Source organism: Nicotiana tabacum, chromosome 16 (genome assembly GCF_000715075.1).
Source record: "Nicotiana tabacum cultivar K326 chromosome 16, ASM71507v2, whole genome shotgun sequence".
Taxonomy (NCBI): domain Eukaryota; kingdom Viridiplantae; phylum Streptophyta; class Magnoliopsida; order Solanales; family Solanaceae; genus Nicotiana; species Nicotiana tabacum.
The window spans coordinates 102415571-102487659 of NC_134095.1; the positions used below are offsets into that span (position 1 = coordinate 102415571).

The window sequence follows — 72089 nt, forward strand, 5'->3', positions numbered from 1 at the left end:
CAAATTTTCGAAAATTTCCAAAATGCATCTTCAAGTGAAAATTGGAAAGTTTATGAACAAACACTAATTTCCGAAAAAAGTAAACAAAAAATTGAAAAAAAGTTAAAAATTTCTTATATCCAAACGGGCTCAGTTCCTGAATCATTAGTTAATAATTTAACTTAAAATTTATTCCAAATTTATAGTATCATAACTTCAATTTAGTAAGTTATCATACTTCTTTTTCAGTTTCAGCAAAAATACATAATCTTTAAAAATTTATATAGTGCTGGAGGAAAGAACTTAAAACATAACAACATGCGATTAATAATTCATGAATTTCAAATGAACACAAAACCAAAGTGTTACATTTCGCATTTTCGTATGTTAAAGTTTCGTCGTAAGTTAATCTGTGTAGGCTCGAGAATGAGATTATTTTTGAGGTTATAAGCATTTATGCTATTTATAGTTGGTGGTAAGTAAGTACCGTGAAGGTTAGAGGGTAAATAAATCAAAGAATATGAGTTTCGCTGAAGGTTGTCAATTTGGGATAAAATACGGTCCAAGCTATAATACCACATATTTATGGACTAGTATCATACAAGGTATCACATGACCATGATAGTAAGGTATATAAAGTGTATTAAAAGTGATTAGTGTTTTAAGTAATTTAAGATAATTATTAATTATGTGGATAATTGATTTTTAATGGGAGATTAATAATGTAATTAGAATTTGTGGATAAAGCTTAATGGACCTCCCAACATGCCAGCAAATAGGGTTCTTAATCAAGCCAAACGGTGACTCTTAGTTTATGTAACTAGGTGGCATATTTAGGAAATTTGTTGGCTAGGTCACTACATAAAGTGGGGCTCATGCCTATAATAAGAAACCTCCCAAATTCATTAAGGGGGATGGATGAAAGCTTCAACAAAGTAAATGATGAGATCTTCAAAAAAGTAAAAGATGAGATCTTCAACAAAGTAACGGATGTAACTTCAAAAATTCATATGAACCCCTACAATGTAATGGCAATGTGATTTACATTTCTAATGGATCCCAGTATAACATTTCTCAAGAATATCATACGAATTTTTCCCACTTCGATCTCGTTGTTACGTGTAATTTTGCAATTGTCGTGTGTTAAAGGGATTGTCAAGAGAATCGGCTAGGGTATGTTAAGGTTATCCCTTCTTTACTTTTGGCATGATCCATATGATTCAAACGAAACGAGCAAACGCACAGCTTTCATAAATATCTCTATTCATAGAAGCACTAGGGGTGCCTATGTTCTTGAATTCCCATGTGTCTTATTATTATATCTTCTGTTTATAGGCCTCATAAAAATACGTAATTGATAAAGTTTACCAAAGGCATATTGATCGTATGACATTCTGAGAAATCTTATTAACTTACTCCTCATGCATTTCATTCATTTATACATGTACATTGACCCATGACCAGATGTCGTTATATACGCGTATATTATATGTATATGGGATATGGAAAAAGGTTACGGCGTTATATACATATATAGGATATGGAAAAATGTTATGTCGTTATATACTCACCACCACCTGATCAGTTGGTATACGTTGATGATTTCATCCACAGAGGCCGAGATGATATGATGGAATGCCCTCAGAGGCTTGATGAGGTTGTATATATACACACATATACCTATACATGATATGACATTTATGTGCATATGGAAGATGATAGGTTACAAGTACCTTGGGCATAAATACTTTACTTTGTGTTTTGATGATCTAACAAACTTACCATCCAGAACCAGATAAGGAACCTGTTACACATTTACAAGACCTTGAGATCACAAAATTCTAGGTTGGGATCCAACCCTTAGGAGAGCAAGGTGACTACTATTTACTGAATCACACGACTTGCAGGAGTTGACCATAGAAGAGCTGGTTGGAAATCTGAAGACCTACGAGATAAAGAGGAAAATAGATAGTGAAAGAAGAGAACCAAAGAAAGAAAAGAATCTGGTACTCAAAGCTGATAGCAATGACTCAAGTGAGGAAGAGTGGAAGGAACAGCTGAGGAAATAGGACCCTACCAGTTCCCGAGGAGACTGTATGAAATCAACTCTCCAGCAGGAAAGTTGCTGCCTGCACATGCTATTGTACAGGAACAGTGCAACAGTCAATTTTCTGTGGAAGACCTTTTACCTACCTTGCTTACATCATTGTAAATGATGTCACACAAGTATAAATACAATCAAGGAAGGTAAAATAACTTACTTCATGAGAGAACCAGATAAAGGACCTGAAATATGCCTGGTACAATCATTTAAGTTAATTGACTCAAGATAATCTGGGCAGTGTGACTTGGGACTCACAAGAACTAGATTAGGAACTTGATCCCTTGGTGTTCCCCTGACAGAAGTGTAAGTCAACTATACAGCTGGAAAGCAACTGCAGAAAGTGATTGCCTGCAACTGTACACGCAACAGTTCAGTAGACAGTGCAACAGTCACTTCCCATTGAGAAGAGGCATGTACTAACCAAGATTTGACATCACTAAGGTGATGTCTTTTGTTGTATAAACCTGGTGCAAGGCACAAGACTTCCTCCAACACTTGCAAAATCAGAAAAGGAAATATTCTCTCAAGTGCTAGCAACAACCTCTCTCAAGAACAAAGTTGTTGCAACCTCAAGGACCGAATCCAAAATTGAAGATATCTTTAATCCTTAGGTTTGTTGAGTCTTTGTTAATTGTTCTTCATTGTAACTCCTATCTTGCTTTCTTAGAAGTTGTTTTTAGGAAACCCAAAATCCGTAAACTCTCCAGTTTATGTTGTGACTAGGTGTAGTCATAAGTTAAAGTCTTTGTAACTAGAGAGTTACAAAGTGGCTTGTAATAGTGTTATTACAAGTTAGAGTGATTAAAGTCTTTGTCACTAGAGAGTTACAAAGTGGCTTGTGGTAAGAGTATCACAAGTTAGTCAAAGTCTTTGTAACTAGAGAGTCACAAAGTGGCTTGTGGTGAGAGTACCACAAGTTAGTTGAGTTGAATCCTTTGTAATAGAGTTATTACAAAGTGGCTTGTAATAGGGGTTTACAAGTTAGTGAAGTTGAAAGCCTACTAGTGTAGGTCGTGGTTTTTGTCTCCTCGAGCTGGGATTTTTCCACGTAAAAATCCTTTGTGTTCTTTATTTACTACCGAGCTATTGTGGGAACAAATAGAGAACCTGATTCCCTATATTGGCTGGTTTTACAGTCTATTGCTTATAGTGGGAACTTATAGAGAATCTGGCTCTCTGTACAGTGGGAACTTATCCTGTGTATCATTTACATACTTTTTCAGTAGTTAGCATTGCACAAAACTGATATAAGACCAGATCGCTACTAGTGTAGGTCGTGGTTTTTGTCTCCACGACCTACTAGTGTAGGTCGTGGTTTTTGTCTCCTCGAGCTGGGATTTTTCCACGTAAAAATCCTTTGTGTTCTTTATTTACTACCGAGCTATTGTGGGAACAAATAGAGAACCTGATTCCCTATATTGGCTGGTTTTACAGTCTATTGCTTATAGTGGGAACTTATAGAGAATCTGGCTCTCTGTACAGTGGGAACTTATCCTGTGTATCATTTACATACTTTTTCAGTAGTTAGCATTGCACAAAACTGATATAAGACCAGATCGCTACTAGTGTAGGTCGTGGTTTTTGTCTCCACGACCTACTAGTGTAGGTCGTGGTTTTTGTCTCCTCGAGCTGGGATTTTTCCACGTAAAAATCCTTTGTGTTCTTTATTTACTACCGAGCTATTGTGGGAACAAATAGAGAACCTGATTCCCTATATTGGCTGGTTTTACAGTCTATTGCTTATAGTGGGAACTTATAGAGAATCTGGCTCTCTGTACAGTGGGAACTTATCCTGTGTATCATTTACATACTTTTTCAGTAGTTAGCATTGCACAAAACTGATATAAGACCAGATCGCTACTAGTGTAGGTCGTGGTTTTTGTCTCCACGACCTACTAGTGTAGGTCGTGGTTTTTGTCTCCTCGAGCTGGGATTTTTCCACGTAAAAATCCTTTGTGTTCTTTATTTACTACCGAGCTATTGTGGGAACAAATAGAGAACCTGATTCCCTATATTGGCTGGTTTTACAGTCTATTGCTTATAGTGGGAACTTATAGAGAATCTGGCTCTCTGTACAGTGGGAACTTATCCTGTGTATCATTTACATACTTTTTCAGTAGTTAGCATTGCACAAAACTGATATAAGACCAGATCGCTATACATTTTGGTTAATTAGTATTTTCAGTAGAAACTCACAGAGAACCCGATTCTCTATACAGTTTTGTGGATGCTTAGTTTCTAACAATTGGTATCAGAGCGGGTTCTTTCTAAAAGGTTAACACCTAGAAAGGATCTACATGGTTGCTCCACCAAACTTCGAGGAAAGTCAATCAACCAATAGACCACAAAGATTTTAGAAGATGGTTCATAAAATGGTGGGACCCCAAAGAAAGGAAGTTCCAACAGGAATTTCAAAGGAAATGATTAATGTCATAAGTGTGGAAAGCCGGACACTTCATCTAAGACTGTCCATTTCTGAAGCAAGAGCATTACAAACACAACTCTGACAAAGTAGCAAAAAGGAACCCAGTTCCTGACAAACAATTCAGCCAAAAAAATGCAGCTACAATGTTGTGAAGCAAGCTCTTGCTGCATGGGGAGACTCCTCCAGTGAATCAGAAGAGGAACCAGATGCAGGAAGCAGCTCCATGATGGTAGTGCAAAATGAAGCAAAGGAATTTGATTCATTGTTTGCATTGATGGCTCAGTCCGATGAGGATGAAGAAGATGACAATGATGAGGTAAATTTCAGGGATGTTCAGAGAAATTTGAAGTCCTACTCTTCGAAGAAATTGATGTCATTAGCAAATGTTCTAATTGATACATATTATAGTTTTGTTAATGATAATGATGCCCTAATAATAGAGCTAGGAGATGCTAAACAATCTAGAGATGATTTGATGGTAGTGGTTGTTGACTTCAAGGATACCATAGAGAACCTTAGCAAAGAAAAGAATACTTTAGTAGAGAAAATTGCAGCTACTGAGCAAGAAAGAGATGATATGGTAGTTTCTATTAAGTGGAAGAAGTAACTAGAGAACATAACTTGTTGAAAAAGCAAACAAAAAAATGGATGGAAAGTACTGAGAGAGAGGAAGTGGCTAGAGAGGCTCAACTTGAGCTTGAGAGTGAGTTTAAGAAAGTTAAAACAAGTCTTGTTGTTGAGCTTGAAAAGAATAGACAACTTCATGAGGATTTAAAAAAGGTTAAAAATGATCTTGATAAGTCTCTTAAATGGACCCGGTTCTCTGATGTAATAACGTCTATGTACAGGAGTAATGGTGGAAACAGGCAAGGCATCGGGTTCTAAAAGGGTAAAACCTCATATAATCCCCATAGGAAGTATGTAATTGTGGCTGATAATAGGTTGTGCACTCACTGTGGTCAAACTAGTTATTACAAGGACTCTTGTAAAGCTAAAATTTAGTCTTTACAGAAAAATAGAGTTTTTGTTGAAAAAAGGCATACTAATGAGGAACTTGGTTCCCTGAAAAGAAAATATGTTTTGCCTGCATGGGCAACAAGAAGTTTGATCCGCCCGTTCTATCATTATAAGGAACCCAAGCTGGCTTAGGTTCCTAAGTCTAATCATTGATTTAGTGTGCAGGGAACAGTGAAAGAGAGAAATCAACAGTGGCACATGGATAGCGACTGCTCGAAGCTCATAACTGGAAGAACAAATGATTTCCTTTCACTGAAAGCCCTGCAATGAGGGAGTGTATCCTTTGAAATGGCAAGACGGAATACATTTTGGGAGTTGGAAGGATCGGGAAGTCTCTTTCCCAGTTTATTGAACATGCGTACTTCGTGAAGGGGTTGAAGTATAGCTTGCTAAAAAATTCCCAAATTTGTGACAAGGGGATCTTAGCTGTCTGAGTGTTGTTAATGATAATGCTGAGCTATGGTGCAGAAGGCTGGGTCATGTAAGTTTCACACTGCTGAACAAATTAGTTAAGAAGGACCTGGTTCGTGATCTGCTCAAGTCAAATTTCAATGAGCACAGAGTGTGTGATGCATATACTAAGGCAAATATCTGATGTTTCAAATGGCAAGATTGATATGATAAGCCAAATGAAAGAGGCAAGTGAAGACAATGTCACATCCTCTTCCACTTCTCAATAGGAACCTGGCACCCCAATTACTACCACTGAAGCTGAAGAAAGAGTTGGAGATACAGTGCAAGGCAAACCATAAGTAATAGATCAAGGAGTGCAGGGAAATCCATTGCAATGCAAGAGGAACTACATCAACTTGAAAGAAACAAGGTATGGCACCTGGTACCTAGACCCTCAGATAGAACCATCATAGGGACCAGGTGGGTATTCAGGAATAAGCTGGATGAACATGGAAATACGACAAGGAACAAAGCAAGGCTTGCTGTCCAAGTATACAATTAGGAGGAAGGGATCGATTATGATGAGACTTTTGCCCCAGTAGCTCGCATGGAAGCTACTAGGATCCTCATTGCCTTTGCTTAACATATGGAATTCTCCCTATTCCAAATGGATGTGAAGAGTGTCTTCCTTAATGGTTTTCTTAAGGAAGAAGTCTATATCAAGCTGTCTCTAGGTTTTGAACGTCATGTACATCCTGAACATGTATTCAAATTAGATAAGGCACTGTATGGATTGAAGCGGGTCCCTAGAGCCGGTCCGAGAGACTATCCAAGTTTCTCTTAGAAAATGGCTTCACAAGAGGAAAGATTGACAATACATTGTCTTTGAAGAAACGGGGAAGGAACCTGCTCATTGTTCATATTTATGTGGATGACATCATATTTGGAGTTACAACTGACTCATTATGTAAAGAATTTGCTAAACTCATGGGAAATGAGTTTGAAATGAGTATGATGGGGGAACTGAATGTCTTCCAGGGTCTTCAAGTGAAGCAGTCCATAAAAGGAACGTGTATCAATCAGCAGAAATGCATCAAAAACTCTTGAAAAGGTTTAATATGGAAGCATCAAAGGAAAATCATTGGATCTCTACTCTACCTTGCTACCAGCAGGCCAAACATTGTATATAATGTGGGATTATGTGCAAGGTTCCAATCAAATTCTAAGGAATCTCATCTGATGGCTGCTTAGAGAATTCTGAGATATTTTAAGGGGACACAGAACTTGGTTCTATACTATCCTTAAAGTGACAATTTCAACCTTATTGGTTATGCTGACACTGATTATGCAGGCTATCTGGTGGACAGGAAAAGCACATCTTGAATGGCTCATTTCCTTGGATCATGTTTTATCTCATGGGGTACAAGGAAACAAAACTCGGTAGCTCCCTCAACAGTTGAAGCAGAATATGTTGCAGCTGCTTCATGCTCATTCACTGTTCAAACAACAATTGGAAGATTTTGGTGTATACATTGATTGTCCGCCTCTATGTAACAACACCAGTGCTTTCAACATGGCAAAGAACCCGGTTCAACATAAGAGAACCAAGCACATTGATGTCAGACACCATTTTCTCAGGGACAATGTTGAAAAGGTTCTAATTTGTATGAAGTTCTGGAAGATGAAGGATCAGGTAGCAGACATCTTCACCAAGGCATTGAGCAGGGAACATTTTGAAAGGAATCGTTTGGAGTTGGGGTTGATCAAGCTCAATTAAGGACTTGGTCCCTCGATAATTGGCTATGTTAAGAAGGAAAGGTACAATGCTAAAAAGTATTTTTCGGCGACATCTAACTCAAATCTATACTGTTACAGGTATACGCATATGGCAGTTTTAGGACAAAAACAAGTAAGAGTGACATTGCACTTCTAGGAGTCTTTGCTCAAAATTTTCAAAACCTATCAAGGAACCTGGTTCCTGTGACTCAGGTTAGTAGTCTCTCCAATACTTATATGCCTTTTTAAGCTGATGAAGTGTCATGTCATAAATTTATTTCTGCCTTTCTCCTGCCTCTCCTCCTAACTTTTGAAGTCCAAAATGTTAAACTTTTTCTGAACTGACTCGTTGCCCCAAAAAGCCACTTCTCTATCTTACACCCAAATAAAACCGATTCTTTTCTTCAAAACCAAAATCAACCTTGTCTCAAAATAATCCTTCTTTCCAAATATGCCAAAAGTGAACCCAACTCTCTCACTTTCCAAAAACTCAACTCCATCAGAATCAAAATCCCAAGAATTCTTTGGTAGATTTTGATGGAAGTTTAACTGAAAGGGAACAAGGTGGATCTAATATTCTAGAGTGTGAGACTGAGATTGTTGTTGGGTTTGTAGAAGCCTTGAAGGATGAAGGAATTGGTGAATGTGCTGAAAAAGAGGGGGGCTGAATGAGGGACAACCCGGTCCCTAAAATCCTTCTTAGGATGATAATTCTAATGATAATCTTTCTCTCTTGAGCTCTGTGTATAAATGAACTTCCGATCCAGTAAAAAGGTTTGAGAAAAGCAGGTTGATTGATGATGAAGTGGTGTAACCTGCTGATGTGGTGATTGTGGAAGAGAGGATGAAGTGGAAGAATCTCCATTTGTGAAAAAAATAATAATAAAAAATTAAAAATAGAGAAACGAAGGTTGGCTGAGAAAGATGCAGCAGATGATAAGGGAAAATAGATTGAGAAGAAGAAGAGGGAGACATGGCTGCTCAGAGGAAGAAGAGGGAGACACGGCTACTCAGGGATAGAAAGGGTAATGTAAGTGAGGAACCTGGTTCCTTACAGAAGCAAAAGGTTGAGCCATTAGGTTTGGAGGGAGTAGACTTTGAAGTCTCAAAAAGTGTTGTAAGGCAGAGTATAGACTCTGATATTGCTGAAAAATGGAGGAATTTCTTGACATTATTGAGCTCCAAAAATAGAATCACCTCTTTGTTTCTCCAAGTCCCAATGTTTCTGAAGAAGAAGTAAAAACTTCTATCTTTTACGTGATACTATGATGCTATATGTGCATGGGATTGAGTCTGTTCTTGATGAGACGAATTATTGGGGAGCTTCTTGGTGATATGATTGATGGTTCAACCTACTCAGACAGGTTGAGCACCAGGTCCTCGTAGACCCTCGGCAGAATAGAATGCTAAGTTGAAGGGTGAGAATGAAAAATTGAGGAAACGGGTGGAGGAACTGAGAGAGTAGATGATCATTGATCAAAGGAGAATAAATGAACGAATGGACAATCTCATCAAAGCCTTAGCCCCTTACTTTTCTTCCTGCCCAGTGATCCATGTCCTTCATTCCTTCCAAATTTCCTTGAATTCTTACCTTCTTTTGATCCCTATATTTGATGACATTGGTACTTTAGTTGTTCAAATTGTCATATTGTGTATTGTTGAAACTACTGTGCTTTTGTTATAATTACTCCAATATAGGAAATCACTCTATTTTGTGCCATGACATTCACTTGTTGTTCTTGTTACTGTTTATGTTGTGTTGCCCAAGTGACCTGAGTTAATGTTGCTGAACTTCTTTTTGGTTGTGCTTCTTCTATTATTCTTTTCGATGATGCCAAAAGAGGGAAGTTATATAGGTGTCAACATGGGGGAGGAATAGAATCGAATTGATATGTTGTGTTGTGCATGGAAGATAGTTGTGCTTCGTAGGGGGAACGTTGTTGATAATGCAGGGAAACATGTGAGAAATCTGGTTCTCAAGAGATGGCTCACGGTGCTAATAATATGTTGATTATGGTTCTGATCTGCAGGAAACATGTGAGGAATCTGGTTCTCAAGAGGAATATCTATTTTGGGTTTGTCATCATCAAAAAGGGGGAAATTGATAAGTTATGGTTCTTTGAGTTTTAATGATTTGCCAAACAGTCTTGAGGAGCCAGTTGTGATCAGCTCCTTAGGTTTGGTTCTCATGGGGAATATGACTGATTCATAGGGGGAACAATGTGGAGATCTGGTTCTCGGGAGGAATATCAATTCTAAGTTTGTCATCAACAAAAAGGGGGAAATTGATAGGTTACAAGTACCTTGGGCATAAGTACTTTACTTTGTGTTTTGATGATCTAACAAACTTACCATCCAGAACCAGATAAGGAACATGTTACACATTTACAAGACCTTGAAATCACAAAGTTCCAGGTTGGGATCCAGCCCTTGGGAGAGCAAGGTGACTGCTATTTACTGAATCACAGGACTTGCAGGAGCTGACCATAGAAGAGCTGGTTGGAAATCTGAAGACCTACGAGATGAAGAGGAAAATAGACAGTGAAAGAAGAGAACCAAAGAAAGAAAAGAACCTGGTACTCAAAGTTGATAACAATGACTCAAGTGAGGAAGAGTGGAAGGAAGAGTTGAGGAAACAGGTCCCTACCAGTTCCCGAGGAGACTGTATGAAGTCAACTCTCTAGCAGGAAAGTTGCTGCCTGCACAGCCATCTGCACAGGAACAATGTAGCAATCAACTTTCTATGGAAGGCTTTTTACCTGCCTTGCTTACATCATTGTAAGTGATTTCACACAAGTATAAATACAGTCAAGGAAGGTAAAATAACTTACTTCATGACAGAACCAGATAAATGACCTGAAGTATGCCTGGTACAATCATTTAAGTTAATCGACTCAAGATAATCTGGGCAGTGTGCCTTGAGACTCACAAGAACTAGATTAGGGACCTGATCCCTTGGTGTTCCCCTAGCAGAAGTGTAAGTCAACTATACAGCTGGAAAACAACTGCAGAAAGTGACTGCATGCAACTGTACACGCAACAGTTCAGTAGACAGTGCAATAGTCACTTCCCATTGAGAAGAGGTATGTACTAACCAAGATTTGACATCACTAAGGTGATGTCTTTTGTTGTATAAACCTGGTGCAAGGCACAAGACTTCCTCCAACACTTGCAAAATCAGAAAAGGAAATATTCTCTCAAGTGCTAGCAACAACCTCTCTCAAGAACAAAGTTGATGCAACCTCAAGGACCGGATCCAAGATTGAAGATATCTTTAGTCCTTAGGTTTGTTGAGTCTTTGTTAATTGTTCTTCATTGTAACTCCTATCTTGCTTTCTTAGAAGCTGTTTTTAGAAAACCCAAAATCCGTAAACTCTCCAGTTTATGTTGTGACTAGGTGTAGTCATAAGTTAAAGTCTTTATAACTAGAGAGTTACAAAGTGGCTTGTAATAGTGTTATTACAAGTTAGAGTGATTAAAGTCTTTGTCACTAGAGAGTGACAAAGTGGCTTGTGGTGAGAGTATCACAAGTTAGTCAAAGTCTTTGTAACTAGAGAGTCACAAAGTGGCTTATGGTAAGAGTACCACAAGTTAGTTGAGTTGAATTTTTTGTAATAGAGTTATTACAAAGTGGCTTGTAATAGGGGTTTACAAGTTAGTGAAGTTGAAAGCCTACAAGTGTAGGTCGTGGTTTTTGTCCCCTTGAGCTGGGATTTTTCCACATAGAAATCCTCTGTGTTCTTTATTTACCGTCGAGCTATTGTAGTAACAAATATAGAACCCGATTCTCTATACTGGCTGGTTTTATAGTCTATTGCTTACAGTGGGAACTTATAGAGAATCTGGCTCTCTGTACATTGGGAACTTATCATGTGTCTTATTTACATACTTGTTTAGTAGTTAGCACTGTACCAAACTGATATAGGACCAGATCGCTATACAATTTGGTTCATTATTATTTTTAGTGAAAACTCACAGAGAACCTGGTTCTATATACAATCTGGTGGACGCTTAGTTTCTAACAGAAGACATTATAAATGTTTCATGACTCACAAAGATATTCAGATTCACAGGTTGAGTCATTTACTTCATGCTTCTTTTATTTCTTTTACATACTACTTCCCATGCCTTACATACTCGATACATTATTCGTACTGATGCCCCTATTGCTTGGGGCCTGCGTTTCATGCCCGCAGGTGCAGGTAGATAGGCTGACGGTCCCCCTTATTAGGATCCTTGCTCAGCAAGACTTGGTGTGCTCCACTTGATTCAGAGCTATTATTAATTTTGGTATGTTATTTTTGTATGTAGATATGGGTACGACAGGGCCCAGTCCCGTCCTTTATACAATTGTACACTCTATTAGAGGTCTGTAGACAGTCATGTATAGTTGGACAATATGTGGCCTTGTCAGCTTTTAATTTTGAATGTATAGTTGCCTATAGTAGCCTTGTTGGCTCACCTTACCGTATTCCGCATGTATATGTAAATATGTCTTTTGGACATGTTTTCCTCACGTATGTTATTCACGTGATTCAGCAGTTTATTGATAAATGTTATTCATGACCTACCCTTAATTCTTGTTTATATCTTAGACGCATGCTTAGGGATGTTCGACGGGTAGGACTCGGGCACTCGTCATGGCCCATCGGTTTGGGTCGCGACAAAAGTGGTATCAAAGCAGTTCTGTCCTAGGGTTATCTACAAACCGTGTCTAGTAGAGTCTTGTTTATGAGTGTGTTATACACCACATTTATAAATAGGAGGCTACGGGTCATATAAGATGTTATCTTCCCTTCTTATCTTAGATCGTGCGATATAAGAATTCATTTTCCTAACGATGTGTTATATTTTCAGTGATGCCTAAGAAGGCTACAGCTGCCTAGAAGGGCAAGTCCATGGCTGATGAGACTACTAGTTGAGCGCCACGAGTTACCAAGGCTCGGGGAAAGTCTCATAGTGAGGTTCCATCTTAGACTTCACATACCCCCGCTCTCTCCGGACAAGGGGCACCAGCTCCAGTGCCTGCCCCTGTACATCCAGCTAAGGTTGGCATGTGGGTTGGTTAGGTCCGGGACCGACCCAGGCCCCCGAGCCCATATGGGTAGTGGGCCTAAACGGGCCTAACCATTTAAGCCCGAGACCAAGGGTGGGCCTGCTAAGTTGGCTGGTTCCTTGAAGAAGCCCGTGAGAACCGAACCGTTTGGGCTCGGGATCGGTTATTAAGTGGGCATGTTCAACCGGTCCTAAACGGGCTCAAACGGGCCCAACAACTATTTTTTTTATAAAAAATCCAATTTTTTTTAGCCGTTGCGACATTTAAAAAATGGTCGTTGGCCTACAAAAATAGTCGTTTGGGCTTTCTAAAATAGCCATTTAAAGCCCCTCCCCCCAACTTTGTTTTAACCCCAAACTTTTTATAATTACACTTTTTTCTATTTTCAACAATAAATACCCCCTCATTCTTTCATTTTTCTCACAAAATCATCATTCTCTTTCTAATTTTCTTCTATAATTGGTTACTTTATTATTGCAATTTGTGTGAAAAATTATGAAGTTGGTGAATTGAAGTATTCAAGTCTTCAACGATAATTAATTTTCAACAAGTTGTTCGTCAATTCGGTAAACTCATTTCAACTCTTAAGTTTTAATATTATAGTTTTGTTTTGTTTTATTTACTTTTGTATTGTTGGATTAATTAAGATGGATTTTTCGTTAAAAAAATGTTTAGTAAAAATAAGGAAAAATCCAAGAGTGGTGAATCTAGTGGCCAATCTATTCCTCCTCCAATTCCCCGGGATCTCCTACCCAAACCACATACCCGTCCTCCACCTGCTCCTATTCTTGATAGTGATAATACTTTATTACAATTTATTGAGATTCAATATGTGCATAATGTTGGAGGTGGTGAACACTTAGATCATGAATATATGAATGCTCTTTATGGTAATCCAACTATTGATGAATATAATGAGCAGGAAATAGATTTGGATGAAACGCAACCGGATGACGATATACCCACTAGTCTTATTGTCCCAACTAATCCAAATGATGCCCCGTCTGACCCCCTGTTACTATTCCTACTTTTTCTAGACAACCTTCTAAACGGGCCGAAACATCTCTTGTTTGCCCATTTCTTATTCAAATAAGATAAAAAAAAATAAAGCTAAGTGTAAAACTTGTGGCAAAGAGTTAGCTTTTAACTATGTTACTCGGGGGGGGGGGGGGGGGAGGAGGGACGAGAAGTTTGAGGAGACACATATTGCTACACCCTCAAGATAAAGTTAAATATCTTCATATGAAAGCTTCGGCCGAGGGGACAAGTGTACCTCGTCAGCCTGACCCTAGTACCGGGTCAAATCAATTTTAATCAAAAATTAATACTGTTACCGGTGGTATTTTATATTATGATCCAAGAAAAGATAGGGAAGAATTGGCAAAAATGGTTACTGTTATGTGCTTACCCTACAGTTTTCCTTCTAACCCTCACTTTGTACATTATATTAGAAGAGTTTTTAATCCTACTTATAAAGAATGGCCTCGCATAACCGTAAAGAGCAATATTTATAAATATAAACTTGAACACTACAAGAAATTATCCTTATTGCGGCGACCAAAGTCGCTACAAAATCCATGAAAGTCGCTGCTACATGTTATCAGTGGCGACATTTGTGTTGCTACAAGGAAAACTTTAACTGAAAGGTATTTGTGGCGACTTCAAAAAGTCACCGCTAAAAGCTCATATTTTGCGGCGACACAGTTGCCACAAAAGGTCACAAAACCCGCTACAAAAATGGTTCCACAAGAATAAAATTTTAGCTGGGTCGCCACTGCTATTCCCTTTTAGCAGCAACTGTTATCGCTGCCAAAACATATTTTCAGTGGCAAGTTCATATCGCTACTATAAATGACTTTTAGTAGCGACTCATGTCGCTACAAATAATAAACCAAGAAAGGTGCAAAACTTTCTGTTGCGACTAAAGTTGCTGCAAAAGAAATAAACTAATAGTGGCAATTTTAACATCGCAACAATTACTAATATTTTGTGACAAAATAATGTCGCCACTAAAACCTATCTTCTCAAAAGCGATAGTGACCAAAATTATATATATTTCCGGTGGGAACCTAATTCTCTAAATTTAATGACGGGATATTCACATCTATTGACTATCAATATTAAAAGAAACCAATAATATTTAAAAACCACCAAAAGAAATTCTCAAACTAAATATTATAAATATTTTCATCACTAAAAAGTCAATTACATAATACTACACGACACTTTATTGTACATTGTAATTGTACGCATATACATATCCCAAAAAGACAAAATATTAAGTGCCTTGTAATTGCTCCTTGGTCGACACCATCCTTGAACGATACCATTGTTTATGTGCCTTGTCCCTGCTAAGAAATGTAGCAGTCGATCATCCTCTAAAAAAAATGTATGTCACGTAAATGACACTCACTCCCGTCCATTTTAAGGTTTTAACACAACTTTTAGAAAATCAGTTAATAACATTAATTATAAGGGAGTATTTGACTAAATTACTCTTTATTTATCTGCAAACATGAGAAACCTTTTTAGAAAGTTGTACAGATCATTTTCCCTTAGCTTTACTTCTTTCAAAGAACCACAGTTCTATTAAAGACTCACTTTAATGCATATGTTACCCCTACAGATGATATGCTGAATCTTTCCAGGGAAGAGCAGCAGCAACGCCTAAAAGTAATGTGCATAAATTTTAAAAGAAACAACAGCAGCAGCAGCCCCCCTCAGGCCTTTTTTTTAAACACTACATATGCCATTGAAAAATCCAGATTTCACATAAACAAAAAGCAACCCAATAGTCTATTATCAAGAGGATGAAATTTAAAGAAGGAGAAGTTGAAAAGAAGATAGGGAGCAAGTGACAGAAGAATTATCCAGAATTAATGAAGAAGAAATGCCGAGAAGGAAGAAGAATTGTTAAGAAGCGGCGAAGCAAGTACCTGTTGTTGCATTCTGATCATGAAACTAGCAAATTGTTCATGCATCCTCTTGTCCACTTCTAGATGGATCCTCTTTCCTACTTCTACATTTGCATGTTCACGCTCCTCTGCCAACTTCCTTTGCACTTCTGCATTTGCGTGTTCACGCTTCTCTGCCAACTTCCTTTGCAACTCAAGCTCCATATTTCTTTTCAACTCAGTGGCCATTTGTTCACGTTCTTCTTGCAACTTCCTATCCATCTCGGCTTGCATCTCTTGACGCACAATTTTCATAGCTAAAGACACGCTAGACTCTATGTTTGCATGCTGCGTGTTACTCTTTTTAGGAGGCTTCTTTCCGTATCCTTTTCCGCGAACATAACCTGTTCTCTCACCAAAAATGGTGGATAAAATCTCATCTCTAGTCATGGGATGCTCGATCTCTTCAGATTGTTTCTGAGCGACAACTTCCTAAAGTTGACCCTGCATTTATGCATAATCATTTACATCAAAACATAATAAAACACACTCAATGTAACTTATAGAAACAGAAAGATAACAAGTCTATGATATTAGATAATTATATGAATTTGTTGGGATTGTGAATCCACCCACATCAGTTCTCCTTTATCATCCTTGCGTGTATGTTGGATCTCCCAAACTTTATCTGGTGTGTCTATTTCTTCGGTAATAGGATTTCTCTGCAATATAATTTCAGAGAAAAAATGGCTAAACAAATATATAAATATGTAAATAACAAAGAAGCATATGTGATATTAGGGGACTAAATATATTTTTACCGTAGATTCCTCTACTTCTGCAAAAGACCTTGTACCACAAGTATGCTTAGTTATTTGATTTTCTCTATTTCTTTTGTTCCTCTTACTTACAACCTATAAGTCAACAGATTAATAAATCACCTTTCAAAGATGTGAATGGTGCCCTTTGGTTAACAGAATCTTCATGTATTAAGTTAGTACCTTAAAATCCTGACTTTCAAAATATTGTATTAGGTATTTCCAGTCCTCAAGCTCAACATCTTCAAGTCGATGAGACAATATTTCTTCATTAGTATTGTACTTAGAGTACATCCTACCTAGTCGAGCTTTCCATGCTCTAAAAAGCCTTTGCATAGTGCTAATTACAAAGGCTTGAAACCTATGCTCTTACAGCCCGCTGCAAACTTCAAATTTATCCTGCCAATAAATATAATATTATATTCAATATCCTAACCACATAAATGTAATATTAATATACCAATGAAGGGTTCCTATTAGAGTATAACCAGTCAAGTGACAACACAGAATAAGATAATCTTTGTGCTTCTATAATAAGAAAACTTGATGTATACCAACGATTGTATAGTTTAAACTTGATGTATACCAACGATTGTATAGTTTAAACTTGATGTATACCAACGATTGTATAATAAGAAAACTTGAAGTTTAAAATGTAAGATTGCAAATTTACTATTGAACCATCATTCAATTGGTATACAAATATTGGTTACAGAAGACTCTATAAGAACTGAGGACCAAGGTTATAGCTTAAAAAATGCAAGATATGTCTTTCTTATTCTAAAAACATCCTTAGCCACTGATGGAAAACGAAGATTCAAATGACAATAGATAATAAGAAATACTTGATGTAGCACCATGCTCGTATAATCTGAAGGCAAGTATAAATCGACACTCTGTATTTTAGTGCTCAAAAACCTTTACATCAGTCAAGTCAACTAACCAATCTTCATAGAATTAGATAATATAGCAAAAGCAAACAACAATCATCTGGATTGATAAGCAATCCACTTTATCCGTCATTGAACTAGGTAAATTGGATGAATCTAAATATTACTGGTTGCTTTTAATATGATAAAACCAGGTACTCACTAAATAAAACCAGTAAGTTGTTTGGAGCGATCTGATACATATAGGTACTCATGTCTTTCAAAGGCGCATCTTAACTAATTTCCTAATACATGTATTAGAGCAATCTGATACATACCAATAAGTTGTTTAGAGCAATATTGAAAGTAATTTATTACCTTGACCTTTAACCACATTGCTTCTCCGTGTTTCAAAACTATTTTTTGCCAATTTCCATCTTGGAACGAGATAGTGCTTTTCATGATCAAACCACAGTACTTAACAATATCTCTAGCCCCAGAACCTACTGCTCTATCAATGTCATCTGAAATCATAATTTTGATTTTGCCACCATACTTAGTTTTTATATCTAAACTTTTAGATTTGTACTTTCCTCTTCCTCTTTTTTATTGCTGAAAGAAACTGCAAAGTAATTGGATACTGTTGTTAATTAGTAGTTCCGCACAATTAGTAAAAATAATTTCACAAAACACCAAAAAATAAAAAAACTAACTTGCACAATTGTCAGCCTCTGGAGAGCGATGCACAGTTTCTGGTTCATTTCGTGATGATTGTGTTTCTAAAGAAGATTTTGGGAGAGAGTTACTAGATACTCGTCCGGTTTGTAAAGGTCCTTGACTCGGGTTACATGGTTGTCCTATCTCTACAGATGCACCAGATACTCGTCCAGTCTGAATGCATGGCTGAGACGTCGCTCCAAAATTGCCACGTCCTTGAAAACTTCCACGACCACAGCTCGTCCCACCTCTCCCACTTTTTCCTCGTCTAGTTCCTTTCATTTCCTGCAACATCATATAAAAAGAAAATGATTTATTAGACTAGAGAAAATATTAATTCAAATAACAGAGAATTAAAATCAATTAATTGATGAAATATTTGAGTAAACCACTAATTTTACTTCACCACTGATTCTGTTATAAAATTAAAGCTTCAATCATTTCGAATTAATTTCATTCAATCTAATTAGGACAAAATTTCAGAGACCTTTTTAAAATAAGATGTAGACATAAAGCTACAAGCATCATGAACTAAGTTCATCGTAAGTCTAATAAGGACAAACATACAGAGAACTTCCAAAAATAAGATATCAACACAAAGCTTCAAGCACCAAGAACTAATTTCATTGTTAGTCTAATACGGACAATAATATGGACAAAAATACAGAGAATTTTCAAAACACGATGTAACATCTATATAATTAGTCTTTTGCTTCTTAGTCTTCAAAAGGATGTATCGGTGTCCTCCCCATCATCATCATCAAATAACTCTTCTTTGCTATCTTCACTCTCTGATATTTCTATATGATTGTCATTAATGAAATCATCTTCCTCATTATGCACATTGTTTTGAGCTTGCGTACTTGCATGATCATAGTTAATACTTTGTGGTTCAACATTATCCCTATGTAGAGACACCTCAACAATATTTTCTTGGTCATCGGTGCACGAAGTATTAAATTCAGCTTCCTCTTGTTGATAGACTTCTTCATTCAATAATTCTTCATGTTCACTTTATACACAATTATCATCATTATCAGGCACTTTAAAAAGGTCACGAGGATTTGTCTTCACAACAATAAGCCAATCCTTATCGACCATGTCGTCCAAGTAAAAGACTTGCTCCGACTGAGATGCCAACACAAATGGCTCATTTGTATTCAAGGCACATCGAGTATTCACACTTATGAAACCGTATTTGTCTATCTTATATCCTCTTCCTAAGCGAGCTACATCCCACCAATGACACTTGAATAAGTAAACTTTTCTATTTTCCACATAAGATAACTCATAAATGTCCTCTAATACACCATAATACTCCTCGTTAGAGTCTGAATCATCTTCTCTCACAAGAACACCACTATTCTGCATTTTTCTTCTCAATGCAAGCTCTTTTGTATGAAATCTAAATCCATTCACCATAAATATTGAATATCGATGTACTAATGGTGCAGGACCGACGGCTAAGCTTATGAGCTCATCATTTGCGCGTCCTTGTGAAGATAGTACAAATATCTACAAAAATGAACAACACTGTTATGACCAATAACATGATGGGATGATTAAACAAATATCAATATTATTAATTAAGTGGACACCTACACGTGCGCGAAACCAATCAAGAAACTCATTTTTATGAGCTCCCATTGAACTTTGGCTTTCAATCTCTCTTGTATATTCCCTACATTTCAAGTTAGTTAAGATTAATCTGGTTCAGATTATATCAGTGTGAAACTATCTTGGAGTTAATAAGAGACTTACTCCATGAAATGCGAAACCTCTTCACAATTTTGAAGCACATACATACATGCTTATTTAAACTCATCATGAGATAGCTTGATGCCTTCTAAAACACCTTTTGTTTGACCACTTTTTTTAAAGATAGACATCTCATCATTTGACACAGATCCATCATCATTCCTAGTTGGTTTATTAAACTTGGTTGAGATATTCTTCAAGTATCGTGAGCAAAATGTGAGGCTTTCCTCTGCCAAATAACCTTCTGCAATTGAACCTTCTGGACGATTTTTATTGCGAACGTATGACTTAAGTGTTCGCAAATACCTATATAAAATAACTCATTAATATAATATATGTTATTCTAAAACTATAGCATCGAAATTATTAAATAATAAATTACCTCTCTATAGGATACATATTCCGATATTGAGCTTGTCCACCAAGCTTTGCCTCACTTGACAAGTGAATTGGCAAATGAACCATGACATCAAAGAATGCCGGAGGGAAAACAAGTTGAAGTTTGCACAAAATAATAGGAATTTCTGCCTCTAGGATATCAAGATCTTCAATCGTCAAGCACTTAGAGTATATATTCTTGAAAAATTTTCCTAAAGCTATAATTGGATCACACACTTCCTTGGGTAGCAAACCACGTATAGCTACTGGAAAAATGTCTTGCAACAATACATGATGATCATGACATTTTAATCCATGTATCTTTTTTTCCTGTACATTGACACACCTTGAAATATTTGAGGAAAAGGCATCAGGAACCTTCAGATCAACCAAGAAACTACATACCTTCAGCTTCTCTTCCGGCGACAATGCATAGCATGCTGCAGGTAACAAAATATTGTTCCCATCCTCAATTGGATGCAACCTTTGTCTGATTCCAAGGTCCATCAAGTCATATCTACTTTTCAATGTGTCTTTTGTCTTTCCAACCATATTCATGACAGTTGATATAATATTGTCGGACACATTTCTTTCGATGTGCATCACATCAAGGTTATGTCGTAACATAAGACTCTTCCAATAAGGCAATTGGAAAAATATACTTTTCTTCTTCCAATTGTATGCATTGTTATGAACATCATGCTTTCTCTTTTGTCCTTTACCAAAAGTCACATTACCTAAAGCTTGTAATTGCATAAGTGCTTCATCACCTGTTAAAGGGTTAGGCGTAACTCTCATTTCAACTTTCCCATCAAATAACGTCCTACTTCTACGCCATAGATGGTCCATGGTAAGAAAGGGACGATGACCCATATAACACAACTTACTATGTAAGGAAGTCGATTGTGTATCTTTATGGCAATAAGGGCATGCAAGCTTGCCTTTGGTTGACCATCCTGAAAGATTCCCATATGCAGGAAAGTTATTGATTGTCCACATTATAGCCACATGCATCAAAAAATTAGATTTTGAGTGTGCATCATAAGTCTCCACCCTGACCCATAATTCTTTCAACTCTTCAATCATTGATTGTAAATATACATCGATATCATTGCCTGGACACTTGAGGCCTGGAATAAGAAGTGTCATCATGAAATATGGATTTTTCATGCAATCCCATGGTGGCAAATTTTATGTAGCTAGTACAACTGGCCAAATACTATGATTAGAACTCATGTTCCCATAAGGTTGGAACCCATCACTCGCCAAGCCTAGGCGAACATTTCTTAACTCAGCTGAAAATGTGGGATGTTGTGCATCAAAGGATTTCCATGCAATTAAGTCAGACGGATGTCGCAAGACACCATCATCAATATTTTCCTCCTTGTGCGACCTCATCTTTTTAGCTGTCTCTCTTTCCATGTACAATCTTTGAAGCCTTGGTTTGATTGGAAAATGCCGCAAGATTTTATGAGCTACTTTCTTGCCTCCGTGTTCTTCGGACTTCCATCTAGACTTACCGAACTTAGGACATGCTTGAATATCGGCATAATCACGCCAATATAAAATACAATCATTCCGACATGCATCTATTTTGGTGTACCCCAAGCCGAGGTCACAAAGAACTTTCTTTGCTTCATAGAAAGAATTTGGCACAAATGACCCCTCGGGAAGAACTTCTTTAAAGAAGCTCAATAGTGCATCCATAGATTTGTTGCTCCAATGGTTAAGACACTTCAAGTGAAGTAGTTTAACAACAAAAGACAACTTCGAGACTTTTTTACAACCACTATAAAGTTCTGTCTCAGCATCTTCTGACAATTTGTAGAACTTTGTTGCATGTATATTTGGCTCTTCGTTGTCCTCTAAATTATTATTATTATTATTATTATTGTTATTATCCTCTACATTCGTATATCCACAAGCATCATGAATCATTTCACTAATATTGTCGTCTTCAATGCTATCATCTTCTACTTCATCATCACTAACTACAACACTAGAAGTTTCAACTCTAACTGACACTTCTCCATGCAAGTCCCACACTTTATAAGAATCCCAAAATCCCTTCCTCAATAAATCTCCTCTTACACCAACATGTAGCTTGAACTCGGTATTCATACACCTTTTACAAGGACACCGAATCATAGTGCTCACTGTTAGTTGACTGAATGCCCAATTAAGAAAGTTGTCTACTCCATCTCTGTACCTTTGGTCGACTCTATTCCTAATATTCAACCAACTTTTATCCATCCTTTCTATAAAAAAAAGAAAGTTAATTAAATAAAAGTGCAGCATTGATAATAATCAAAATATATATAATAACTAACATACAAGAGAAACGAACAAATCAAATCACCTCTAAATAAAATGAGAAATATTACAGCAAGTTTCTACTCTTACACACCTTTTGGTTACAAGGAAATTAACTAGCTTCATAAAAAAAAATATACACTGCCACATCTACGAACACCTTATTGATAAACAAATTTAACATCTCTTACCCAACTAGACTCAAAAAGTATTAAATTGATAGGCTCTAAACTCCATTTTTAGATGATCAAGAAACAATTTTACATTCAAGTTATTGTTTAAGTGGCCAAATACATGCATTTAATTCTATTGTAAAAAATGTGTACAATGTTTCAAAAGAACATCAGTCCGAAAGAAGTATTATATATTCTTGCAGCCTTACAGTAACATATATACGCCTTATAAAAAATGTGTAATCATGATTAAATGTTTATCATAAAAAACTAGAATCGTCGCGAACTCCTTGTTCTAGTACCCCTAATGAGACTGTTACAATGACATGATCAACATACATTACTGATCCATCACTACAATGTAACTTCACTGGTTTAATACCATCACCATTTTCAAATTTTAAGTCACAGTCATCGTTTCGCCATTCAATTTTTGTGACTTTTCGGTCTAATTGAATCAAACCAGGTGGTAAAACAGATGTCAAAGATTCAATCACAGTTGAGTACCCTTTAGCTATAGTTAGTTCATCTCCATGAAAATTATAATACTGACTTTCTCCATTAAAATCTAAAGTACCCAAATCACCAGCTGATGAATAATGCCTATGTATATTCTCAAACATAGCAAATATTCCTTCTTCAAGTGATTTTCTACATTCTACTCCATTTATCAAACACTTCAACATTTTTTTGATCTTTCTTTAAATTCCAATAAAATTTAAGACCATTCATAAGAAAAGAACCAATACTTAGATTTTTATTTACTGCCATTTTCAAGATTTAAACTTTCAGTAATTTCTTTACATACCTCATCTTGAAAATTTCCTTCACCTGAAGAAAAAGCTAACATTTTGCTGAAAAAATTTGATATGGATTTAACAAGGGAAGAATTTACCTCATAGCCATTTTCTGTTAGTCACTTTTTTGTCCATTAATTTACCTTCTTCATATAATTAGGTTAAGTTGACTTGTGATAATATGTAACTTTACACACAAAGCTTGATGTTAACACCCATAAAAATATAAAATTAATTAAAAGAAACATACTTGTTCGGGCAAAACTAGACCAAAAGGTCATGCTAGAGCCTCAACAAAACTTATTATATTGTTACACGCACAAACACACAACAAAATCATACCAACTATTTTTTTATGCAGTATTTAGTACTCTGCATTCATAAAAAGTCAGTTTTCTTATTTATAATATACTTAGCAGTCCAAGTCAATCGTTGAAACTAGGATTAATTAATGGTAGTGAGAGTAGCAGCATCAAGCATAATTTGCCCAAACTAAGAATGGAATACCAACATGCAATAGGTCTCTCAACAAGAAGATTTTAACTTACCCAAACAAAGATTTCTGTCAAGACTGAAAATCAACAACACCAACACTAAATACGCCTCAAATGAGTCTTTTTGTGCTGACTTTTTTTTTGTATTCCTGTAGATTATCAAATGGTTCAGAGAAATTCGAGATGAAATTTAAGAATACAAATGTAAAATTACTGAAATAACAATAATCCCTAACTGCATGTTGAAAATTTTGCCTTAAAGAATCCTTACAAAAAAATCCAAACATAAATTTATATATAAACTAGTATGGGTATAAACAAAAAAGAAAGGATTAGTGTCACTAGCAGCTATATGAAAGAAATCAATTGTGCAATTCTTCCACCACAAAATCGATATGGATTTGAATAGCAGCTATGAGATTTTCCTTCCTAAAAGAAAAAGGAAAAGATTAGGGATTTGAACACATACCTGATAAATGAGATTCACATTTTTATTAGAGAAATTTAGAGCTGGGTCATGAAATTTTTGTAGAGAAGTGATTTTAGAGAGGGGGGAGAGATTTCTAGAGAGAGGAGAGTTTGAGTGTCTGTGTCTCTGTGAAGGGGGGTTCATCCAAATTAATTAGAAAGAATCAGCTTTTTAAATTTTATTTTATTATTTTAAATTAAAATTTCTAGGGTATAGTAGCGACCCCGTCGCTACAAAACGTCTTTAGCCGCGATATATTAAAAGTCGCCGTAAATAATTTGGAGCCAAAATTTTATTGTGAGCGGGACCAAAAATTTCAGCCACATCAGAGGCGACCTCAGAAAAGTCGCTGCTAAATATTCACCTTCTGTAGCGACCTTTTAATATCGCTGCTAATTCTGTAAATGTTGTAGCAACCTTTAGGGTCGCCACTATATGTTGCTATTACTACTGATATTGGTAGAAGTGGTAATGACTGTGATTATCTTACTGTTACCAGTCATTAGATTGATGAGGATTGGATAATGCAAACACACATTATAGCTTATAGAATAATTAATTCACATCACACATGGCGACTTATTTCTAGCACGGTTATAGATATACACCCACTAGTCCTGTTCCGATTCTTTCAAGGATGGCGCCAGATATTTTAACCATTCATGCTTCAACAGTGGCATCGGAGAATGCTTTTAGTCAAGCAAGACTTCAACTCGTTGATTATAGAGCGTCTATGAGGGAGAGCTTGGAAAAATCAATACTTTCAGAGATTGGATCCGTTCGAAACGAAGAAATTTCGTACTTGCTGAATCACAACCAGAGGTAGACGAAGCTTACGAAGAAATGTTAGTTGAACTTGCGGAGGATGCAGCTTCGCCTGGAAGCGGTGATGAACAAGCCTCTTTTTCGCCATCACCAACGGAAGTTCCTCCGAACCTTGAAGGATTTATGAAATTTGTAAGAGATACCATGTAAAATTAATATGTAACTTGTATTTTGGCACATCTTGATTAGTTTCTTTTTCTTCTCAATGGTGGTATTAGCACCTTGTTGTGCTCATTCCATTGGGGGAGGAAGACTAAGAAAGATATTGTCATGTTTTATTAATGTCATAATAATAAAAAATTATAATGCATTCCTTTGAATATCTCTTTACAATATTTTGTGTTTTAAATTTGAATTAAAACCTTTAAGTCGCAATTATAAAATATAATTTATAAGAAATTGTCTTAGATAAAAAATTTAAAAAATAGGTCATGCCCACTTAGGCCCATTTAGGCCCCCCCACACACACACACACACACACACATATATATATATATATATATAAGCTATATAATTTACAAGAAATTGCCTTAGATAAAAAAAAATAAAAAAATAGGCCAGGCCCACTTAGGTCCACATAGGCCCGGGACCGGCCCACTTAGCCCAGGACCATTTGTTAGTGGTCCCGGTCCCGGGCCGGTTACTACCAAAAACCCGTGAAGCCCGGGCCCATTTAGGACTGGCCCATGAGGCCCGTTTAGGCCCGGGCCTGGCCCACATTACACACTTACATCCAGCTCCTTAGCCAGATGCACTAGGCCAGGAGATGAGAGATGTTATTTAGCTATTAACTCGATTAGTAGCTGCACATGCTCGGCGTCAATATGTAGGTATTGGTCATGCAAATAGGTCCATCAATGCAAGGGTTCATGATTTCATTAATTTGGACCCTCTGGTATTCACTGGAGCAGATCCAAACGAAGACCCTCAAGTATTTATCGATAGGATGCAGAGGACTTTGAGGGTAATGAAGGCCACTGCTACTGAGTTAGTTGAGCTAGTCCTATAGACTTCAAGATGTTGCAGTTGGTACGAGTCTTGGGTGTTGTCCAAAGGTGAGGATGCCCCTCCAGCAGTATGACAGGAGTTTACAGAGGCTTTTCTTTGTCATTACCAGAGCTTAAACGGGCCAGAGTTGATAGGTTCTTGACCCTTCGGTAAGGTAACATGAGTGTTCGGGAGTATAGTCTTCAGTTTGATTCGTTGGCTAGGTATGCTCCCACTATTGTATCTAATATGGAGGATCGGGTTCACCGGTTCATGATGGGATTGGAGTCTCACCTGCTTAACAATTGTATGTCGGTCTCACTTCAACCAGGCATAGATATTTCTCGTATTCAGGCATACGCTCAGGGTGTAGAAGAGCGTAAGCAGAAGCAGAGGGCCGATCGTGGGCATGATAGGGGACAAAGTAAGAGAGCAAGAACTTCGGGTCCTTCTGGTGAGTTTCGAGGTGGTCAAAGACAATAATACCCGAGGAATCCAGCCCATCCATCGGCTAGCACACACCTCTCCTAGTTTGCTGGTAGGAGATTTGATCGTTCCACATATTCAGGGCCTAGTCAGAATTTCAGGGCCTCAAGTTCTCAGTATAGGGGTGAGTCAAGTCAGATAAGGCCACTATTGCCATGATATGCTCAGTGTGGTAAGCAACGTGCCGGGCAATGCCTTATGGGGTTGGGTGTTTGTTATACTTGTGGTTATCCAGGCCACATTATGAGAGATTGTCCAAGGAAAGGTGGTGCAAGTATAGTTTAGCCAGTGGGATTTGTAGCTAGTTCGTCATTATCAGTACGCCCCCCTAGGCCAGGTTTACAAGAACCAATCGGTCGTGGTAGAGGTAGAGGTGGAGCATCTAGCTCGAGCGGACCTTAGAACCGCATTTATGCATTAGCAGGTTGACAAGATTAAGAGTCGTCACCTGATGTTGTTACGGGTATATTATCAGTCTCCTCATATGATGTGTATGCATTGATTGACCTAGGTTTCACCTTATCATATGTTACTCTATTGGTTGCTAGTAAGTTTGGAATAGAACTTGAGTTATGACGTGTATATAAAGTGTAACGACCCGATCGGTCATTTTGAGCTCTGGCGCGTCATTCAGCAGTTTGAGGCCATGAGCAGCTTCATCTCAGGTATATTGACTTGTGTGTATGGTCAGAATTAAAATTTAGGAAGTTTGGAGTCAAATCTAAATGGAAATTCTCATTTTGAAAGCTTAAAATTGAAGAAATGAACTAGGATTAGAATTTTGAGTAAACGACCTCGGAATTGGGATCCGAAGGTTCCAGCAGGTTCGTATGATGATTTCAGACTTGGGCGTATGCCCGGATCGGGTTTTGGATAACCCGGGAGCGTTTTGGCACCTATTGTGGAAGATAGCATTTTAGAAGAAATTGCATCAGTTTGGCTTAAAATGCATTTCAGTGTTATTGATATCTGTTTGGAATTCCGAGACTGGGAGTAGCTCCGTATGGTGATTCTGGATTTGGGAGCGCGATCGGAAGTGAATTCGGAGGTCTGTAGGTCATTTTGGAGTCGTTTGGCTAAATATAGAAATTTGAAGTTTTTTGAGAAAATTCGACCGGAAGTGGAAATTTTGAAATCGGGGTCGGAATGCGATTCCGAAAGTTGGGGCAAGTCCGTAATGTCGAATGTGACTTGTGTGCAAAATTTGAAGTCATTCCTGAATGATTTTGGTAAGGTTTGAGACACTTAGTCTCTTTTAAGGAAGCTTAAGTTGGAAAAGTCAACCGGATATTGACTTATGTGTTAGAGCGCTCGAAATGCAAATTTTATGGTTCGGATAGCTTTGTTAGGTGATTTGGGACTTAGGAGTGTGTCCGGAATATTTTTGTGATGACCGGTGTAGAATTAAGCTTGAATCGGCAAAGTTAGTATTTTGGCGAATTCCGGTTGATAGGTAAGATTTTGATCCGAGAGTTGTTGTAGCTTGGTTATGTCATTTTGGACTTGTATGCAAAATTTGAGATCATTCGGACTAGTTTTGATGTGTTTCGACATAGGATGTGAAAATTAGAAGTTTCAAAGTTTATAGGCTTGAATCCGAGGTGAATTTAGTATTTTTGCGTTGTTTTTGGTGATTCGAAGAAACAACTAAGTTTGTGTCATATTATGGGACTTGTTAGTATACTTTGTTGGGATCCCATGAGGCTCGGACAAATTTTGGAAGAGTTTTTGGAAGATTTTTGCCGTTTTGAGCATAAATGTAATGATCTAAAGGTTCATTTTTAGTTCTAGAGATCCAAATTTGATTCCGAGACTTCCAGAATTTTGATAATGAATTATAGGACTGATCTGGAAATTTTGGTCTAATTTCATCAAGTCGCGATTGAGTTTTTGATGCAAAACATGAGTAATTGTTTAACAAGCGAAATGGATATCGCACTGGGAAAATGAGCTCTGAATTGAGTTTCGATTAAAGGGTTGTGTTCGTATTATTATTTGTGACTCATAGGAACAAGAATCGTCTAATTCCGAGTTCGTATGAAGGAGTTAGAGCCTTTTTAGTGAAATTAAAGAGTGCTGGTGCATCAGGTCTGGTGTGGCACTTTTAGCGACCAGATTAGCACCTTTAGTGACCAGATTTATGTCTTTAGCGACCAGATTTGCTTATTAAAAGCTTCTGCATTTCTGCTCATTTTTTTTACCTGTTTTCTTGCGAAATAACACGGTTTGGGGCGATTTTTGAGCAAGAAATCATGAGAAATCTTGAGGTAAGTCACTTGTGATTATTTCTACTCCATAATATTGAATTATCATCGAATAATCCAACTAGATTACATGTTTTTGAGGTGTAAATTGGAGATTTTGGACCTAGAAATTTGAAAATAAGATTTGAAGATTTGAGGGGTCATTTGAACTCCGATTTTGGTAAATTTTATATGTACGGACTCGTGGCGAGACGACGAATCCGGTGATGTGGCTTTCGTAATTTTTCGAAAAGTGAGTCTGGGGCTCAGGTTTTGCCAACTTCGTGATTTTTAGCGTTTTTCGAGTATTTTCGATTTGGTATTGTTCCCTTAGTATATTGTGATTTATTCGCTCTGATTTTGGTTAGATTCGACGCGCGTGGAGGCCGATTTGAGGGGCAAAGGCATCACAAGCTATAGATTTCACCGGTTCGAGGTGAGTAATGATTTTAAATGATGCACTGAGGGTTTGAAACCCCGGATTGCACAACATACTGCTATGTTGAGATGAGACACGCGTTGTATGATGAGCGCGAGGTCATTTACTATTGGGGATTGTGACTTGGTCCATCCTAGTTGATATTTTTACCGCGTAATTGATAAAAATTTATTGTTTTTCACTATGATTGGGTTTATTGCTATATTTGGGTTTCGTGCCAATTATCTGAAATCTTTTGTGAATTTACATCACTATTTTCCTCACGAATTGAAATATTATTTGAACTCAGTCCAATTGAATTATATTATTTTGTGAACTCGGCTACATTTATACTCAACTCGAGATTTAATGATATTTATAATATTGTTGAGCTGAGCACTATTGTTTTACTGATGCCCAAGAGGCTTATGATTATTTTCTGGACTGATTGAGGCCGAGGGCCATACATGAGGATATGTTGAGTGATGTGAGGAGGCTTTCAGGCCTCGAGTGTTATATGAGGAAGCTTTCAGGCCTCGTGTGTGATGTGTGAAGGCTTTCAGGTTTATTGATATTGCGCTTGGGCTGTAGGAGCCCCTCCAGAGTCTGTACACACCCCCAGTGAGCGCAGGGTACCCAGGTGAGTTGGGAGTGGGCCCGAGAGGCCATTGCTTGTGTGTGGTGAATTGGGAGTGTGCCCGAGGGGCTGATGTTGTGTGCTGGTGAGTTGGGAGAGTGAGTTGGGAGTGAGCCCGAGGGGCTGATGTTGTGTGCTGGTGAGTTGGGAGTGAGCCCGAGGGGCTGATACTATACTGAGATTTACATATTGAGCCCGAGGGGCAAGCTTTTGATTTATCCTTACTGTGAAAATTATTTGTCTTTACTGTTTTAAAAGAAGAATTATCTGATACTCACTGTTCTACTGTATAACTGATTTTACTGCTTGGGATAGCGCTATATTGTGCCGTTATGAGATTTCATGTTTTCAGTCGTTATTTATTTTTATTACTCACTGGGTTGGAGTACTCACATTACTCCCTGCACCATGTGTGCAGATACAGGCAGAGCTGAGTTCGCTCCTGAGCGCTGATTCTTTCCAGGCCAGGCGGTGACTAGGAGTAACGAGGTAGCTGTTGACGTCCGCTGCCCCGTTTTCTCCCTTATCTTTGTTATTTATGATAATTCCAGACTTTGTAAAATATTAGTAAACTCTGTAGTAGCTCATGACTTGTGACACCCCGATTTCGGGCTGAGTTGGGATGGTTTTCCTTGTTCTATCATATTTATTTCGCATATTGCCCATGATTTAGACTTATTCCTGCTAAGTAATTATAAAGAGATGTACTGTTTTGTTGATTGGCTGGCCTTGTCCTCACGAGAGGCACCATCACGACCGGGTTGGGATTTTGGGTCGTGACAAGTTGGTATCAGAGCCTAGGTTATTAGGTCTCGCGAGTCATGAGCTGGTTTAGTAGAGTCTCGCGGATCGGTACGGAGACGTCTGTACTTATCCTCGGGAGGCTGTAGAACCTTTAGGAAAAACTTCATATTCTTGAATTCTTAATCGTGCCTCCTTGATTCAGCTTGAAAAAGTAACTTTTACAGTTCCTTCCACATATTTGTATGCGCGAACGAATGCTCAGTATTAGATGTGCCTTGATGGCTTGTAATTCCCCGATCGGTGGGCGAGGTGTAATCTCTGTGAGTTTGATGTCAGGCCAGTCGGGAGGACTTGAGGCCGGATCATTGCCTATGGCTTGAGCACCGGGGTGCTGATTATGTGAGCAAGTGTTTTGAACTTATATGTTCGGTATTGTCCCTATTAGTGGGAAATGATGGATGGATAGCTACGTGATGAGTATGTTACAACTGCGAGATGTATCTATATGACTTGGAAGTGACGATGGAGACCTGTTGGATGATAGGTGGACTATTAAGTGTTTGATTTTTCATTGTAATGCTTTGTCAAGTCGTGGATGTGTTGTTAGGATGGTTTTGGTGATTCTCTGGCAGGTGGATAGGCTCAATTACTAAGGAAACTCTGCCGAAATTTTTGAAAAATTTGGGACTTAGTAAAAAAAAATTGTCACCTAATAGTGGGCTTAAATGTTGTGTGAGTGCATAAAGGAGTGAGTTTAATCTAACCATGGTATTACGGCAGCAATAGTGTATATGTGTTGTGATCTATGGCTTCGAGCCAAGTTGGGGAGTTTGCTATTGATTAGATAATTGTGCGGTCATGTGCTATGTTGGTTTCGATTCGAGGCATGCTGGCAAATCAGCTCTGGTTACGGAAATTGGTCCGAAGATGGCACGAGTGAGGGAAAACTTGGACAAAGGCTACATGGTGCTTTATAGATGTGTGAGAATCACAGTATGTCTTAAGCTGTCGTTGGTAAAGAATGCTCGGTGCATGGAGCAGGAAGATGTTTGGTTGTACTGGAATGAGGTCATACCCTGCGGTGTCAGAGTGCTAATGAGGCATGTGTGGTTATGTTCCTTGGATCAGGTGAATTGCATTTTGAATAAGAGTAGATGACTTGAGAGAATGGTTCTAATGTGTTCGAAAGTCGTGTAATAGTGGCTTTGAGCTAAGTGGGAGAGTCCCACCGCTTACGATTGGGTTGCATGGTTAATTACCTGCGTGAATTCTGGTTATTAGCGTATTGATGGGTTATTGCGGCTACGGAAAAGGACCATGAGTGGTAATTTGAGTAAATGAATTGTTGAATGCATGTTATGGTTAGCCTTATTGGCTCATGTTCAGACTTGAGGGAAGATTCATGATTTATGCCTCGTATAGGTGCAGGCTTCGAGGGAAGTGATCCCGCTGGGTGCTTCATAGAGAGGGTATTCATATGTTATAAAATTCAGTGGAGTGGTTGCATTCGGGGCCAAGTCGGAGCGGGTGGCTCTCAGTAACGGTCCTCATGAATTCAAAGGGCAAAGTGTGGTGCCTAATGATGTCGACATTATAGATACAGATAAGAATCAAGCTTTGTAGCAGCTTATGAGAAGGTGCCCAAAATGTTCTATAATATTTTGACTTGCGGTGTAGCATTTGGGAGATATGAAATGGTTCGTGGGATTTGAGACAGCATGGTCTCGTGATTCAAGGTCACTCCGGAGGAGTGCAGATGGAGTATGTTATGTGTTGAATGGAGAAGTATTATTTCCAAGGCAATTAAGGGTAAATTGGAAGGAGGTAGGTTGATTAGCCATAGTTGAATTGGCATATTGGTGTCAGTGATCAGTTCCTTCAGCGTGAGCAAGTTATGCAAGTGATTTGTGGCGGTACGTGTGAGGCTTGTCGGCCACCGTAATTGATTTTGTTCAGAAGCATTCTTCTGTTATGGCTTGTTATGTGGAGGCAAATCCCGGAAGGGTTATGGTGGCTTGGACCACTACTTAGATATTGGCATATTCGACGGTTATGAGAATTCACCTGTATGTTGCTATAGTTCTCCCGAAGTAAGTTAAATGGAAAGCCTTATGTGATGAAATATTAGCCTATCGGCGGTTCCAGAGTTGTGATGGAAATCATGTCTATCGTATATCGGCACGTGAGCTGCAGTGAGTGGTATGGAATTTGAAGTAAGGACCAAGGTCGCAATTTGGTCAATGACTGTGATGTTACAAGCTCGGATGAGCAGGAAAGGAGTTCCAGTGTTTTGAGTAAGATGGGTATTGATGTCAGTATCACCTGAGACCGGTGTTCTGTGAGAAAGGCTTTGCATCCTGGTTAGGGATTCTTGATCACTTTTCAGCGTTAGTTCAGCCGATGGTTTGAATGTGCGAACCCGTTAATTATTTCGGAAGATGGTGGGAGCTTGTCCCACAGGAAGATTGTATAAGTGTGACATGTAGTCACTTGATTAATTAGAATTTTAAACCAAGTATGAGGATTTTGGTAATATCATCCATTTGAGAATTTATGCCTGGAGGGCACTCTGCTTATTGGGTTATAGACCTGTGAAATATTATTGGCCTAGCTTGGCACGATCAGGATCGACTTGAGGTCGGGGGATAGATTTAAATGTGGAAGTGAGCCTTACGTCAGGCCAGTTGTGTTTATTTCAGCAATGCGCTCTTTATGGAAGGATAGTCGCGGTCTTATTTCGTGGTCAGATAATTCATGTAAAGATATATTGCGATGTATGAGTTGTGAGACGGCTTGGTAAATTCCTTATGTGTTGAGGTTCCGCTCAGCGGTGATGTTATATGAGCAGGATGGCTCTTGAGACTTAGATCATGTATCGCACCTCAGTTGTGCTTGAGTTGTAGCCTATAACGCTATATGTTTCCTTGGGAATGGTATTATGCACCTTAGTGTGTTTATGACCGATATTCGGTATTTGGATGTGGTGAGCTATTCAGCTCGACGTGTATCTCCTTATGTGAGTTCTATATGTGGATAGGGTGGCACGCCGCCATGGGTATGTTGTTTGGATCGGGTTGCGCGCCGCAATAGTGTGATGTTCAGTTCAGTGCCCATATTTGCTTTTATGTGTTCTGTTTCCCTGTTTGCTGAGGAAGTCCATGTTAGTGTGCGAGTTGAGTAGTTCCTCCCAGAGTTCGCCTTCCTTTTGTATCGCGTTCGAATTGGTAGCCCACTGGCACATTGTGGCGTCTTGTGGGATTTTTGATTATGTCCGAGGTGACTTATTGCCTGAGCAGTTCGTACTGGGTGAGACGAGGTTACTAGATTTGGGGTCAGTGCAAACTGATTATATGAAGTATATTATAGAGCAAAGATCATTCTTTGGTTTGAGACAAGGTAATGGAACTTGTCAGGAGTATAGATCCAATGAATTGTTGATTCAACAGTTGATTATGAATTTTGGCACATCTCTTCAGTCGTATCGGTGTTTTAAAAACTAGAGCAAGACCTATGTAGGTCATGAGATGCAATGAGAGCATCAGATTTGTGGAATTTCGACTATTATGTTTAAAGAATGTTATTGTGGTCCTATGAGTAAAGTGATGCAAAGTGTGAATTCAGCAAAGTTATGCAGCCATGTTTGGGTACAACGCGTGGAGATTGATATGGTGGTCGTATGATGGAAACAGGCTTGGCAAGAAATTCAGGATGTTGGAATTTGACCTAATGACTTATTTGCTTGAATAAGGGAGTATATCTACAGTGTTATAGAGCTAATGTGCTCAACTGAGTGGTGGTAGCATGGGAAGGTGAATGAGGTGTTAAACAAGTGATTTCAGACTACTTCAGTGTAGTTCTCAACACATTCGAGGACGAACGCATGTTTAAGTGGGGGAGATTGTAACGACCCGATCGGTCATTTTGAGCTCCGGCGCGTCATTCAGCAGTTTTGGGCCATGAGCAGCTTCATCTCAGGTATATTGACTTGTGTGTATGGTCAGAATTAAAATTCAGGAAGTTTGGAGTCAAATCTAAATGGAAATTCTCATTTTGAAAGCTTAAAATTGAAGAAATGAACTAGGATTAAATTTTTTGTAAACGACCTCGGAATTGGGATCCGAAGGTTCCAGCAGGTTCGTATGATGATTTCGGACTTGGGCGTATGCCCGGATCGGGTTTTGGATAACCCGGGAGCGTTTTGGCGCCTATTGTGGAAGATAGCATTTTAGAAGAAATTGCATCAGTTTAGCTTAAAATGCATTTCAGTGTTATTGATGTCCGTTTGGAATTTCGAGACTGGGAGTAGCTCCGTATGGTGATTCTGGATTTGGGAGCGCGATCGTAAGTGAATTCGGAGGTCCGTAGGTCATTTTGGAGTCGTTTGGCTAAATATAGAAATTTGAAGGTTTTTGATAAAATTCGACCGGAAGTGGAAATTTTGATATCGGGGTCAGAATGCGATTCCGAAAGTTGGGGCAAGTCCGTAATGTCGAATGTGGCTTGTGTGCAAAATTTGAAGTCATTCCTGAATGATTTTGGTAAGGTTTGAGACACTTAGTCTCTTTTAAGGAAGCTTAAGTTGGAAAAGTCAACCGGATATTGACTTATGTGTTAGAGCGCTCGAAATGCAAATTTTATGGTTCGGATAGTTTGTTAGGTGATTTGGGACTTAGGAGTGTGTCCGGAATATTTTTGTGATGACCGGTGTAGAATTAAGCTTGAATCGGCAAAGTTAGTATTTTGGCGAATTCCGGTTGATAGGTAAGATTTTGATCCGAGGCTCGGAATGGAATTCTGAGAGTTGCTGTAGCTTAGTTATGTCATTTTGGACTTGTCTGCAAAATTTGAGATCATTCGGACTAGTTTTGACGTGTTTCGACATCGGATGTGAAAATTAGAAGTTTCAAAGTTCATAAGCTTGAATCCGAGGTGAATTTAGTATTTTTGCGTTGTTTTTTGTGATTCGAAGAAACAACTAAGTTTGTGTCATATTATGGGACTTGTTAGTATACTTTGTTGGGATCCCATGAGGCTCGGACAAATTTTGGAAGAGTTTTTGGAAAAATTTTGCCGTTTTGAGCATAAATGTAATGATCTAAAGGTTTATTTTTAGTTCTAGAGATCTAAATTTGATTCCGAGATTCTGAAATTTTGATAATGAATTATAGGACTGATCTGAAAATTTTGGTCTAATTTCATTAAGTCGCGATTGGGTTTTTGACGCAAAACATGAGTAATTGTTTAACAAGCGAAATGGATATCGCACTGGACAAATGAGCTCCGAATTGAGTTTCGATTAAAGGGTTGTGTTCGTATTATTATTTGTGACTCATAGGAACAAGAATCGTCTAATTCCGAGTTCGTATGAAGGAGTTAGAGCCTTTTTAGTGAAATTAAAGAGTACTGGTGCATCAGGTCTGGTGTGGCACTTTTAGCGACCAGATTAGCACCTTTAGTGACCAGATTTGGGTCTTTAGCGACCAGATTTGCTTATTAAAAAGCTGCTGCATTTCTGCTCTTTTTTTAACCTATTTTCTTGCGAATAACACGGTTTGGGGCGATTTTTGAGCAAGAAATCATGAGAAATCTTGAGGTAAGTCACTTGTGATTATTTCTACTCCATAATATTGAATTATCATCGAATAATCCAACTAGATTACATGTTTTTGAGGTGTAAATTGGGAATTTTGGACCTAGGGATTTGAAAATAAGATTTGAAGATTTGAAGGATCATTTGAACTCCAATTTTGGTAAATTTTATATGTACGGACTCGTGGCGAGACGAGGAATCCGGTGATGTGGCTTTCGTAATTTTTCGAAAAGTGAGCCCGGGGCTCGGGTTTTGCCAACTTCGTGATTTTTAGCGTTTTTCGAGTATTTTCGATTGGGTATTGTTCCCTTAGTATATTGTGATGTATTCGCTCTGATTTTGGTTAGATTTGACGCGCGTGGAGGCCGATTTGAGGGGAAAAGGCGTCGCAAGCTATAGATTTCACCGGTTCGAGGTGAGTAATGATTTTAAATGATGCACTGAGGGTTTGAAACCCCGGATTGCACAACATACTGCTATGTTGAGATGAAACACGCGTTGTATGACGAGCACGGGGTCATTTACTATTGGGGATTGTGACTTGGTCCATCCCAGTTGATATTTTTACCGCGTAATTGATAAAGATTTATTATTTTTCACTATGATTGGGCTTATTGCCATATTTGGGTTTCGTGCCAATTATCTGAAATCTTTTGTGAATTTACATCACTATTTTCCTCACGAATTGAAATATTATTTGAACTCAGTCCAATTGAATTATATTATTTTGTGAACTTAGCTACATTTATACTCAACTCGAGATTTAATGATATTTATAATGCTGTTGAGCTGAGCACTATTGTTTTACTGATGCCCAAGAGGCTTATGATTATTTTCTGGACTGATTGAGGCCGAGGGCCATACGTGAGGATATGTTGAGTGATGTGAGGAGGCTTTCAAGCCTCGAGTGTTATATGAGGAGGCTTTTAGGCCTCGTGTGTAATGTGTGAAGGCTTTCAGGCCTATTGATATTGCGCTTGGGATGTAGGAGCCCCTCCGGAGTCTACACACCCCCAGTGAGCGCAGGGTACCCAGGTGAGTTGGGAGTGGGCCCGAGAGGCCGTTGCTTGTGTGTGGTGAGTTGGGAGTGAGCCCGAGGGGCTGATGTTGTGTGCTGGTGAGTTGGGAGTGAGCCCGAGGGGCTGATGTTGTATGCTGGTGAGTTGGGAGTGAGCCCGAGGGGCTGATACTATACTGAGATTTACATATTGAGCCCGAGGGGCAAGCTTTTGATTTATCCTTACTGTGGAAATTATTTGTCTTTACTGTTTTAAAAGAAGAATTATCTGATACTCACTGTTTTACTGTATAACTGATTTTACTGCTTGGGATAGCGCTATATTGTGCCGTTATGAGATTTCATGTTTTCAGTCGTTATTTATTTTTATTACTCACTGGGTCGGAGTACTCACATTACTCCCTGCACCATGTGTGCAGATACAGGCAGAGCTGAGTTCGCTCCTGAGCGCTGATTCTTTCCAGGCCAGGCGGTGACTAGGAGTAACGAGGTAGCTGTTGACGTCCGCAGCCCCGTTTTCTCCCTTATCTTTGTTATTTATGATAATTCCAGACTTTGTAAAATATTAGTAAACTCTGTAGTAGCTCATGACTTGTGACACCTCGATTTCGGGCTGAGTTAGGATGGTTTTCCTTGTTCTATCACATTTATTTCGCATTTAAGATTATATTGCCCATAATTTAGACTTATTCCTGCTAAGTAATTATAAAGAGATGTATTGTTTTGTTGATTGGCTGGCTTTGTCCTCACGAGAGGCGCCATCACGACCGGGTTGGGATTTTGGGTCGTGACATAAAGATCCAGTGATAGCTAGGCGGGTATATAAAGATTGTATAGTAGTAATTCATAGTCGATCTACAGCAGCAGACCTAATCGAGTTAGATATGGTAGAATTTGATGTTATAATAGGTATGGATTGGTTGGCTTCTTGTTATGCCAACGTTGATTGTAGATCAAAGATTGTCCGATTCCAATTCCCAGACATGTTATAACATTCCCAACTTGTTGACTTTCGACAAAACTTATTGTCTTCTATTTGTTTAGCTCCTAAGCCTTCCAACCCTCTTGGTACTTGTTATTCATGATCTTAAAGATTTGTAACCTCCAAGGTAACATGAATAACTTACTTTATGTAATTTTAAAGATGATTTCATTTCTGAGCTTACATCAATTGACTTATAACGTACTCTCACTTACGAAAACATGGGGTGTAACAATAACCTTGTTCGACTGTCAGTAGTCAATACACATTCTTATAGAACCAACCTTCTTCTTTACAAATAACATTGGTGCATCCCATGGTGATACCCCCTTATCCAACAACTCTTGCAGTTGTTGTTTTAATTCCTTCAACTTCACTGGAGCTATACGATACAGAGGAATAGAGATAAGCTAAGTGTTCGATGCCAAATTAATATCCCTATCGGGTGGCATGCCAGGTAGTTCTGTAGGAAACACATCTAGAAACTCCTTCACAACTAACTCAATAGTAGGAGTATTATCACTAATATCTCTAACAAAACCAAGATACGCCAAACATCCCTTCTCAACCATTCGTTGAGCCTTCAAGTATGAAATCACTATGCTAGGAGTACAACCAAGAGAACCCTTCCACTCCAACCTTGCAACCCTGGTATAGCCAACGTCACGGTCTTAGCATGACAGTAAAAATAGCATGGTACAGAGATAACCAATCCATACCCAAGATCACATCAAAATCCATCATATCCAATAATAAAAAGTCTACCTAGTCTCAAAACCACATATGGTGACCACACAGGACCGATAAACTCGATCCACCATAATAGAATCCCCAATCGGTATAGATACATGAACATGGGTAGCAAGCGAATCATGTGGCATATCCAGACAAGAAGCAAAGAATGATGACACATATGAATAAGTAGAGCCAGGATAAAAAAAATATCGAAGCATCTCTGTGGCACATAGAAACAATACCTGTAATAACTCCATCAGAAGCAACGGCCTTCGTCCTCCTTGGGAACGCATAGAATCTGGCTTACCTCGACTAGACTGAGCTCCCCTTCTAGGAAGACGATGTCCTAGATGACCTCCACCCTAGGCTAGCTGCGCTGGTGGTGAAGCAACTGGCGCACGAGTTAGAGTTTAACCCTATGCTGCCTTGAACCTCTATGAAGGCAGGGCCAGTATTTCCTGATGTGTTCCAGGTCTCCACACTCATAGCAACCTTTGACCGGAAATGACTGTAGGGCCTCAATCGGGCCCTGTGAACCAGAATATCCACCAAAAGAACCTGGTATCGATAAATCATGAATAGATGGAGCACGATGAGAACCCTGCGCGGGAAGTGAACTGAACGAAGACTGCACCAAAGCTCCTCGACTAGGTGATGGTGTATAATAAGCTGGCCTACTAGAATGGCTTCTCCCAAATTGACCTCAGCCTCCAAATGAGCCACCACCAAAGCTGAATGTCGAGACCTCTAATCCCTACCCTGCATCATCTCCCTAGTCTCACTGAAGATGCACTCAACACGATGCTCTATCTCCACAACCTGGTGAAATAAACTCCCGATCTTAGCCTCTCTAGCCATAATAAGGCGAATACTAGGGGAAGACTACTAATAAATCTCCGCACTCTCTCCTTCTCAAAGGGAATCAAAAAGTAACATGATGAGACAACTCTGTACACCTTATCTGGTAGTTAATAACTGACATCTAACTTTGCTAAAGGTGCTCAAACTACCTCCTTAGCTCCTCTTTCCTAGTCTAGGGAACAAACTTCTCCAAAAAAGACCCTGGAGAATTGAGCCCAGGGAAGAAGAGGTGATCATGTTGGTCTGCCAAGCTTATAAACCCGCCACCACCTCTTGGTTGGACCTTGCATCTAGAAGGCGATGAAGTCAACTCTATTGTACTCGACTAGTCCCAAATTATACAAAATCTCATGACACGGTCCAAGAACCCATGGTCATCCTCTGAAGGTGTACCACTAAAGTGAGGAGGATGAATTCGAGAACTTATCCAACCTCTTTAGCTCATCAGCTAAAAATGCGGGCCTCTCCTGGTAACACTCCAAGGGTCTCACAACCACATGCCACCTACTCTAGGGTACGAGTAGCAGGAGTCTGCGCTCTGCCCCTTGCCTGAGAAGTTGCTGGTATAGTAGGAAATGCCCCGACCCGAGCCAAACTTTCGAACAAACCAACCATACAGACCAAAGCATCCTGAACAACTGGTGAAACAAGTAAACCCTAGAGAACCCGAGTTGGTCCCACATGCTCCACATTGTCAGGAATCTACTTCTCAATAGGAGCTACTAGTGGCTCCATAATAGCTGCTCGAGCAAAGTCGCTAGCTATAGCGCGTGCTCTATCCTTGCCTCTGCCTCGACCCTAGCCTCTCGCAGCCATGGCCTGGGGTACCGACGCTTGCTCAACTACACTAGATGAAATTTGTAAGAGAATAGAAGAGAAAAGATTCAGACATAGGAATAAACAAATCCACATGATAGAGAATGAAAGAAAAAGAAGTTTTTCTAACAACCCATAGCCTCTCTAAGATAAGTATAGACATGTGCGTATCGATCCAGAAGACTCTACTAGACTCGCTCATGACTCATGAGACTTAAGAAACTTAGTGCTCTGATACCACCTTATCACGACCCAAACTCCCATCAGAGCCGTGATGGAGCCTAACACTACCTACTAGGAAAGACAACAACCAATATACAGAAATAAATTTCAACAACGGAATTAAATAGTCTTAGAAGAGAAATATAAATAACTGAAGTCAATAACAACAACATGACTGTAAACCATCCCAAATCTGATGTCATCGAGTGCATGAGCTCTACATAATTATATATAGAGTCTGGACCAAAATACAGTACCGTATGAAAGACTATACAGTAATAGCATGAACTAAGAGACTTCAAGGCCTAAGAACAGAATATCAGTGCTACCTCAAAATCTCCAATAGGTAGAGATGTCACCCTCTAGCAATCACCCCTATCAGCAACACTTAGATCTGCACATAAAGTGTCGAATGTAGTATGAGTACAACTGACCCTATTTACTCAATAAGTAATAATCCTAACCTCCGGATGAAAGCAGTGATACGCTTGGCAAGGTCCATTGCTTATTTAACCAACACAAATAACATCAAAATAACGGCAAAAGGAAAAGCAGATCAAGTAATATTTAGTTCATATCACAACAATAGGAGAAATAAGCATGCTTTTTAACTAAATTAGTCAAGATATCAATTTTTCCACAGAAATTACCCAATCATGGATTATCAATTTAAACTATGATTCCAAAATTTAAACATGAAATAGAGACATCAAGTACTAGTTAGCATGAGAAAGATGCAACCTTATACCTGCATGACAAGTTTACATGCCCAAAATCAATAATATTGCAATTTAATCATCAAGTATACCAAATCTCAACACATGTATAATGTCTGATAAATGTACCCCCTCAATCATCACACATGCACGTACTCACTCAGCATTGTACGTGTGCCTGACATAAGTCTCTCACCAAGTATATCTCGTATGCTTGCACCCACCAGTTAATACCTGACTCTGAAGGAGCGGATCCTAGCTCAAGCGCTAGTCAGATCAAAAGTCAATGATCAATATCACTCAGCCCAGATGGGGGCACCGCGCATGCGTCACCTTACTATCAATACCACTCAGCCCGATATGGAGCCCGATGCACACATCACCTCACTATCAAATATCAACACGGTTCCAAGGCCCAAAATCAATCATTAATCTCCTTAAGTCTCAATATGCCAACCCCTCACAGAACCATAATCAAAATACTGCAAGGAGTATAACAACATGCTACAAATCAACTCAAACTTGTGTCACACAAATAAGGACACCAACAACATGTGAGATGACAAATAAAGAGCGCACCAAGACATAGATACAATACGCGGATACAATATCATGACTGAAAATATAACTACACTTAAAAAAACAACTCAATATAGCAAAAAATTGCCCTATCATGTTTCAAACAGATAAACACATAGCATAATATGATTTATAGCATGAATAATAGCTCATGTAGTCATACATGTGGAGGAAATATGGTATCAAAAAGGCATGATCGCAAAAACAACGCATATAATAGCCTACAGTATACTCGGATAATGAATAATCACGGTACGCATACACGCTCGTCACCTTGCACGTGCTTATCCCTCAACACATAACAAACATCATGGCCAACAGAGAAATTACCCGCAAACTAAGCTCAGGCAAGATATACTTACCTCAAATAAGCAATAATCAATACTCCAAAAATCCCTCTCCGAACGGATCAAATCTAGCCAAAATAATTTAATAACATCAAACAAGGCTATAGGAACAGATTCCGGACTATAAGCTTCGATATTTATTCAATTACACAAAGTCAACTAAAAAATAATTTTGCTTAAAGAAACTGATAAATATAATAACATAGATAAGCATGTTCGATTGACCATGATGCTTAAACAAGAGAACAATCTGTTTATTTAAAGTATTTCGAAGCGAGTTTCGAAACAAAGCTGAAGAGTATATGTAGCCGCTTTCCTAGTTCCAATGATATCTCCACCTTACCTCATCTGCTTCTCTATATTTAAAAGCGCTTCTATTTGCACCTCCAATTTCATATCACCTTCCTGTAAGCACAATAAAGAAAAAATTCAAATGAATAATCAGAGGAATATATCAAAAATGAAGCACGAAATATAAAAACGATCGAACAGTTACCATATTGATTTTTTGAGTTTTTAGGAGTTCGATTAAGACCGATTTTGAAACCCGAGAATAGAGAAATATAACGAGAGAGAGAGAGAGAGTTGTGTTTGAAGACTTTTAAGTTTTGGTGTTGTTGGATTTTATTGGGTGCAATTTGTGGAGTCTCTATTCTGAAATTTAAGGCAATTTGGTGAAGGACGGGGGGTGAGGAAGAAGGAGAAAGAAGACGGGGTCCATATATATATATAAGGAGAAAGGGCGCTCTTAATTTTTAGTAGGGAAATAATTCATTTCAAATGTGTTTATGAGGTAAAGAAACACAACTTAGCCCGTTTGGACATAAGAAAATTTTTCCTTTTTTTCGAAATTTTTTCACTTTTTTCGAAATAAGTGTTTGTTCATATAATTTCCAATTTTCACTTGAAGATGCATTTTGAAATTTTTCGAAAATTTGAAAAACTCTAAAAAGTTATTTTTCAAAATTTTCACTGAGATCACTCACAAAACTTCAAAAACAACCCAAAATTATATTTATGTCCAAACACAACTCTAATTTTCAAATACCATTTTTACTTTATTATTTTTTTTTTACTTTTTTTTTTTGGAATTTTACCATTCTTATGTCCAAACGCCCGCTTAGTTCAACAGAGTTCATGGGACTTTATGTATTTTGCCTATTTTACAATTTCAATATTGTTTATGTGAAGTTATTTTTCAAGTACCTAAACTTACAAAAATTTATGAACCTAGACCACAACTTACATAGGAGTCTCAAAATCGGGTGTCTGTGCACTTGCCCCATAACTCGATCGGAGCTACATTTGGCTATATTGTCCTGCAAAGCAAATAAAATTCACTGACATTTCAACAATGAATCAATGTGAAAATTCAGCCAGCTGATTGGCAGATCCGTCTTCAAAATCTGAAACTACATGTGACGTTTCCCCAATTACATCAAATTACAAATCCTAACTCTCAATCACCACTAGATCTCATTGGAGTTTTGCTATAATCGCGTATTCTGATCCGCGATCTGGGTACATTATCAGATGGCAGGGGCGGCGTCGGCGCTGTTCCTCCTCGACATCAAAGGCCGAGTACTGGTGTGGCGTGACTTCCGCGGCGATGTCTCCTCCGTTCAGGCCGAGCGATTCTTCACCAAGCTCCTAGAGAAAGAGGTGTTCTCTTGTTCATTTATTTTTCATTCTGTTTTAATTTAAACGACGAAATGTCTGCCAGTTAAGATCATTTCGACTATTAAAAGTTAGATTGCAAGTAAAGACGGATCCAGGATGTAGAAGAGTTAAGCAGTGTCTTCGGTTCTCTTAATATATTCCAATTATAATTAGTGGTAGATTCTGCTCCAACCATGTGTGTATTGGCCTAGCGGTTAATGAAGTGAGAGGAGAACTATGATGTGTCAAGTTCAAAACCCAGCAGGAGTGAAAAAACAGTAGGTGATTTCTTCCATTTGCCTATCCCTTGGTAGGCAGACTTACCCGGTAGCTATGCTGGTGGGAGGTAGCAGGTACCTGTGGAATAATGGATATGTGCACAAGATAGCCCGGCTGCTACTTTCATAAAAGAAAAGTAGGGGATTCCCAGTATCCAAGTGTCTTCGGGAAAGTAGGATTATGCAAGTTAATTGTTTTAAAGGAAATTCTGCATTTTAAAGCTAATTAGGACTTATGCTAGTTATTGCTTTTAGTCGAATGCTGCATTTTAAAAGCTAAATAGAGTAAAGAGGAATGAAAGAACATTTTGATAGTGGTTTAATGTGTTTGGAATCTTGTGTTGTTTAGTAAATATGTTCTTTGAAGCGTCAAAACTGGGTAATTACGCAAGCATGGGTTGTGCATGAGTTCATATGGGTTAGGATTATGTTGAGCTTCTCTTCTTTAGAGATGGTTCTTTTCTGAATGATGAAAAATTGTTAAAAAAGAACTAATCAAGTTCGGAAGTTACAGTTGAATTGCAAAATATTTCAATATTCTCCTCGCGATCTCCAGATTATTTATGATCTTCATTTTGTTCCATTTGCAGACAGCTGATTTGTAAAGACTTAGTTGGAGAAAATGAGTTTACTTTTCTGGCTAATTTAAGTGCTAGAATTTGATCATTTGCAGGGTGACCCTCAAGATCCTGTTGCATATGATAATGGCGTGACGTATATGTTTATACAACACAATAATGTGTATCTCATGACCGCATCAAGGCAGAATTGTAATGCTGCTAGTCTTCTTCTGTTTCTACACCGTGTTGTTGATGTAAGTGACAATGGCATTCTAAAAAGTGTGCCTTTAGTATGTTGGTTTGAGATGTGTTTATCTGTTGAGTAGCTGTGGAGAATTATTCATTTCCTTTTATTTGGTTGCTGGCAGGTCTTTAAGCATTACTTTGAAGAGTTAGAAGAAGAATCTCTGCGGGATAATTTTGTTGTAGTGGTATGAGGAACATTTTATTTCTTTTTGGGATAAAAAGCATGTGACTGGGAAGAAAATCGTAAAGGATTGGTTGTGACTGGAACAATGTTTTATCTTTTGCAGTATGAGTTACTTGATGAAATGATGGACTTTGGTTATCCTCAATATACTGAAGCAAAAATTCTCAGTGAGTTTATAAAAACTGATGCATATAGAATGGAGGTTACACAAAGGCCTCCAATGGCAGTTACAAATGCTGTGTCCTGGCGTAGTGAAGGGATACAATACAAGAAGAATGAAGTAAGTTTTACATGTTTTATCCAATAGCAGTTTCTTTTAGTGGCTTATATGGAATTTTTTTGTTCTTTCAGGTATTTTTGGATGTTGTGGAGAGCGTTAATATACTTGTTAACAGCAATGGGCAAATAGTGAGGTCGGATGTTATTGGTGCATTGAAGATGAGGACCTATTTGAGGTTTGCACTTTTCTGGGATATATATGTGTTTATGTATGTATGGGTCACTCTTTGCATATTCCTACTTGTATCGGTAAAACTGAAATTTCAATGTATGATTGCCCAGTATGCTGTGGCCGTGTGAGTGATAAACATCTAGTTCATGTCTATAGGTGTTAAAAGATTTTTGACGTTATGCCTTCTTGTCATAGTAATAAATTGCAGATTTGCCAGCAATCTTTGTCCAAGCTCCCTAAAAATTATGACTTTGTTATCAGTTGCCTACATTTGTCTTTGAGAATCACCTCAAAAACTCAAGTTTTGTACTGGCTACTTCTCGCCATCATGACCAGCAGTGTTCTAGGATCAAATGTATACTGATTTCTGTCTATTCTAGTTTAGCATTTTATGTAATATTGCATACTGAATTGTTCTTGGCGATCTTCAGATTTTAATATTATCCTCATCTGGAATCCTGTCCTTCATCCCTAGCCCTGTCTTGCTAGCGAATATAGTGAATCAGGCTGGGCTTTGATGTGGATCCTTTTACTATCAACATTAGGAAGGTGGAAGGACTGATTTTGGAAGAACTTTTTGTATTGTTAATCAAATTAGCTTATATTATTGTTAAAGTTAGCTTCAATCAAAGAAAAATCTAAGCGTTACTATAGATGGAATAGGTGAGAACTTTGGGGTTGGTTTTGAGTTTAGAGCAGCAGCTGGCGACGGTGAATACAGTGTTAGGTACAGTTCATGACATGAGATGCAGAGCAACAGTATCCTGTGTCGCCAACATATATGGCTTTGCAATAGCCTTTTGGTCATTAATGTGTTAGACAGTCTGGCTTTTATAATACTAAGTGCTTGATCCTGTTGTATGTAAGATTGATGATAGTAAGAACTCTGTTTAAACTGTGTGGGCATTTGTTTTAGTATTCTCTTTTATGAAATTACTTCAGAAGGTTCTTAAAATCTTATAGGCACTTCAGTGAAAGTTGAGATTTAGTGCCCCCTTTTCTAAAGTTTTAAAAACAGTTCTGAAGGCAAGACAAAGCCTAAACCCACCTCTGGGATGTTTCTTGATCTAGTCCAGCCTGATCTTAAATATTGTTTTACATCATTTGGACTAGCACTAGCAGTGTGAAGATTTTCTATGCTGATTATGATTCTGTCATTACTAAGATCATATTTACATGTAATTTTGTTCTTCGAGCCTTTCACTTCACATCTACACGGTTGAGCTGGTGAAGTTCTGTCTTCTTGCCTGCATTTCCTTCCCGTCTTACTAATGAGCTGCCTCTATGGTAGCATCACTAGTGTATATCTACCTAAAATGTCTAGGATTCTTAAATGTTGACACAAGGACTGCATTATTTTTCCAACCTTTGGATCTCCTGTAAGGTTTTCACTAGTTTAACTGCAATTCGACAAAAATCCCACCATGTCACTTTTCTCTTGTATCTCAATTTTACATCTTGTCCTTTACCCAGCCAGTTAATTGATGAGTGGTACTGGTCTAATGACATAATGTTGCTTCTCTTGCAGTGGTATGCCTGAATGTAAGCTTGGCCTTAATGATAGAGTACTGCTGGAAGCACAAGGACGTAATGCTAAGGGGAAAGCTATTGATCTAGATGATATCAAGTTTCATCAGTATGTAATTCAACTATTTTATTTTCTTTGGTGGATTATGACATCTTTTTGCGTATATGCTTTACCCAAGAATAGGTTTGTGGTGGGTGTGGGAGTTGGGAAGAAATTAAGCTCTTCTGGGCAATGTATACTATATAATCTGTTCAAACTTCCGATAGAGTAAGCAAGTGGGGGGGGGGGGGGGTCCTCAGATTTTAATCAGCAAATTCTTGCTTTCCTGTCTCCCCCCCCCCCCAAAAAAAATAAAAAATAAATTCTCCCTTCCCTCCTCCCTCCATCATTCTTCTACTAACTTCTTCTGTAACTTAGGTGTGTGCGTTTGGCCCGATTTGAGAATGATCGTACTATATCATTTATACCTCCTGATGGGTCTTTCGATCTTATGACCTACAGACTCAGTACACAGGTGCACTTCCCAATGTTTTAATGCTATCCATCTGACTGACCTTTTTTTAGTGCCTTCACTGAGTCGATCGATTAAAGTGTTATAATAGTAATTAATCTCAGGTAAAGCCTCTATTATGGGTAGAAGCCCAAGTGGAAAGACATTCTAGGAGCCGTATGGAAATTCTGGTTAAAGCACGAAGCCAGTTCAAGGAGAGAAGGTATGTCTATTTGTATAATGCTATACACCTTTTTGGAGCTGCATCATTTGATCTTTTGGAGTTCAGATGGCATACATTATGATATAACGATATGGTGCTAGTTCAGATATGAGTTTATTTGATAATTTCAGCACTGCAACTAATGTTGAAATTGAGTTGCCTGTTCCAACGGATGCAACTAATCCAGATGTTCGTACATCGATGGGATCATCTACTTATGCACCTGAAAAGGATGCATTGATTTGGAAGATAAAATCTTTTCCAGGTGGTAAGGTAAGCGTATGCTTAGTCATAGCTTAAGATTTAACTCATATTTACCTTTTACTGTTTGTTCTCTCTCTGAGATTTCTTTTATGCCAATTCCCATTGCATTTTCAGGAATATATGTTGAGAGCAGAGTTTAGACTTCCCAGTATTACAGCAGAAGAAGCCACTCCTGAAAGAAAAACTCCTATACGTGTAAAGTTTGAGATACCATATTTTACAGTTTCTGGTATACAGGTGAGCCCTAAGTACATGTAATTGTAGTTTAGTTAAATAATTTAGTATTTTCCTTTTCCCCAAATTCCTACAATATTTTAGATGCCTATGTCCACATTTAGTCCATCATATCGAGAAACATTATGAGTCTGAGTATTCAATGGGTGCTAAAGAGGTTTTCTAGCGTAGATTATAAAAGATGTTATTAGCACATGATATTTATCTTCTTATCTTTAATTAGAAATAAAGTCTTATCTATTAGTTAGATATATATTTGTCTTTAGGTAGGAATAAGTTTTTTATCTGTTAGTTAGAGCTTATTGTTTAGGTTGAGACTGAATTCTAGTTGCTTAAAGAGTTTTTACTTGTTGGGTTCTCTATCCGATAATACCTTGTACTATATTTTATTGAACAGATAAGATTTGATGAATCAATTTTGGTATTATAAACCCTCTCTTCTTCACTTTCTTCCTCCTCTCTTCTCTCTCCCTCTCCCTCTCTTTCTCTTCTCTCGCTCTCTCCTTTCTCATTCATTCTACTTGCATGTCTCCGTTCTCCCTTTCTAGTGCTACATCAGTTTAGTATCAGAGCACACGTTGCGCTTCATTACACTAGGGCTCTTTATATCCATCATTATTATGCTGGCCACTCATTCCAGGAGATGATCTTCCATTCAGTTGGTAATTTGCACATGTACCTAAGGATCTACTACCGCATTATATTACATGAATCAAAAAATTGAGTTTTGGTCTATTACTTAAGACCTTTTGGAGTTTAGTCTCACTCATGAGTTTTCTCCAAGTAGAGTAGTGTTTATAATAAAAGATGTATTACAGTATATTATCTATCTTTTATCCTTTATGTAGAAAGGTATTATAATCTATTAGTTACAGTTTATTTTCTGTTAGACAGTTATAATTATTACTTAGAGTTAGACTTACATTTTAGTTAGAAATAACATTCTACTAGCTTAAAGAGTTTTGACTTGTTGGGCTCTCTACCCTATATATAGACCTTGTATATTCTTTTGCACAGACCTGAATAAGTTTTGATGAATTGATTTGGTATTATAACCTCTCTTTATCACCTTCTTCCTCCACTTTTTCCCCTATTTCTCCTCTCCATCTTCCTGTCTGCCTTTCTCCTTCTCGTCTTTCTCAGTTCTTCCATTTGCAATTCTCCCTTCCCCCTGTCCGGCACTATATCAACTTTACATACAAGGGTGTCCGTAAATTAGGACTGAGTCTTGGAAGGTAAGGAGAGAGCTGAACATGTTTGCGACTGAGCTGCTCAGTGGACAGTTATGGATGACACATCCCACCTTAATCCCGTACGTGAGGTCTGGGAGGGTAGTGTGTACACAGCCTTACCCCTACCCTATAACGGCAGAGAGGCTGTTTCCGATAGACCCTCGGCTTAAGGAACGGTAAAAATAAAGCAACAAGCAATAACAACAGTACTATAATAAGGTAATGGAAGCGAGACATCCATCTATGATTGGAAATTCAAATATCATTGCTCATGACTTGCAATTAATCCTAAACCAATTTTCTACTTATTTCTCTCTCCAAGAGAACCACGCATCTCTCCAAATTAAAACTTCTCCAACCCCGTTGCTGACCTCTCATCCACTGTATATCTCTCAAATTGAACAGGGAGCATGAACAAGAAGCCAGTGATTTAGTCAACTTGCGAAGAACATGCTCACGCTTGTAAAGAACGGGATTCCAAAATATGGGGATTGGCGGTCAAAAGTCAAAACCATCCTTTACTGAGATTGTTGATGGTGGCGCTGGTGGTATTGGTGGACCCAGGGAGCTCTAGATGGGCATGCGAAATAATTCATCGATCAGAACTGGCATTTAATGCAGAGGTTGATAGATTAATGGTGTTGGGGATACTGGTATTACTTGAATTTTTGAATGCATATGGGATAGTGAGGGTGATTTGGTTGGATCAATTATGGTGTAGAGGCAGGGTGATAGAAGTATTTGTTGAGGTAACTGGAAAAAAAAAACAAGAGATTAATTCTTCTCGTGAGAATTTTCTTGTGTTTCCTGGTTTCTCCTTTTACCAAGCCTCCTTGCTAGTGGGGATGCTTGACATTTCAAAATAACAAAGGAGAAAATTGGTGTGCAAAGATGGTGGCAGCTCCAAGACACTGGTACAAAGGCAAAGGTCGTACAACAGGAGATTTATGGTAGGTGCGCAGTACAAATTCAAATCATGCCTGGTGAATCAGGTCTAATATTCAAGTGAAAAAATGGTACAAGACCCACATTATCTACCAAGGTTAAAAGTTGGAAACATGGATTCTTGGTTACCTAAGGATGTGGCGTAAGAGTCAATAAAGTGGGAGGAGAACCATGCAGCCTCAAGTTCAAATATCAACAGAGGTAAAAGAAAAAAACACTAGGTGATTTTTTACATCTACCTAGCCTTGATGGATAGAATTACCTACCCAGTACCTATGCTGGTAGGACTTAGGAGGTAGCAGGTACGCAGCTAAATAGTTAAGGTGTTCGTAAGCTGACCCAGATACCACCGTCATAGAGGAATAGAACATAAAAATAAAAAGTAAGAGAGAGGGAGGGGGGGGGGGAGTTGAGAATGTGCATAGCTGCTCGTCATCTGGCCATTTACAAGATGAGCGGATCAACTCTAAAAATTAGTTTATATTAAGGGTGCGTTTGGTGCGAAGGAAAATGTTTTCCTCGGAAAATGAATTCCTGAAAAATATGTGTTTGGTTGGCGAATGGAAAACATTTTCCGGGAAATATTTATATTGCTTGGTTGGTGAGTAGAAAATATTTTAATGAACAATAATGAAAATAATGTTCACTAACAACAGAAAAAGACCACAAAATAATGCTTGAAACTTTGAAGGTATCAAATTTATAAGCAGCAAACATTATTGGAGAATCAGTAATACGAGTAATCCAAATATCCTCTACCACAAGCAACAAAAGTACGACCATGCATACTTGGCAAGTTGTGAACCATGTACTCTCAATTCATCCAAATTCAAAGTCCCTTGCTCTGTCCCATGCCCATAGATTCACAGAAAAAGTGTAAGCACGCAGGGGAGTGATTGGGGACAACATAGAGATTGGTTTTGGGTGGGTAGGTGGGGGGCCTAAAAGCAGAACCTCATTTTTGGACCTGAAAATGACTTCCCGTGGGTCCCTACGAACACTAATTAGAGGATATTGTTTCCTTTAGGAAAATGTTTTTCCAAGTATTAGTGCAACTAAATATGAGAAAATTGGAAAATCTTTTCCTTTCATACCAAACACACCCTAGGTGACAACTATAAGATGATGGAGCCAATAGTACCAACATAAATGTGTGGTTCTGATTGAATTCCCCATGTTCTAAAGAAGAGGACCTAACAATTTTTTGTGAGTCTTGAATTTAGTCTTGAATGTTTCTGTGTTCAATCTTGTTCTGCTGGTTAGTGATGGAAGCCGTGTGATAAAATATCTTGCTTTTTATGATTTTTGTGGCAAACCTTTCTCATCAACAGCCTAAATGGTATTTTGTTGTTATTTTTTTCTTTAATAGCTGAGAACAGCGCATTTTCAAAATTTATAACCAATGTGGATTTGTTAATGCATACTAGGTTCGCTACTTGAAGATAATCGAAAAAAGTGGTTATCAGGCTCTTCCTTGGGTGAGATATATCACGATGGCTGGTGAATACGAGTTAAGACTTACGTAAAGCCACAGAGATGGTGTACCAATCCATTTAAGTCTGTTTTTGAGGCTCAGGTAACTACAAGTTCCAATGCTTTGGGTGCTGCTTTAGTTCAAAGCTAATGTTGTGCTGGCCCAATTTGTTGTCTATTGTATTTGGCTTTATTACTTGTATGTTACTCACACTTTCTTGTATAGAGATGTTTGGTGATTAATTTCATGTCTCATATTTGTGTCAACTCGCGGCTGCTGATACTGGCTGGTCGTTTATATCATTATTTCTGTTTTAACCTTTAAAGAAGGTTAGTTTTTATAGCGAGTGTTAGTATTGGGTACTTCTTTGTCATTTTTATACATGTCGTCAAAGTATTATTGTGATAGTAAGTTAAAACTTGCATTTGCATTTCTAGAGCGTTGAGATTCTTTGCAGATAAATTGGTTAGTATCTTTTGCTGTTTGAAGTTTCCTGAATTACTTATAGTCGATATGCTGTTGGATGTGAATGGGAGAGATTGTTTTCGGGAGATCAATTATGACGGTGACAGTTGGAACCAGGTAATTTGTGAAATTGAAGAATTTTCCGATAGAGTGTCACCCGGTACCACCAGGTGCAACTCACGCTCTAGAAATCAGTGAAAAGACTAGCATGCTAGTCTAGACATGAATTGAACACAAAGAGGACATTCTTGTTTCCAGCTTTTCATTCCTAAATAAAGGTGTGAAATTCAAAAATAGCTAGATTTACAAGTGGCCATTCAAAAATAGCCACAGTTTCGAAAGTAATCGAAATTTAGCCACTTTTCATGTAAAGATAAATCTGAACGAAAACACAGTTCAAAAGCCGGAAAATACTCCAGTATAATATATTGGACTTCCAGCATAATATATTGGAGTTCCAATATAATATATCGGTCCAGCATAATATGCTGGAAGTTTATGCACATGTGCTCCAATCTCCAGTATATTATGCTGGAACTTTTCGCGTGTTGGAGTTTTAGCATAATATGCTGGAAGTTCATACACAGGTGTACCGATCTCTAGTATATTATTCTGGAATATTTCGTGTTGCATCAAAATAGTGGCTATTTTTTAATGACTTTGCAAACGTTGACTATTTTTCAATGATCAGTTCGAAAACTGGGCTAGCCCGTGCTATTTTACTAAATAAAGCCTCTGTGACCAATAAGTACAAGGTAAAACTAACTCTGAATTAAAAAAAGAAGACATAAGAGTGAGTGAGTGCGTATATTTTAAAAGCAAAAAAAAGGGAGAGAAACAGCCATTAGCATCAATTGCAAAAGGTTGAGAAGTGTAATAGTCTTTGGCCAACCACTAGACTTAATCCTAAGCTAGCTGAGGTCGGCTATATGAATCTTCACTATTTATTTGACTATATTTTAACTCGTCTCATTCCAATATTCTATAATTTAGGTTTCCTAACACTAGTTCTTTATATATTTTTATTGACATGCAAACCTTTAGCAAGATCAAAAGGAATTTTAGCAAACATTGGACCTAATGTAAGCTTAACAGCATGACTAATATGTAATCCCAATTAGTTAGTATCCTTTATATCGATCTTTTCCTTACATCGACACCGTATTACGATTTACGGCCTGCCAATTCTTGATCAGGTTCTTCGCTGCCACCAGAAGAAAAATTGTGTATTTCTTTTGGAAAGTCTCAATTGTTCCAAAACAACTAGAAAGCATCTGGAAGAGATTTTAGGTCTGAGAACTTGTTTCCATATGATTATAGGTTTACTTACCGAAAAGAAAAAATAGGTGATTTTAGGTCACTTGGTGTCTTTTTTAACACCTTCAATTATTATGATTTTAGACATAATAATTGGTACATCTGAAAGGTCTATGTAGGATATATATAACGGCTCGACCGGTCTTTTTGAGCTCTAGCGCGTCGTTCGGCGGTTTAAGGTCTTGGGTAGCTTCACTTCATGTATTATGACTTGTATGTGCGGTCAAAATTGAATTTCGGGAAGTTCGAAGTTTATTCGGATGGAAAATTCTTAATTCGGAGGATTTAAGTTGGAAGAGTTGACCAAGGTTTGACTTTTGAGCAAACGACCTCGGAATCGGGATTTGAAGGTTCCAATAGGTTCGTATGATGATTTCGGACTTGGGCATATATTCGGGTTGAGTATCGAGTGGTCCGGAAGCATTTCGGCTTATTATGGAAGGTTGGCATTTTGAAAGTTTAAGAATTTCATAAGTTTGGTTCGAAGTATATTTTGGTGTTGTCGATGTCCGTTTGGAGTTCCGAGCCTTGGAATAGGTTCGTATCGTGATTTGTGACTTGCACGGAAAATTTGGCGTCATTTCGGATTGTAAGTGTGAATCGGACGCGTTGTCGATGTTTGAATGTTTGAAAGTTCAAAGAAAGGTTTCAATCATCGATTCGTAGTTTTGATGTTGTTTGGTGTGATTTGAGGCCTCGAGCAGATTCGTGTTATGTTTTAGGACTGGTTGATGTGATTGAATGGGGTCCTGAGGGCCTCGAGTGTGATTCAGGACGAGTTTAGACCATTCCTCTATGTTGTGCAGCTGTTGGCATCTGGTGTGTTTGGAAAGCATTGCGATCGCGAAGGAAGGATAGCGATTGCGAAAGGTTAAGTGGATTGATGGCTTTTTTCTTCAATGCGTTCGCGTAGAGGGAGCCGCGAATGTGGGTTGGAGCAGGTGTACTTTGCGTTCGCGTGGGTAGAGCCGCGAACGCGATGGTTTGCGGAGGCAGGCCTGTTTGGGAAAGTTGAGCTATGCGATCGCGGAAGGACTCACGCGATTGCGGAAGAGGAATCTGCGGAGGCCAAGTTTGGCCTTTGCGTTCGCGTTGATGGGCTCGCGTTTGCATAGGCCTGGACAGGTTGTGCTTCGCGATCGCGAGTAGGACCTCACGTTCGCACTGGGTAAATTCATGGGCGAGCCTGGTTGGCCTTCGCAATCGCGTGGTTTTTTCTGCGATCGCGAAGAAGGGAGTTGTTGGGCACTGAGCTTTTATTTCGGGTCTTAGTCCATTTTTCTCACATTTTCTTTTGGTTGGGCGATTTTTAGAGCTCTTGGATGGAAGATTTTCATCATCTATGTCAAGGTAAATAGTTTCCGCATATTGTGAGTTAAATACATGGTTTATATATGGATTTAAACATCGAAATTAGTAGAAATTTGGGATTTGGTAGAAAATCTAGAATTTGGTATTTTTGGATTTTGACCACGAAATTGGACATGGAATTGAGAATAAATTATATATTTGTGTTTGTAACGTTATAGGTAATATTTATCCTCGAAAAGTTTCAGAATCCAAGCACGTGGGCCCGAGGGTTGACTTTGTTGACTTTTCGAGCGGAGTTGGAAATCATTATAAATTGTTAAATTATACGCATTGGGGATATATTTGATTGGTTTGCATATTGTTTCACTAGTTTTGGATCGACGAACATGGGTTTGAGGTGCTAGAGAGGCATTGGAGCCGGTTATGGAACTTTGGAGCGAGGTATGTCTCCTTTCTAACCTTGTGAGGGGGAATTTACTCCGTAGGTATTATATTCTTATGTGATACATGTTGTGGAAGCTACGCACGCATGAGGTGACGAGTATCCGTGCGTATGCTAGAATTCCTTATTATGTCCGGGTAGACTTAGGTTCATGCCATGCTTTAATTGTACTATTTGAGTTTCCTTGCCTATTTAATTCCTTTATTTCGTGTTACGACGGGAGACTAGGCTTGCGTAGAGTGATAGACTCGCTATTGTAGATATTTGACGAGCTACTTGATTAGTCGCAGAATAATTGTGCTCCCTTACGAATTCTCCCGCATTGTGAATTTTCATGGAAAAGCTTCCTTAAATTTCATGTCACACGTTTATTCTTGAGTGGGGTCGAGGACCCGTTAAAGCTTCTTATTCTAATGGGATTGGGTTGTTTGCCTCGGCAGTACCACACTCTTATGGGATCACCTCAGCAGTACCACATTATTATGGGATCGGGCCGTTCTTCTCGGCAGTACCATATTTTTATGGGATCGGACCGTTTTCCTCATCAGTATCACATTCTTATGGGACCGGGCCGTTTGCCTCGACAATATCATATTCTTATGGGATTGGGTAGTTCGCCTCGACAGTACCACACTCTTATGGGATCGGGCCGTTCGCCTCGACAGTACCACATTCTTATGAGATCGGGCCATTTGCCTCGGCAGCTCTATAAAATACTCTTATGAGATCGGATCTTTCGCCTCGACAGTACCACATTCTTATGAGATCGGGCCGTTTGCCTCGACAACTTTATAAAATACTCTTATGGGATCAGATCTTTCGCCTCGGCAGTACCATACTCTTATGGGATCGGGCCGTTCGTCTCGGCAGTACTACATTCTTATGGGATCGGGCTATATGTCTCGGCAGTTCTATAAAATACTCTTATGGGATCGGGCCTTTCGCCTCGGCAGCTTCATGAAACACTCTTATGGATCGGGCTGTTTGCCTCGGCAGCGTCGTGCGTAATATTTGACAAGAAGTCATCGTATCCCTGAGTTTTCCTGATTTGAGTTCTGACGACCTATCTGGTGGGGACCATTTTACATATATACTCCAGTTGAGGAGGTAACCAATAGTTGAGAGCTTGTGTTTACGGTTCAAAGGATGATTGTACCACGTGTTTATATTTGTTTATTCCGTTTATTTACTCTGCCTCATATTTATTTACTTCTTAGTGTATATGATTTACTGGACCACTAGTAAGTGTCGATGTCGGCCCCTCGTTACTACTTTTTCGGGGTTAGGTTAGATACTTAGTGGGTACGCGTTGATTTACGTACTCATGCTACACTTCTGCACTTATGGTGCATGTATATATTTCTGGTGGTCTTTCGGGCGCGAAGGCGCAGCTATTACAAGGACTTATGATGAGCTGCATCCCATGCTACGATCCGCAGCATACAAAGTCTATCATAATTATTTATATTTTTTCGATCTAACTTGTATTCTAGACAGATATTGTATTATTATTGTACTCCTTAGTAGATGTTCATGCACTTGTGACATCGGGTTTTGGGATATGCTAGTTGATGCTTACGGATTTGTGTATTATTATCACCTTTCACTTCTTTTATAAGCTACTAATTGTGTACGTACATGTGAATTTAAAAGTGTAAATTTTCTTCATTAATAAAATTTATAGTTTCGAAAGTAATAAAATGAACAATTAATGTGATAGTTCAGCGTTTCCATTAAAATACAGAGACCACTTTGAGGCTCTTACCCTCTAGTTACACTGCATGCCTCTATACCAGTTCTGTTTTAAAGATCAAGTAAGCTTCTGTTATCTCGCAGTAAGTACATATAATGATGGTGGCTCGAAACCATTATAAATACTAATAGTGCCAAAATGTGTAATTTTGAGGATTTTGTCCAAAATCTTTTCTAGAGTTGATTTGAAAACATATTAAATGATAAGGTATTTGGAAATTTTTTACTTTTGGAAGTGGAACCACAAGGTGAAAACATGGGAGTCCGAAACTTTTTTGATGATTTTTTGGATAAAAAATACTTTTTTACTACTTAAAAAAAAAGTTACATAAATGAGTAAAACGCAGTACTATACTGCGAATTACTTTAACGGAAATTTAGCCGTTAAAGTAAAACATAGTACTATACTGCGTTTTACTTTAATTTTTTTTTTTTTTGTAATTCGCAGTACTATACTGCGTTTTACTTAAAATCTGGGCCCAACTATATTTTATTAAAGCTGTTCGCAGTACTATACTGCGTTTTAAGTAAAACGCAGTATAATACTGCAAACAGCTTTAATAAAATAAACCCTCTTCTTCTTCCTTGGACCACAGAACTGACGAACACCCTTTTAAAAAATTCTGATTCTGCTGGTCCCCCCTCCCCCTGCGACAAACTTAAAAAAAAAAATTGGGCCCCACCAGTCACCTAAAGAGCAAGGAGTGTAGGTCCCAAATACAAGACAAGCTTTGGATTCCTTCTTTCGGGTGCAAAAATTCGATTTCAATCAAATTCAAAAAACTTAAATCGAGGTATTTCGATTTTGTTTATGTCGAAACTCGTATAGTACATGCATATTTGTATTGTTTAATGTGTTTCCATGTTAATTTGTGTTATGTTTGTGTTTAAATTTGCATCTTATTTATACCCGGATTGATTTATTAGCTTTGGTACAAAAAATTGTTAAAATTTGATAAATTATTTGTATTGTTAAAAAATTAATATTATTTATTTTGTTTGTTGTTCATATTTGTATTTTATGTTAGTTGATTTTATATGTAATAGTGACCTTTTAGCGTAGTAAAATAAATAGCCTTTTAGCGTAGTAAAATATAGAGCCTTTTAGGGTAGTAAAATATAGAGCCTTTTAGTGTTGTAAAATATAGAGCCTTTTAGCGTAGTAAAATGTAGAGCCTTTTAGCGTAAAGTCTATGTAGTTTAAGTATGTAGTAACTGCAAACTCTATCCAATTACACTTTACAAAATTAATTATTTAATTTATAACAATAAACTTACAAAAGTAACAAATTAATATATGTTGTAAAATTAACTCAAATATCGAGCCTAGAACCCATACATAATTATTCAGTCCAATTTTAAACATAATTAATTATTTAATTTATTAAGCTAACAAAATTCTAAAAATGTTGAAATTGACACGCATAATAATTAAGGATAACTCGGTGCTACTGGGCCTCAAAAATCGAGCTTGGAACCCATACATAATTATTCAGTCCAATTTTAAACATAATAAATTATTTAATTTATTTAGCTAACACACACAATTCTAAAAATATTGAAATTGACACGCATAATAATTAAGGATAACTCGGTGCTACCGTGCCTCAAATATCGAGCCTGGAACCCATACATAATTATTCAATCCAATTTTAAACATAATTAATTATTTAATTTATTAAGCTAACACACAAAATTCTAAAAATGTTGAAATTGACATGCATAATAATTAAGGATAACTCGGTGCCACCGGGCCTCAAAAATCGAGCTTGGAACCCATACATAATTATTCAGTCCAATTTTAAACATAATTAATTATTTAATTTATTAAGCTAACACACAAAATTCTTAAAAATGTTGAAATTGACATGCATAATAATTAAGGATAACTCGGTGCCACCGGGCCTCAAAAATCGAGCTTGGAACCCATACATAATTATTCAGTCCAATTTTAAACATAATTAATTATTTAATTTATTAAGCTAACACACAAAATTCTAAAAATGTTGAAATTGACATGCATAATAATTAAGGATAACTAGGTGCCACCGGGCCTCAAAAATCGAGCTTGGAACCCATACATAATTATTCAGTCCAATTTTAAACATAATTAATTATTTAATTTATTAAGCTAACACACACAATTCTAAAAATGTTGAAATTGACACGCATAATAATTAAGGATAACTCGGTGCTACCGGGCCTCAAATATCGAGCCTGGAACCCATACATAATTATTCAGTCCAATTTTAAATATAATTAATTATTTAATTTATTAAGCTAACACACACAATTCTAAAAATGTTGAAATTGACACGCATAATAATTAAGGATAACTCGGTGCTACCGGGCCTCAAATATCGAGCCTGGAACCCATACATAATTATTCAATCCAATTTTAAACATAATTAATTATTTAATTTATTAAGCTAAAACACACAATTAATTTTGTTTACATTATAGTAGACGACATGGACTTTCCTCCGCCTGCGCATCCCGGACCTGCCGAGGATCAGCTACTAGTGTTGCAGGGCGACCATAGGTCCTCCTTTGTATGGGAGGGACAGCTATCGATGCAGCCTCTCCGCCCCAGGAGACCTGACGATTTGTGGGAGTTCATCGGGCGGGGAGCATCCTTTCCATGCCCGCGTAGTCGCGCGCCTACAGGCTACGGGCTTCTATACGATTTTTGAGCTTGGACGGATGCAGCTTGATTGGTCTCTCATCACGGCCTTGGTAGAGCGGTGGCGACCAAAGACGCACACTTTTCACTTGCCCACTGGGGAGGCCACCATCACGCTGGAGGATGTTCAGGTTTTGTACGGGCTGCGGGTAGATGGACGGGCAGTAGCACTGCCCCAGTGTCACACCTCCTTTTTCCGGCACCGCGAGGTGCGTAGGGAGTTTTTTCCAATTAAAGGACAGTCGAAACGGGATTGGTTTAATTATTTCAGAGTCGCCACTTGGGAGATTTAGGGTGTCCCAAGTCACCAATTTTAATCCCGAATCGAGGAAAAGAATGACTCTATATTACAGTCTGCGTACCAGAAATCCGGATAAGGAATTCTGTTAACCCGGGAGAAGGTGTTAGGCATTCCCGAGTTCCGTGGTTCTAGCACGGTCGATCAACTGTTATATTCGGCTTATTTATCTGATTTTTAATACAATTATGAACCATGTGCAAATTTTATCTTTTACCGCTTTATTATTATAATTATTATTTTTTAGGAATGTGAACATCGCTTAAAACATATCTTTGGATTGTGTCACATGAAATGCACCCACAATACGAAACATATTTTATTTGATGTTTTAGGATTTAGATTTGGGTCGCATGAAATGCGCATCCGAGTTTAAGAAGGTAAAATTAATTAAATCGCGCCTAAAGAGTCTAGCGCGTCATTATCTTTGGGGAAGGAAGTGAAATTCACTAAACAATCCATCCCAAATTCTAAGTAATTTTTTTAAATAATTAAATAAATAAATGAGATTGGAGAATCCTGTAAATTTGTATTATTTACATCTATTTATTTTTAGCGAAATCCTTTAAGAATATCCTTTAATGACTACCTTTTTATTATTACTAAGTTTTTTATAAATATAAAATCAATATCTACATTCTTGAAAATGACATATTAAATAGAAGAGAAAAACAAATATTAACAGAAAGTAATAAAATTATAATCATAAATACAACATGGAATTATCGAAAAGTAAAAAAAAATAAAAATAAAAAAACTAATTATCCCATAGTTGGATTAAAATTCAAATTGTTAGTAAGACTTAAGCTTATTGAAACTAATTATTTACAAATACTGAAAATTGAAAGAAATAAAAATAAAAACTTGAGTACTAAATCATATTTCTAAAAATTTAAACAATTTAACATTAACTAACTTTGTTTTAATTCATCATGTCCTAATACTTGTTCGCAAACTAATTCATGTTATAACTGAAATTGACTACATGATTTGGATTAACTTATCGTTGACGAAAAACCTTATGAATAAGGAATTTAGTTAATTTTTGCCAAACTGATTCAATAACGCCATTTTTACGTTATTTCTTCTATTTTTTTTATTTAAACAGTTTTAATTAATAATCAGGCTTAAATATATTTCCTAATAATCTGGTAAAGGCGTTATTTAATATGTCGCTATAATATGCCTAGTTATGCCAATGACAGTGATTTACAGAATAATAATACATGAATAACCTAAATACAATACAAAAAATTAAATTAAACTAAATTAAAAATTTAACACTCCATTCTTCATTTCAGCTTACAAAATGCCAAAATTACAGTTGTGTACCTGACATTGTCAATATAAGAAGAAGAAAGTCAGCAACGTAATACGTAACGCAGCAACAGCAACAATAACCAGCAATAACCAGTCAACGAAAATCCCAGTGACAGCTTTGAAAAATTCAAAATAAAATCCAGGAATGCCGAAAATAATGGACAGAAACCAAGAGAAATTTTCAGATTTTTGAAAGGCTAGTTAATCTTCAACCCTTAATTTCTACACCTGTATACCAGAATATTTATCATGTGTGTACTACTTTCTCTTCTAATTTTCAACTTTTTTTTTCTTTGTATGTTTTTCTTTTCTTGAGAGTTTCAATGTTTTTTTTTCGGAATAAATGTTCAGCTTTTTTTTCAATCTCTCTTTTTTTTTCTGTCTGTATTTCTTCCCCTCTTTCATTTTTCAGACCTCTCTATATATAATCTCCACCCTTTAATCAATTAAAATCAATCCTTTTCTCTACCAAACCCATTATCTTCCCACTCATCCCCATTACATTAAATAAATATATCACACCACCCCATTTCATTTTGTCCCCCATGCTTCTTTTAAAATAATGCAAGATTCCCCTTTAAATTAAATCTTGTCCCCCCTTTATATTAAATAATAATATCACAACCCACCCCATTTCATTTTGTCCCCCATGCTTCAAATAAACAATTACAAATTGTACAATCCCTAAACTACCCCTTCCGACCTTACTGAAATTACCAAACTACCCCTGAACGTATTACAAATTTACCAAACTACCCATCAGCTATAACACATCAATTAATCAAACTTAACCAAAATATAGACAATATGATCAATTTCTAACAATGTTCAAATAACAATATGAACACGGATGAACATCATAACAACAATATCACATGAACATGATTTTAACAACATTTCAACAACAAATCACATGAACACAAATTGAACAACCAAGAACAACTAAAATTTGATTGAACAATATTTTAGCAACAAACAATCCTATTTTCGGATTCAACACCAACAACAAACAAAGTATGAAGATTTCTAAATTCAATCATATTGAACTTAAAATCAACTCTAACAACATTACAACAAACAATTCTTATATTAAACTTTAAACAAGATTATGAGAACAATTCAAGAAATAATCATAAATGGTAATCAAGGAATCAAACTATACACATTTCGGATTCAAAATCAAACGGATTCAAAATCAAACAAACATAATATGAACATGAATTAAATCTAAAAATAAAAACGACAGATTCAAATGACTAAAACCAACATACTTTCCTTATTACAACTAAATTCTTTTAGGCAAATGACAAAACAAAACTAAGAAGAAACAATTATGAATTTAAACTTGAACTTAACAATATTAACAATTTCCGGAAAATATATCAAATACATGAAATAAATTGAAGAAACAATTAATTAAATTTCAATTTGAATCTAACAAATATTTATCTAAGCAATAATACAAACATGAAATAAACATGAAAAACAACTAATTAACTTCCATTTGAAATCTGAAAATTAATTTAACAAAACACATGAACAAAGTAAAAATTAATTCAAACGATAAACAAAACAAACATTTGTTGATTTTAGATTCAAGAAATATCAAAACAAAATACGGACAAAATAAAATTCAAAAACTACTAACCGGACTGAAACGAAGAGTGTATGCACTGACTCGACGAACTTCGATCAAAGCTCGACCACACGACGATGAACGAATCTAAGAAGCAAGCTGATGCAACGCCGACTTAAGGGTGCGGGCAGCAGCGAACAAAACAAAAGCAGCTGGGGGGTGCGTTTGGTTTTGTACGCGAAGCAGAAGGAAGAAGATGAGGGTGAGGCAACAACGTCCAGCAACAACCATGGCGAAGAAGAACACAACAACATTCTGGCCGCGTAAATGGTGGACGCGCAGCAGAAGCGACGACGAAGCAGCTGTGGGTTCGTTTGGTTTGTTCGCGTGAAAAGGATGAAGGCAGCAACGGAAGCAGATGGGTCAGTAGGTTGATGGCGAAGCAATAGCGCAGCAGCAGCTCGGAGGAAGATAAGAATGGAGCATCTACGCGGGGAGGAGGAAAGCAGCCATTGACGTCGAGCTCAAGCTCGAGCTTGACGCAGGACGACGAAGATGAAGCAGAAACAGTCGCGTGGTCGCCTGGGCTGCTCATAGTCGAAGACTAAGTAGCTGCGACTTTGGTGATGGTGAAGCCGAAGGCAGCGGGGTGGGTCATCGACGGGAAGCTGGGCAACCATGGTTGCTCGTTGACGATGGGTTGTTCGACTACTAGCGAAGGGTGGTCGATGGAGGGGTTGTGCGCGGGTGTGAAGGTGAGTAGCCATGGTTGGCTATGGCAGCCATTGGAGCTTGAAGTTTTGAGGAAGAAGAAAGAGAATAGGGGGGGGGGGCGGATGCTTTAGGCATTTTTAGGGTTTTTTTATTTTTATTTTATTTTGTTTGTAAAATAATAGGGGTGTTGGGTTATGGACTGGGTCGACCCAGTTCGAAATGGACTGGGTCGTAGGGAAGATTGGGCCATTTTTTGGGCCTGTGGCTTGAAGTTGAAGAAGAGGCCTAATTCCGACTTTCTTTATATTTTCGCTCTCTTTTCTTCTTTTATTTTTCTAAAACTAAATTATAAAAATACTTAAACTATTATTAAGAACTAAATTAAGTTATAAAAGCGCAAATTAATTCTCAATAACAATTAACGCACAATTAAGTATTAATTAAGCATAAAATTGTATATTTGGACATTAAATGCTAAAAATGCAAACGATGCCTATTTTTTGTAATTTTTAATTTTTGTAAAACAAATTTAATTACTAACAATTGTAGAATTAAATCCTATATGCAAAATGCGACATATTTTTGTATTTTTTATTAATTTAGCAAATAAACATGCACATATAAATACAAATAATTATTCAAAATATCACAAAACATCACAAAATTGCACACCAAGAAAAATTACTTTATTTTTTTGAATTTTTTGGGAGTAATTCTCATATAGGGCAAAAATCACGTGCTTACAGCTGCCCCTCTTTGCCCGAAGACACGAAGGGTTTTCGTGCAAAGATAAAGCGAGCGATTTTTTGCCCATTCGAGTACTCCGTTGAAGCATTTTTTTGAAAAAGATTTGACCGAACCTTTGCTTCAAAAGTTTCCTACATATCCTGGGCTAAATAGGAATCAGGTCAATGTAGTTCGGGAAACTTTGGTAGCTGGGACTACCGTTGGACTGCACTGTTACTGTTGTTGCATGCTATTACTAGTGCTTACCGATTTCCTTGTTACAACGTGCTTAAAAGAAAACAAGGAGCTAGGCTAGAGTACAATTTGTTTTTGTTGCCTTGCTTCCTTGTCTGCTTGCATTTCTTCCGGTACTTTTCTTCTTTTGACACATGCACTTGAATTTGCGCTGGGACTTCTTGTTGCCACCTTCTGCCTTCCGGTGTTGGGATTTTTATTGTTTCCTGCTGGGGATTCTTGTTGTAACCTTCTGCCTTCCGGTGGGGTTACTGACTTCAAAATCTGCAGTATAAGACTGAAAAGTATTCCTCTCGTTATACAGGTGGGTGCCTGGAAATGGAAAAATGAAATGTATGCCCGCATTATACTGGTGGGCGACCTGGAAATGGAAAACTGAAATGTATGCCCGCATTATACTGGTGGGCGACCTAGAATATGGAATGAACAGACAAAATGTATTCCCTCATTATACTAGTGGGCGACCTAGAACTGAAATGTATTCCCGCATTATACTGGTGGGCGACCTAGAACTTAAATGTATTCCCGCATTTTACTGGTGGGTGACCTAGAACTTAAAAGTATTCCCGCATTATACTGGTGGGCGACCTAGAACTTAAATGTATTCCCGCATTTTACTGGTGGGCGACCTAGAACTGAAAAGTATTCCCGCATTATACTGGTGGGCGACCTAGAACTGAAATGTATTCCCGCATTATACTGGTGGGCGACCTAGAACTTAAAAGTATTCCCGCATTTTACTGGTGGGCGACCTAGAACATAAAGTATTCCCGCATTTTACTGGTGGGCGACCTAGAACTGAAATGTATTCCCGCATTATACTGGTGGGCGACCTAGAACTGAAATGTATTCCCGCATTATACTGGTGGGCGACCTAGAACTGAAATGTATTCCCGCATTATACTGGTGGGCGACCTAGAACTGAAATGTATTCCCGCATTATACTGGTGGGCGACCTAGAACTGAAATGTATTCCCGCATTATACTGGTGGGCGACCTAGAACTGAAATGTATTCCCGCATTATACTGGTGGGCGACCTAGAACTGAAATGTATTCCCGCATTATACTGGTGGGCGACCTAGAACTTAAAAGTATTCCCGCATTATACTGGTGGGCGACCTAGAACTTAAATGTATTCCCGCATTATACTGGTGGGCGACCTAGAACTTAAATGTATTCCCGCATTATACTGGTGGGCGACCTAGAACTGAAATGTATTCCCGCATTATACTGGTGGGCGACCTAGAACTGAAATGTATTCCCGCATTATACTGGTGGGCGACCTAGAACTGAAATGTATTCCCGCATTATACTGGTGGGCGACCTAGAACTTAAATGTATTCCCGCATTTTACTGGTGGGCGACCTAGAACTGAAATGTATTCCCGCATTATACTGGTGGGCGACCTAGAACTTAAATGTATTCCCGCATTTTACTGGTGGGCGACCTTGAACTTAAAAGTATTCCCGCATTATACTGGTGGGCGACCTAGAACTTAAATGCATTCCCGCATTTTACTGGTGGGCGACCTAGAACTTAAAAGTATTCCCGCATTATACTGGTGGGCGCCTAGAACTTAAAAGTATTCCCGCATTATACTGGTGGGCGCCTAATTGGTAAAGAATAATTTGAATTTGTTTCCTTGATTCTCCGAGAAAATTTCCACTTGTGGCAGAAAATTTTCTGCCCCAATTCTGGCGATCTTTCTTATGGCGTATCTTTAGGCCATCATCAACACTTTATTTTCCTGTTCAAATCAAAGAAAATTTAGATTTTTTTTTTTTTTTTTTTCCGAATATGGCGAGTGGTCATGTCACTCCTGATGGGGATGATTGTCCCATTTCCCTTATTCCTGTCCGACGTTCTCAAAACTTGTTGGGGATGATGTTATTTGCTGGAGATAACATTCTGCTGGGGATGGTTTTTCCATTTATTCCTTCACCATTTTGTATCTCAAAAATTTCTGGAGGTTATTTTGCCGAAGATGGATTTTCCTTTCTTCCCTTCCACTTCTGTGTTGTCCGACCACCTCGGAGCTTGGTCGATATTCGGTCGGAGTACTCTGGGGATCGTCTTGGAACTTGGCTTACAATTTCCTCAACATGTAAGCCATGTTGGGGATCGTCTTGGGGATCGTTTTTCTGCTTGTTCGTTTTTTTTTTTTTTTTTTTCCGGCTCTTCCCCGTACTTTCCTTGCCATTTTAGGACAGTATTATTCGGCCTGGCAATCAACGTCTTTTGCCTTATTGCCTTGTCTCTGGATTGCCCTTTTCACCTTTTATGTTGTACCATTTTGGCAACTGGTAGTAAGCTCTGAAAGACCTTTCTTAAAACATAAATTTCTAGAAAAATTCTTTTAAACAAAGAAATGAAAAGATAGAAAAATGAGAAAATCTTTCTGAACAAAAAAAAATGAACTTATCTGGGTGATACAACCGATTCCAATGATCATGTTGTGCATTCCGGATTAATCAACCCAGTCTATTTGTGTCGATCAAACTTTCTGATGTCTTCACTTGCTGGGGATAAATAGGTGCCCAATTCTTCGCAAAATACGGATCTTTTCCGTCAATCTATCTTGTCGCCTTATAGTGCCCTTCGCGGGGTTTTCACTAACAAGGCTCTCTCATTTCTCACAACTCCCGTCGCTTTATGGTGCCTGTGAAGGTTTTCACCGATAAGACTCTCTCATTTTGTATTTCTCAGCTTACGTCGCCTTATGGCGCCTGTGAAGGTTTTTCGCCGATAAGACTCTCTCATCTTATTTTCTCAGCTTGGGATTGGAGTGTTGCCGATAAGATTTATCTCTGCCGGGAATTCTTTTGGCTATAAATTCTTTCAATTCATGATCCTCATTCAGTCAGGGACCGACGTTTTATTCTTGGTTTTCATTTGCCTATCTTAACACCTCTCGGATACTGATCGGGAGGTCTTTTTTGGATATCAATATAGGTTTTAGAAGAAAAGAATATAAAATTCAAAATAACTTTGATGGGTAAAGTATTACAACTCTTGGAATCAAACTCTTTTTTTTTCCAAAATTTAGAAACATAATTTCTGCCCCAGTTTTCTTACTTGGGGATTTTTCTTTTGATTTTTTTTTCTTTTTTTTTTATTACCTTATGACCGAGCCGTGAGGCGCCTACGTATCCTCTTTGAGGAATCAGGTCGAACGTAGTTCACTGACTCCTTTGTTTTCTTGCGACCTTCAAAAAGTTTTTTTTTCATACATTTTTTCATTAATGATTCCAAGAGAGGGGTATAAAAAGATAAGTATGGCTCAAAGGGGTAAAGCAAAGGTTAAAAGTGTTTGGATAGAAGAAAGAATTGCCTCCGTCATTTCATTATCTGATAAGCACTAAGTACAAACAAACAAATAAACAACAAAAGAAATTACACATAATATCTTTTGACTGCATCAGAATTGATAGCCATGTCGACGCATCTTCCTTCAACATCCGTCAGACGTAAAGCGCCATTGGATAATACTCTAGTCACAATATACGGCCCTTGCCAATTCGGGGCGAACTTGCCTTTTGCCTCAATTTGATGTGGGAGGATCTGTTTCAATACTTGTTGCCCTACTTCAAATTTTTTGGGGCGCACCTTCTTATTGTATGCTCTTGCCATTCTCTTTTGATACAACTAGCCATGACATACTACTGCCAATATTTTTTCATCCATTAAACTCAGCTACTCTAGTCGGGTTTTGACCCATTCATCATCGTCAATCCCGGCCTCAGCGATAATTCGAAGGGAAGGAATTTCAACTTCCGCTGGTATTACTGCTTCGGTTCCATATACCAACAAATAAGGAGTCGCACCTATTGAAGTACGAACAGTAGTGTGGTATCCTAACAACGCAAATGGTAGCTTTTCATGCCATTGTCTGGATCCTTCAATCATTTTCCTCAATATCTTCTTTATATTTTTGTTGGCTGCCTCAACTGCTCCATTCGCCTTGGGCCGATACGGGGTGGAATTACGGTGTGTAATCTTAAACTGTTCACATACTTCTCTCATCAAGTTGCTGTTAAGATTAGCACCATTGTCCGTGATTATTATTTTTGGGATCCCAAATCTACAAATGATATGGGAATGGACGAAATCCACCACTGCCTTCTTGGTTACAGACTTGAAAGTTTTGGCTTCAACCCACTTAGTGAAATAATCGATGGCTACCAGAATGAACCTGTGACCATTCGAAGCTGCCGGCTCGATAGGCCCAATGACATCCATGCCCCATGCTACAAATGGCCATGGTGCGGACATTGTGTGCAATTCTGTTGGTGGAGAATGAATCAGATCTCCGTGTATCTGACACTGATGGCATTTTCGTACGAAACTGATACAATCATGCTCCATAGTGAGCCAATAATATCCCGCTCGCAGAATCTTCTTTGCCAACACATATCCGCTCATATGGGGCCCACAGACTCCAACATGTACCTCTGTCATCACTATCGTGGCTTGACCTGCATCAATACATCTCAGCAATCCCAGATCTGGGGTTCTTTTGTACAACATTCCTCCACTGAGGAAAAATCCATTTGCCAGTCGTCGAATGGCTCTCTTTTGATCTCCGGTTGCCTGCTCCGGGTATATTCCCATCCTGAGGTATTCCTTGATATCATAAAACCATGGCTCGCCATCCATTTCTTCTTCTATTATGTTGCAGTAGGCATGCTGATTACGAACCTGAATATACAATGGGTCAACATGGATTTTGTCTGGATGGTGCAACATCGATGCTAAAGTGGCCAAAGCATCGGCAACCTCATTGTGAACTCTCGGGATGTGTCTGAACTCCACTGATCGAAATCGCTTGCTCAAATCGTGCAAACATTGTCGATATGGTATTAGCTTCAAATCCCGTGTTTCCCATTCACCCTGGATCTGATGTACTAGGAGGTCCGAGTCTCCCAAGACCAAGACGTCCTGAACATCCATGTCTGCAGCCAATCGTAGGCCCAAAATACATGCCTCATATTCAGCCATGTTGTTGGTACAATAGAAACGTAGCTGAGCTGTAACAGGATAGTGATGTCCTGTTTCTGAAATAAGTACTGCTCCTACTCCAACTCCTTTTGCATTAGCAGCCCCGTCAAAGAAAAGCTTCCACCCTGGTTCCTCATTCAGTTCTAACTCCTCTATATGTATCACTTCTTCATCTGGAAAATACGTCCTCAAAGGCTCGTATTCTTCATCAATAGGATTCTCAGCCAAGTGATCGGCCAATGCTTGGGCTTTCATGGCCGTCCTCGTCACATAGACAATGTCGAACTCTGTGAGTAATATCTGCCATTTTGCCAATCTTCATGTGGGCATAGGCTTCTGGAAAATATACTTTAATGGATCCAGACGTGAAATAAGGTAAGTAGTATGTGACGACAGATAATGCTTAAACTTCTGTGCTACCCAAGTTAGAGCACAACATGTCTTCTCAAGTTGAGTGTACTTATTCTCATAGACTGTAAACTTCTTGCTGAGATAATAGATGGCTTGCTCTTTTCTTCTTGTGATGTCGTGTTGACCCAACACACAACCAAACGAATGATCCAGGACCGTTAGATAAAGGATTAATGGCCTCCCCGACTCAGGTGGAACCAATACAGGTGGATTGGATAAATAACCTTTGATCTGGTCAAATGCCTCCTGACATTCTGCCGTCCATTCTATCGCGGTATCTTTCCTCAGCAATCGAAAGATGGGTTCACAAGTTGTTGTGAGCTGAGCGATGAATCTGCTGATATAGTTCAACCTTCCCAACAGACTCATTACTTCTGTTTTGTTCCTCGGTGGCGGCAATTCCTGGATGGATTTGATCTTTGACGGATCCAACTCAATGCCTCGCCGACTGACGATAAATCCTAACAGCTTTCCAGATGGAACACCAAATGCACATTTGGCTGGGTTGAGCTTAATGTCGTACCTTCGAAGTCTTTGGAAAAACTTCCTAAGGTCTGCTACGTGGTCTTCCTGACGCTTGGATTTGATGATCACATCATCTACGTACACTTCGATCTCTTTGTGTATCATATCATGGAACACAATAGTCATTGCTCTCATGTACGTTGCCCCAGCGTTCTTCAAACCGAATGGCATTACCCGATAACAATAAGTTCCCCATGGCGTAATGAAAGCTGTTTTCTCCGCATCTTCTTCATCCATCAAAATCTGATGATACCCAGCGTAGCAATCGACAAAGGAGCCGATTTCTCGCCCGGCGCAATTGTCGATCAAGATATGGATATTGGGCAATGGAAAGTTATCCTTTGGGCTTGCCCTGTTCAGATTACGGTAGTCGACGCATACCCTGATCTTCCCATATTTCTTTGGTACTGGCACCACATTAGCCAACCAATCAGGATATCGAGAGACCCGAATAACCTTTGCTTGCAGCTGCTTGGTTACTTCTTCTTTAATCTTCACACTCATATCTGTCCTGAACTTCCTCAGTTTCTGCTTGACGGGAAGGCATGCCGGGTCAATGGACAATTTGTGAACCACTAGCTTGGTGCTTAAACCCGGCATGTCGTCATACGACCATGCAAAAACATCTTTAAACTCAATGAGTGCTTTGATTAATTCTTCCCTGATGCTAGGCTCAATGTGGATGCTGATTTTGGTTTCTCGGACATTATCCGCATCTCCTAGATTTACAGCCTCGGTGTCATTCAGATTAGGCTTGGGTTTCTCTTCAAATTGGCATAGTTCTCGGTTTATTTCTTCGAAGGCTTTATCCTCATCATATTCAGACTCATCGTCATAATCGATTTCTTGTATCATTAAATCAGAGTCAGATTGATTTATTATACTAGGTCG

The 72089-nt window shown here is 38.3% G+C and overlaps 5 protein-coding genes across 8 annotated transcripts; 1 reads left to right on the forward strand and 4 right to left on the reverse strand.

Annotated features, from left to right (window-relative positions):
* Positions 1 to 14913: 14913 nt before the first annotated feature.
* LOC107769232 (uncharacterized) lies at positions 14914 to 18038 on the reverse strand. Of its 2 annotated transcripts, XM_016588433.2 has the most exons (6): positions 17710 to 18033; positions 16646 to 16861; positions 16466 to 16558; positions 16281 to 16366; positions 15687 to 16148; positions 14914 to 15101 (listed from the first exon to the last, which is right to left on the reverse strand). In XM_016588433.2, exons 5-6 carry the CDS (start codon positions 16092 to 16094, stop codon positions 15084 to 15086), a joined length of 426 nt encoding a protein of 141 aa, XP_016443919.1. In that variant the 5' UTR covers positions 16095 to 16148; positions 16281 to 16366; positions 16466 to 16558; positions 16646 to 16861; positions 17710 to 18033; the 3' UTR covers positions 14914 to 15083. The 2 variants fall into 2 exon arrangements, 1 of the variants encoding a protein (XP_016443919.1); XR_012700192.1 differs by lacking the exons at positions 16466 to 16558; positions 16646 to 16861 and having other exon boundaries at positions 14914 to 15098; positions 17710 to 18038.
* A 302-nt stretch (positions 18039 to 18340) lies between these two features.
* Positions 18341 to 43420, reverse strand: LOC107814455 (uncharacterized). 3 transcript variants are annotated; one of them, XM_075233176.1, is made up of 9 exons: positions 43133 to 43420; positions 42980 to 43041; positions 42652 to 42704; positions 41324 to 41388; positions 24016 to 24110; positions 20189 to 22442; positions 19810 to 20112; positions 19651 to 19729; positions 18341 to 19563 (listed from the first exon to the last, which is right to left on the reverse strand). In XM_075233176.1, exons 7-9 carry the CDS (start codon positions 19851 to 19853, stop codon positions 19063 to 19065), a joined length of 624 nt encoding a protein of 207 aa, XP_075089277.1. In that variant the 5' UTR covers positions 19854 to 20112; positions 20189 to 22442; positions 24016 to 24110; positions 41324 to 41388; positions 42652 to 42704; positions 42980 to 43041; positions 43133 to 43420; the 3' UTR covers positions 18341 to 19062. The 3 variants fall into 3 exon arrangements, with proteins under 3 accessions (XP_075089277.1, XP_075089274.1, XP_075089275.1); XM_075233173.1 differs by having other exon boundaries at positions 43133 to 43413; XM_075233174.1 differs by lacking the exons at positions 41324 to 41388; positions 42652 to 42704; positions 42980 to 43041; positions 43133 to 43420 and adding an exon at positions 39338 to 41317.
* LOC142170341 (uncharacterized) lies at positions 21376 to 22305 on the reverse strand. Its single transcript, XM_075232234.1, has one exon. It carries the CDS (start codon positions 22303 to 22305, stop codon positions 21376 to 21378), a length of 930 nt encoding a protein of 309 aa, XP_075088335.1.
* LOC142170342 (putative polyamine oxidase 5) lies at positions 22419 to 23356 on the reverse strand. The gene is made up of 2 exons (XM_075232235.1): positions 22973 to 23356; positions 22419 to 22442 (listed from the first exon to the last, which is right to left on the reverse strand). Exons 1-2 carry the CDS (start codon positions 23354 to 23356, stop codon positions 22419 to 22421), a joined length of 408 nt encoding a protein of 135 aa, XP_075088336.1.
* A 351-nt stretch (positions 43421 to 43771) lies between the features above and the next one.
* Positions 43772 to 52866, forward strand: LOC107814454 (AP-1 complex subunit mu-2). The gene is made up of 11 exons (XM_075233177.1): positions 43772 to 44298; positions 45247 to 45387; positions 45502 to 45564; positions 45667 to 45843; positions 45915 to 46018; positions 47543 to 47650; positions 47960 to 48056; positions 48158 to 48255; positions 48387 to 48528; positions 48634 to 48756; positions 52358 to 52866. The coding sequence occupies exons 1-11, from the start codon at positions 44170 to 44172 to the stop codon at positions 52454 to 52456; spliced, it is 1281 nt and encodes a 426-aa protein (XP_075089278.1). The 5' UTR covers positions 43772 to 44169; the 3' UTR covers positions 52457 to 52866.
* The last annotated feature ends 19223 nt before the right edge of the window (positions 52867 to 72089 follow it).

Excerpts from the sequence above, each read along its gene's own strand:
- LOC107769232 (XM_016588433.2), bottom strand. The coding sequence starts at position 16,094 with ATGACTAGAGATGAGATTTTATCCACCATTTTTGGTGAGAGAACAGGT.
- LOC107814454 (XM_075233177.1), top strand. The coding sequence starts at position 44,170 with ATGGCAGGGGCGGCGTCGGCGCTGTTCCTCCTCGACATCAAAGGCCGA. Across the intron at positions 45,388-45,501 it reads TTCTACACCGTGTTGTTGAT|GTCTTTAAGCATTACTTTGA; the intron begins GTAAGTGACAAT and ends GGTTGCTGGCAG. Across the intron at positions 48,757-52,357 it reads TTACAGTTTCTGGTATACAG|GTTCGCTACTTGAAGATAAT; the intron begins GTGAGCCCTAAG and ends AATGCATACTAG.
- LOC107814455 (XM_075233173.1), bottom strand. The coding sequence starts at position 21,354 with ATGAAAAATCCATATTTCATGATGACACTTCTTATTCCAGGCCTCAAG. Across the intron at positions 20,113-20,188 it reads AATATGTATCCTATAGAGAG|GTATTTGCGAACACTTAAGT; the intron begins GTAATTTATTAT and ends TATTTTATATAG.
- LOC142170341 (XM_075232234.1), bottom strand. The coding sequence starts at position 22,305 with ATGAATACCGAGTTCAAGCTACATGTTGGTGTAAGAGGAGATTTATTG.
- LOC142170342 (XM_075232235.1), bottom strand. The coding sequence starts at position 23,356 with ATGTTGAAGTGTTTGATAAATGGAGTAGAATGTAGAAAATCACTTGAA. Across the intron at positions 22,443-22,972 it reads TTGTAACAGTCTCATTAGGG|AAAGGATGGATAAAAGTTGG; the intron begins GTACTAGAACAA and ends TTTTTTTTATAG.